Source organism: Bombina bombina, chromosome 7 (assembly GCF_027579735.1).
Source record: "Bombina bombina isolate aBomBom1 chromosome 7, aBomBom1.pri, whole genome shotgun sequence".
Classification (NCBI taxonomy): Eukaryota; Metazoa; Chordata; class Amphibia; order Anura; family Bombinatoridae; genus Bombina; species Bombina bombina.
This window is the reverse complement of record NC_069505.1, coordinates 514023264-514095352: the sequence shown is the minus strand read 5'-3', so window position 1 is coordinate 514095352 and position 72089 is coordinate 514023264. Positions and strand designations below refer to the sequence as shown.

The following is a 72089-nucleotide window of genomic DNA, read 5'->3' as shown; positions in this document are numbered from 1 at the left end:
TTTAAGGAAGAAATAGTTCAACAAAATCATGCTATAAAAAATTTTGGAACACATTAGTGAGTCCTTAAAATCAATAGCTCAGACAATGATTTTTCTATGTCAAAAAAAGATTGTTCTAATACTCCTTTAAATTTAAATGTTAGTTCTTCAGAAAATGCTGACAATTTTAATTAACAGAATGTAACAGAATCAACCAATTTAGGTAATTCAGATATTGATGGAATAAATTCTGATGTTATAATTTCTGATGGAAAAAGAAAAGGAAATCAGAATTCAGATGGTAATCTTCCAGCTAGTAAAAAAACAATAAGAAAATATAGAAAAAGAAAATAAATGTAATATGTGTATATTATTATTCTTTGAGTTAAAGGGACAGTCTACACCAGAATTTTTATTGTTTTAAAAGATAGATAATCCCTTTATTACCCATTTCCCAGTTTTGCATAACCAACACAGTTATAATAATATACTTTTAACCTCTGTGATTATCTTGTATCTAAGCCTCTGCAAACTGCCCCTTTTTTCAGTTCTTTTGACAGACTGTCAGGTATCACATAACCACTGTACCTTTAAGACCCAGTGCAGGCTCACTCCTTTTCCTATTTAAGGCTCCTCCTTATGATATCTCATTGCTTAGTATTGCAGTAATCTTTCCTAGATCCTCTGTGAACCTATGCCATCCTGTGAACGCTGTTCACAAACCTCTGAACTCCTGAGAAACTTAACATTGAAACTCCTATCTCTGTTGTCTTGTTTTACTTTAAGGCAACTTATCGTTTTTCCTGTGTTCTATATTTAAAGTTGAGAGGACTCTGCTTTTTCTCTCTGCCGCACTCCGGTTCCAGCTACCGCTCTCCCTGCCTGTCAGCTCACAGCAGTGTTCTACGGGAACGCGGTGACGTCATCCGCCAGCTTCACATTACCGCTGATAGCAGCAGCTCCTATTCTCTGCTCACTCCCTCAGCTTGTGGCGAGTTTTGCTTGGCGCTCCTGTTTGGTAAGCACTGCTCTAGTTTGATCCTCTGAGCTACTGCAGAACATTGTATCTTTGACTTACTCTCCTAAAAAACAAATCTAAACTTATATGAGTGCCAATATTATTTGTTCTGATCCTCTGACTTCCATAAGTTTTTCTCACTGTGTGGCAGCCATTTTTTGTTTTCTCTTGCAAGAGTCTGAATGTTATAAACATCACACTGCATACAACTCTTATATCAGGATTGTTTTCAACTACCCCTGCTGCTTTATTTTTTCCTTCCACAGTGTCAACCCTGACACATGTGGCAGCCATAGGGGATATGTGGGAAACTGCACCTGTATATTAATATTGTATTGTGTGATTACTGAGTAATACATTGTTGCGCAGGATCACCATGTGTATCCCATACTATTCACTAATACAATACACCCTATTTAATAGTGTCATATCCTAGCAGTTGTGGTTCTAAAGCACCTGATGTTACATTCTTATTTAAGCTCTTTAAATTTCAGTTCCCTTGACATACCCTTGACATAATACTAAGCCTACTATCATGGACCCAGCTGGGATGAATACACATATTCAGAACCTCACTCAGAGGGTTGATCTGCTTACAGAGGCCTTGAATACCCTCAAAGTGGAGAATGATACTATGAAAACTTACATCTGGGATGTTGTGGATAAAAGGGTCCCCTTACTGGAGCCCCAGGTTAGTACTCCAGAGAAATTTAATGGTGATCGCTCTCAATATAGGGATTTTAAGAATGCCTGTTTGCTCATGTTTTCTTTGAAACCCCATACCTATCCAAATGATAGAGCTAGAGTATTAACTGTTATTTCCTATTTGAGGGGTGAGCCACGCACCTGGGCTAACTCCTATTTTGAAAGTAACGATGAGATTCTTAATTCATTAGAAAATTTCTTTACTGCCATGGGTACCCTATACGAAAATCCATACAAACAGCTCACCGCAGAAAACGCTATGAGAAACTTAAAACAGAAGAAAAGAATAGTCGAAGACTATATTACAGATTTTAAAAAATGGGCCAAAGACTCACAGTGGAACAACCTGTCTCTGAGAAATCAGTTTAGGTTGGGCCTATCAGATGGCATAAAAGATGAGCTCTCTCGCACTGACTTACCCCAAACCCTAGAAGAATTGATGTCTCTCAGTATTACCATCGACAGGCGCCTTAGAGAGAGACAACAGGAACGCTCCTACCATGATAGCTATCCTAAAAAACAAAACCTACCTGCTGTGAGTAAATCTTCTTCCGAACCTATGGATATAGGTTTTATTAAAGGCCCCCTTTCCTCCGAGGAAAAGATCAGGCGTAGGGCCAACAACTTATGTTTGTATTGTGCCTGCGACAGTCACACTGTTAGAGATTGCCCATCCTTGCAGAAACAGAACAAGGGTAGGACTATCATTCAACCTTTTTGTTGTACCACTCAGCTCTTACCTGATCCATACTTACACCTGTCTCTTCTCTTGCAGTGGGACTCCCATCGGGTCAACGCTACCGCGATCATTGATTCAGGAGCAACAGCTTCCTATATTGATAGTGTATTTACTCAAGAAAATAAAATACCTGTAGTCAAAAAGAAGTCTCCTGTCTTATTAAGAGGTATTGACGGTACTCCTATCCCCACTGGTCCTGTCGAATATCAGACTATCCCTTTACTTATCACCTCCACCGACCATCATAGGGAATATTTTACTTTTGATATCATTCCCTCTCCTATTGCACCTATTGTTTTAGGTATAAATTGGCTTTGTACACATAACCCCCAAATAGATTGGAACTCACTTACACTTGATTTCAATTCAAAGTTTTGTCTGTCTACTTGTTTCCCTGCGACTGTTCTTCATACATCTGCACTTCCTGAGGATCCTCAGATCCCTGCTGTTTACCAGGACTTTGCAGATGTTTTCAGTAAGGCAGAGTCTGAAAACTTACCACCCCATAGAAAATATGATTGCCCTATAGAGATCATTCCAGGGTCTGAAATCCCTACAGGGCATATCTATCCTCTATCCAATCCAGAACTCTTACATTTAAGACTTACCTAGACGAAAACCTTAAAAAGGGTTTTATTCGCCCCTCTCCAGCTAGTGCAGGAATTTTCTTCGTGAAAAATAAGGATGGAACTCTTAGACCCATTATCGATTATCGTCAACTTAACAAGGTTACTATAAAAAACCGTTACCCCTTACCCCTTATTCCTGAGTTAATAGAGAGGTTAGAGGGCGCAAAATTCTTTACCAAACTGGATTTGAGGGGTGCCTATAACCTCATCCGTATAAGAGCTGGCGATGAGTGGCTGACGGCATTTCGAACCCGTTACGGTTTGTTCGAATATGTCGTCATGCCTTTTGGGCTCTGTAACGCGCCCGCAACTTTTCAGCACCTCATCAATGATATCTTTAGAGATATTTTAGATATTTTCATTGTTATATATCTTGACAATATTTTAATTTACTCCAAAACATTTGAAGAACATATCTCTCATGTTAGACAAGTACTTTCTAGACTAAGAGGTAACCACTTATATGCCAAGGCAGAAAAATGCCTTTTCAATACACAGTCTATATCCTTTCTCGGTTATGAGATTTCTCCCAAAGGTATCTGTATGGAAAACAAAAAGGTTGAAGCAGTCTTAAACTGGCCCATACCAAAAAGCGTACGTCAGGTTCAATCTTTTATGGGTTTTGCGAATTTTTATCGCAAGTTTATCAAAAACTTCTCTAAGATATCTCTACCTCTCACTTCGCTGACAAAAGCAAATACATCGTTTAAGTGGACCCCACAAGCACAACAAGCTTTTGATTTACTTAAACAGATGTTCACTTCAGCTCCCATACTCCGGTTTCCTGATCCTAATTTACAGTTTGTACTGGAGGTAGACGCTTCCAACCATGCTATTGGAGCTGTTCTCTCACAGAGAGAAAGTTTGAAAAAACCCCTTCATCCTGTCGCCTTTTATTCTATAACTCTAAACTCTGCAGAACAAAATTACCCTATTGGTGATAAAGAACTTTTAGCTATAAAACTGTCTTTAGAACATTGGCGACACCTTCTTGAAGGCACTCCAGTGCCAACACTCATTTATACGGATCACAGAAACCTCCAGTATTTGAAATCCACTAGAACACTCTCGGCCAGACAGGTTCGCTGGAATCTTTTTTTTTCACGCTTCAACTTTCTGATAACCTACCGACCAGCAACAAAAAACCAAAAGGCCGATGCCCTTTCGAGAATTGGAGGCCATCCCAGTTCTCCACCAACCCTTCGCTCAGTGATTCCAGAAAACAATTTCATCTCTTTTACAACGGATATGACACCCTTACTTAAAAAGGAACAAACTTTGGATTCCACAAAACCATCACAACTCTTACAAAAGAACTCTCAAGGTCTCTATACTCATGACACAAAATTGTATGTCCCTCCTACTCTTAGACCTTCATTTCTCCGATCTATTCATGATAGCTTTTTAGCTGGTCATCCAGGTTTGCGCAAAACGCAGGAATTGGCAAATAGGACCCACTGGTGGCCAACCATCTCTGCCGATGTCAGAAATTATGTAAGCTCTTGTGCAACCTGTTCTGTTTCCAAGAGGGATAAACATTCCCCTTATGGTCTCCTTTTACCTTTACCAACTCCAAAGAAACCTTGGGCTGAAATTGCCCTAGATTTCATCGTGGATTTACCTCTATCATCAAAAAACAATACTATATTAGTGGTTGTCGATCTATTCACGAAGATGTCTCATTTTATTGCTTTCCCCAAACTTCCTACTGCTCTAGAGACAGTTCACTTGCTCATTGAACATGTTATTAAACTACATGGCTTACCCATATCTATACTCAGTGACAGAGGAACTCAATTCTCTAGTAAACTTTGGCACCAATTCTGCAAGACCTTCTCAGTTGAAAGGAAACTGACAACTGCCTATCACCCCCAATGCAATGGACAGACCGAGAGATGTAATCAATGGTTAGAACAATTCCTAAGATTATATTGTTCCAACAACCAAAATTCTTGGTCTGATTACCTCCCCTATGCAGAGTTTTGTTACAACAATACTATCCATTCCACCACTGGTATCACACCATTTTTTGCAAATTACGGCTTTCACCCAAACTTCCATTTATTTCAAAACTCTACCACATCATCTCCCACTATATATGAGTTGTCTGACAATATATCAGCTAACTTCAAAACTATTGAATCTGCTATAAACACCGCAAAAGAAGTATACAAACGGTATTATGACCGCCGTAGACGTCCTCCTCCTCAGTATAAGGAAGGTGACCTGGTTTGGCTCTCCACCAAACATTTACGTCTCAATACTCCTTCAAAAAAGATGTCTCCTCTATACATCGGTCCATACCCAGTATTAAGTACCATAAATGCTAATGCCATACGTCTCAAATTACCAACTACCCTCAAAATTCATCCAACTTTCCACGTCTCGCTTATCAAGCCCTACAGAGAAGTTAGAGACCCCATTACTTCGGTAGTGCAACCACCAGTTACTATAGACCCTACTGTGGAGTATGAGGTACACTCTATTTTGGATTCACAAATTAGACGTGGTCACTTAGAATACCTCATTCATTGGAAAGGATACTCGCACGATGAGGATTCCTGGGAACCAGCTTGCAACATTTCGGCTCCACGTTTAATTACACTTTTCCATCAGCGACATCCAGATCGCCCGAAGCTTTGAGCCCCGGAGTGGCTCCTTGAAGGGGGGATTCTGTCAGGTATCACATAACCACTGTACCTTTAAGACCCAGTGCAGGCTCACTCCTTTTCCTATTTAAGGCTCCTCCTTATGATATCTCATTGCTTAGTATTGCAGTAATCTTTCCTAGATCCTCTGTGAACCTATGCCATCCTGTGAACGCTGTTCACAAACCTCTGAACTCCTGAGAAACTTAACATTGAAACTCCTATCTCTGTTGTCTTGTTTTACTTTAAGGCAACTTATCGTTTTTCCTGTGTTCTATATTTAAAGTTGAGAGGACTCTGCTTTTTCTCTCTGCCGCACTCCGGTTCCAGCTACCGCTCTCCCTGCCTGTCAGCTCACAGCAGTGTTCTACGGGAACGCGGTGACGTCATCCGCCAGCTTCACATTACCGCTGATAGCAGCAGCTCCTATTCTCCGCTCACTCCCTCAGCTTGTGGCGAGTTTTGCTTGGCGCTCCTGTTTGGTAAGCACTGCTCTAGTTTGATCCTCTGAGCTACCGCAGAACATTGTATCTTTGCCTTACTCTCCTAAAAAAACAAATCTAAACTTATATGAGTGCCAATATTATTTGTTCTGATCCTCTGACTTCCATAAGTTTTTCTCACTGTGTGGCAGCCATTTTTTGTTTTCTCTTGCAAGAGTCTGAATGTTATAAACATCACACTGCATACAACTCTTATATCAGGATTGTTTTCAACTACCCCTGCTGCTTTATTTTTTCCTTCCACAGTGTCAACCCTGACACATGTGGCAGCCATAGGGGATATGTGGGAAACTGCACCTGTATATTAATATTGTATTGTGTGATTACTGAGTAATACATTGTTGCGCAGGATCACCATGTGTATCCCATACTATTCACTAATACAATACACCCTATTTAATAGTGTCATATCCTAGCAGTTGTGGTTCTAAAGCACCTGATGTTACATTCTTATTTAAGCTCTTTAAATTTCAGTTCCCTTGACATACCCTTGACACAGACTTGCAGTCTAGCCAATCAGTGTCTGCTCCCAGATAACTTCTCGTGCACACGCACAGTGTTATCTATATGAAATACGTGAACTAACACCCTCTAGTGGTGAAAAACTGTTAAAATGCAATCTGAAAGAGGTGGGCTTCAAGGTCTAAGAAATTAGCATATGAACCTCCTAGGTTAAGCTTTCAACTAAGAATACCAAGAGAACAAAGCAAAATTGGTGATAAAAGTAAATTGGAAAATTGTTTAAAATTATATGCTCTATCTGAATCATGAAAGTTTATTTTGGCCTAGACTGTCCCTTTAAACATAGTAATTTTAAATAAATGAAGATAAAATACTCATTGTAAAATATTTGTAAGATTGTTTGTTTTTATAAATATTAACGGGACAGTGCACACAAATATGCAGACAACCATGTGTATTATAAACTAATATAAGTAAGAATATGATTTTATAATGTTATAAATATCCATGTTCATTAGTTATATAATCATACTTGTGAACACCCCCCACTGGAATCATAAATCAAATGTACATGTCCCTTTAATACATGTGCGAAAAATATATAATGTGTTGTATGGTGTATAACTCAAGAAAATAAATAGACCAATTGTAAACATTATTTTTAATAACTTTCAAACAAAAACCAAATAAAAACAAAAACCAAATAAAACAAACATAAGAAATTAATGTGGATGATAAAATGGTCCACCACGTGTTTTAACCCCAGAATAAAATGCCCTTCCCTCCCACCTTCTTTCTCTGAACATCATAGCACGCTGTTCTTTTTGTTTTTCAATAATTCTGGTTAAAATTCTTCTTATTTTTTGGTTGTGAACTTTATTTTTTCGAAAAAGGTGAAGCATTGAGTCTTTCAAAACTGTGATATTAGTGTTTATATTTTCAAACAAATCATACATTTTCTCAAATGTATTCTCTTCTCATTTCCTTTAAATAAAAAATATCATATTAAAATACATTTAAAATTTTATTGCAATATGCACAAATTTAAAATGATAGTTCATGTGTTAAAAAGAGAAAAACTGTGTGACAACAATGTAATTTTATTTTTAAGTGACATTCTTTATTAATATGTAAATTAAGGTGTAAATGAATTACATACCTTGTTCATGTGGTTGAAGATCTTCTGCATTGTCAGCATCAACCACATTTCCACTAATTGCATTTTCATTTTCAGCATCTTTAAAAATAAAAAAACAATCGCTTAGATTACGAGTCTTGCGTTAGGGTTAAAAAGCAGCGTTGAGAGGTCCCAATGCTGCTTTTTAATGCCCGCTGGTATTACAAGTCTGGCAGGTACAGGTGTACCGCTCACTTTTTTTGCGCGACTCGAAGATACCGTAAATCCACTTACGTCAATTGCGTATCCTATCTTTTCAATGGGATTTTCCTAACGCCGGTATTACGAGTCTTCATAAAAGTGAGCGGTACACCCTCTCCTGTCAAGACTCCTACCGCATTTGAAAGTCAGTAGTTAAGAGTTTTATGGGCTAACGCCGTAGTATAAAACTCTTAACTAAAGTGCTAAAAAGAACACTAACACCCATAAACTACCTATTACCCCTAAAGCGAGGCCCCCCCACATCGCAAACACTATAATAAAATTTTTAACCCCTAATCTGCCGAACTGGACATCGCCGCCACTTTAATAAATGTATTAACCCCTAAACCGCCGCACTCCCGCCTCGCAAACACTAGTTAAATATTATTAACCCCTAATCTGCCATCCCTAACCTCGCCGACACCTACCTACATTTATTAACCCCTAATCTGCTGCCCCCAACATCGCCGCCACTATATTAAATGTATTAACCCCTAAATCTAAGTCTAACCCTAACCCCCCCTAATATAATTTAAATACATCTAAATAAAATTGCTACAATTAACTAAATTATTCCTATTTAAAACTAAATACTTACCTATAAAATAAACCCTAAGCTAGCTACAATATAACTAATAGTTACATTGTAGCTAGCTTAGGGTTTATTTTTCTTTTACAGGCAACTTTGTATTTATTTTAACTAGGTAGAATAGTTATTAAATAGTTATTAACTATTTAATAACTTCCTAGTTAAAATAAATACAAATATACCTGTAAAATAAAACCTAACCTAAGTTACAATTACACCTAACACTACACTATAATTAAATTAATTACCTACATTAAATTAAATTAATTACAATAAAATAAAATAAACTAAAGTACAAAAAAACAAACACTAAATTACAGAAAAAAATAAAATAATTACAAGTTTTTTAAACTAATTACACCTAATCTAATCCCCCTAATAAAATAAAAAAGCCCCCCAAAATAATAAAAAGCCCTACCCTATACTAAATTACAAATAGCCCTTAAAAGGGCCTTTTGCGGGGCATTGCCCCAAAGTAATCAGCTCTTTTACCTGTAAAAAAATACAATACCCCCCCAACATTAAAACCCACCACCCACACACCCAACCCTACTCTAAAACCCACCCAATACCCCCTTAATAAAACCTAACACTAACCCCTTGAAGATCACCCTACCTTGAGACGTCTTCACCCAACCGGGCAGAAGTGGTCCTCCAGACGGGCAGAAGTCTTCATCCTATCCAGGAAGAAGAGGTCCTCCAGACCGGCATCTTCTATCTTCATCCATCCGGAGCGGAGCGGGTCCATCTTCAAGACATCCGACACGGAGCATCCTCTTCCTTCCGACGACTAACACTAAATGAAGGTACCTTTAAGTGACGTCATCCAAGATGGCGTCCCTTCAATTCCAATTGGCTGATAGAATTCTATCAGCCAATCGGAATTAAGGTAGAAAAAATCCTTTTGGCTGATGCAATCAGCCAATAGGATTGAAGTTCAATCCTATTGGCTGATCCAATCAGCCAATAGGATTGAGCTTGCATTCTATTGGCTGATTGGAACAGCCAACGGACAGAGTGAGAGAGAGAAACAGCAGCAGAGAGACAGTGTGTGACAGAAAGACGGACAGTGTGACAGAGTGAGAGATGGACAGTGTGACAGAGTGAGAGAGAGAGAAACAGCGACAGAGTGTGACAGAGAGACGAACAGTGTGACAGAGTGAGAGAGAAACAGCGACAGAGAGACAGTGTGTGACAGAGAGACAGACAGTGTGACAGAGTGTGAGAGAGAAATAGCAAGAGAGAGACAGTGTGTGACAGAGAGAGAGAGAGACAGTGTGACAGAAAAAGAGAGACAGTGACAGAGTGAGAGAGAAAAACAGCGACAGAGAGACAGTGTGTGACAGAAAGAGATGGACAGTGTGACAGAGTGAGAGAGAGAAACAGCGACAGAGTGTGACAGAGAGACGGACAGTGTGACAGAGTGAGAGAGAAACAGCGACAGAGAGACAGTGTGTGACAGAAAGAGAGACGGACAGAGTGAGAGAGAGAAACAGCGACAGAGAGACAGTGTGTGACAGAGTGAGAGAGAAACAGCGACAGAGAGACAGTGTGTGACAGAAAGAGAGACGGACAGAGTGAGAGAGAGAAACAGCGACAGAGAGACAGTGTGTGACAGAGAGACAGACAGTGTGACAGAAAAAGAGATGGACAGTGTGACAGAGTGAGAGAGAGAAACAGCGACAGAGAGACAGTGTGTGACAGAAAGAGATGGACAGTGTGACAGAGTGAGAGAGAGAAACAGCGACAGAGTGTGACAGAGAGACGGACAGTGTGACAGAGTGAGAGAGAAACAGCGACAGAGAGACAGTGTGTGACAGAAAGAGAGAAGACGGACAGTGTGATAGAGAGAAACAGCGACAGAGAGACAGTGTGTGACAGAGTGAGAGAGAAACAGCGACAGAGAGAGAGTGTGTGACAGAAAGAGAGACAGTGACAGAGTGAGAGAGAAAAACAGCGACAGAGAGACAGTGTGTGACAGAAAGAGAGACAGTGACAGAGTGTGACAGAGAGACGGACAGTGTGACAGAGTGAGAGAGAAACAGCGACAGAGAGACAGTGTGTGACAGAAAGAGAGACAGTGACAGAGTGAGAGAGAAAAACAGCGACAGAGAGACAGTGTGTGACAGAAAGAGATGGACAGTGTGACAGAGTGAGAGAGAGAAACAGCGACAGAGTGTGACAGAGAGACGGACAGTGTGACAGAGTGAGAGAGAAACAGCGACAGAGAGACAGTGTGTGACAGAAAGACAGACGGACAGAGTGAGAGAGAGAAACAGTGACAGAGAGACAGTGTGTGACAGAAAGAGAGATGGACAGCGTGAGAGAGAGAGAAAGCGTCAGAGACAGTGTGTGACAGAGAGACACACAGTGTGACAAAAAAAGAGACGGACAGTGTGACAGAGAGACGAACAGTGTGACAGAGTGAGAGAAACAGTGACAGAGTGTGACAGAGAGACGAACAGTGTGACAGAGTGAGAGAGAAACAGCGACAGAGAGACAGTGTGTGACAGAAAGAGAGACGGACAGAGTGAGAGAGAGAAACAGTGACAGAGAGACAGTGTGTGACAGAAAGAGAGATGGACAGCGTGAGAGAGAGAGAAAGTGGCAGAGAGACAGTGTGTGACAGAGAGACAGACAGTGTGACAAAAAAAGAGACGGACAGTGTGACAGAAAGAGAGACGAACAGTGTGACAGAGTGAGAGAGAGAAACAGCGACAGAGTGTGACAGAGAGACGAACAGTGTGACAGAGTGAGAGAGAAACAGCGACAGAGAGATAGTGTGTGACAGAGAGACAGACAGTGTGACAGAGTGTGAGAGAGAAACAGCGAGAGAGAGACAGTGTGTGACAGAAAGAGAGATAGACAGTGTGACAGAAAAAGAGACAGTGTGACAGAGTGAGAGAGAAAAACAGCGACAGAGAGACAGTGTGTGATAGAAAGAGATGGACAGTGTGACAGAGTGAGAGAGAGAAACAGCGACAGAGAGACAGTGTGTGACAGAAAGAGAGAGACGGACAGAGTGAGAGAAACAGCGGCAGAGAGACAGTGTGTGACAGGAAGACGGACAGTGTGACAGAAAGAGAGATGGACAGTGTGACAGAGTGAGAGAGAAACAGCGACAGAGAGACAGTGTGTGACAGAGAGACAGACAGTGTGACAGAAAAAGAGATGGACAGTGTGACAGAGTGAGAGAGAGAAACAGCGACAGAGAGACAGTGTGTGACAGAAAGAGAGACTGACAGCGTGACAAAAAAAGAGACGGACAGTGTGACAGAGTAAGAGAGAGAAACAGCGACAGAGAGACAGTGTGTGACAGAGAGACGGACAGAGTGAGAGAAACAGCGGCAGAGAGACAGTGTGTGACAGGAAGACGGACAGTGTGACAGAGTAAGAGAGAGAAACAGCGACAGAGAGACAGTGTGTGACAGAGAGACGGACAGAGTGAGAGAAACAGCGGCAGAGAGACAGTGTGTGACAGGAAGACGGACAGTGTGACAGAGTAAGAGAGAGAAACAGCGACAGAGAGACAGTGTGTGACAGAGAGACGGACAGAGTGAGAGAAACAGCGACAGAGAGACAGTGTGTGACAGGAAGACGGACAGTGTGACAGAGTAAGAGAGAGAAACAGCGACAGAGAGACAGTGTGTGACAGAGAGACGGACAGAGTGAGAGAAACAGCGGCAGAGAGACAGTGTGTGACAGGAAGACGGACAGTGTGACAGAGTAAGAGAGAGAAACAGCGACAGAGAGACAGTGTGTGACAGAGAGACGGACAGAGTGAGAGAAACAGCGGCAGAGAGACAGTGTGTGACAGGAAGACGGACAGTGTGACAGAGTAAGAGAGAGAAACAGCGACAGAGAGACAGTGTGTGACAGAGAGACGGACAGAGTGAGAGAAACAGCGGCAGAGAGACAGTGTGTGACAGAGAGACGGACAGAGTGAGAGAAACAGCGGCAGAGAGACAGTGTGTGACAGGAAGACGGACAGTGTGACAGAAAGAGAGATGGACAGTGTGACAGAGTGAGAGAGAGAGAAACAGCGACAGAGTGTGACAGAGAGACGAACAGTGTGACAGAGTGAGAGAGAAACAGCGACAGAGAGACAGTGTGTGACAGAAAGAGACGGACAGAGTGAGAGAAACAGCGGCAGAGAGACAGTGTGTGACAGGAAGACGGACAGTGTGACAGAAAGAGAGATGGACAGTGTGACAGAGTGAGAGAGAGAGAAACAGCGACAGAGTGTGACAGAGAGACGAACAGTGTGACAGAGTGAGAGAGAAACAGCGACAGAGAGACAGTGTGTGACAGAAAGAGAGACGGACAGTGTGATAGAGAGAAACAGCGACAGAGAGACAGTGTGTGACAGAGTGAGAGAGAAACAGCGACAGAGAGAGAGTGTGTGACAGAGTAAGAAAGAGAAACAGCGACAGAGAGACAGTGTGACAGAAAGAGAGACAGGCAGTGTGATAGAGAGAAACAGTGACAGAGAGACAGTGTGTGACAGAAAGAGAGACGGACAGTGTGACAGAGTGAGAGAAACAGCGACAGAGAGACAGTGTGTGACAGAGAGACGGACAGTGTGACAGAGTGAGAGAGAGAAACAGCGACAGAGAGACATTGACAGAAAGAGAGACAGACAGTGTGATAGAGTGAGAGAAACAGCGACAGAGAGACAGTGTGTGACAGAGTGAGAAAGAGAAACAGCGACAGAGAGACAGTGCATGACAGAGTGAGAAAGAAACAGCGACAGAGAGACAGTGTGTGACAGAAAGAGAGACGGACAGTGTGACAGATTGAGAGAGAGAAACAGTGACAGAGAGACAGTGTGTGACAGAAAGACAGACGGACAGTGTGATAGAGTGAGAGAAAAAGGGACAGAGACAGTATGTGACAGAAAAAGAGACGGACAGTGTGACAGAGTGAGAGAGAGAAACAGCGACAGAGAGACAGTTTGTGACAGAGAGACGTACAGTGTGACAGAAAGAGCGACTGAGAGACAGTGTGTGATAGAAAGAGATGTACAGAGTGAGAGAGAGAAACAGCAGTAGAGAGACAGTGTGTGACAGAAAGACGGACAGTGTGACAGAGTGAGAGAAACAGCGACAGAGAGACAGTGTGTGACAGAAAGAGAGACGGACAGTGTGACAGAGTGAGAGAAACAGCGACAGAGAGACAGTGTGTGACAGAAAAAATGACAACAGAGAGAGTGTGAGAATGAAAGAGAAACAGAGAGCGAGAGATTAACAGAGAGAGCGACAGACAGAAAGTGAGATAGAAAAGAGTAACACAGGGAGAGTGAGAGAGAGACAAATGAAAGAGACACAGAAAGAGAGTAAGAAAGTGATAGAGTGAGAATAATGGCCCTTTATACCAGCAACCTCCCCATCACTCATACACAGAACAAACCTTCCCTTCCATAATCCCTTTCTGACATTCATAGTGTAGTGATCAACATTACAAGTACATAAAGAATAATGAACAATAATTATCAACCAGGTTATACAAGATAGTTAAGACATAGGTAAAATCTGAGCTAAACTCAGATTTTACCAAGACATATAATGATATGTGCCAATTAACTTTTTCCTGTTAGGCTTTGATTTCCATTTTAAATGCAAGTTCAAAATAAAACTCTAGCTGCAGTTCACTAATTGATATACCCACAAACATATAAAAGACAACAAAAGTTGCATTTATCATAGTGATTTCTGTTTTCATTGTTCATTTGCAGTTTCAGATAACAGCTTTTCTCCTACAAAATAAATAATACGAAATGAAGGATTAAAACAAATGTTGGGCTCCGTCTGTATTCTTCTTCCACATCCAGGCCCTCATGTTTCAAGTGAAAATCTAAGGCACAAACCATATTCCCAATATTTAGAGCAAGAAAAAGACAAACTCCAGCAGTTGTAAACCAGTCTCTAATCATCAGAGCTTCTTGCTTTATAAAACTGATATTTCCTATTGACTTGAGTCTTCCACACTTCTGTTTCAGCAATTCTCTGTACCATGTGATCACTGCAGTCACGTGATAGTTGTGATGTCACAACGTCCTTTAGAGGGATGGGAACTAGCCGCTACCCAACCGTACCATTTGTAAAGATTGATTCAAAATAGTCTAGCTGCAGACTGAAGCTCCACTCTAGACAGGAAACATGTGACCTCCACTGACTCTAGACAGCTAGACAGGAAACATGTGACCTACACTCAAAGCTTTTTTTTTTTTTATCAACTTTAATATAACAAACAACCTATAGACAATCATTCTGAAAACGAAACATTTTGCAGCTTTCTTGTTCTTCTTAATGTGCACTCACAGTGGTTTATGCTGATTGTCATTTATAAGGTAACCACTGTGAGTGTACATTAAGAAGAACAAGAAAGCTGCAAAATGTTTCGTTTTCAGAATGATTGTCTATAGGTTGTTTGTTACATTAAAGTTTAAAAAAAAAAAAAAAAAAAAAAAAAGCTTTGAGTGGAGGTCACATGTTTCCTGTCTAGAGTGGAGCTCCAGTCTGCAGCTAGACCCTTCTCGATTAATTAGAGGAGAAAGCAGTGTGTGTAGCTGAGCCTTCAGTAGCCCTGGTGTACTGCAGTATTAGGCTGTAATTATCTTACAGAGGGTAAGTTACATTTCTATACTTCTGCAATAATAAACTATCCCCATACATAACTGTAGCTAAAGTAATATGGTCCTTTGTTAACATATGTAGTTCCCTTGCTGTCAGTGTCCTTATCCCCTTAATGACCGCAGCACTTTTCCATTTTCTGTCCGTTTGGGACCAAGGCTATTTTTACATTTTTGCGGTGTTTGTGTTTAGCTGTAATTTTCCTCTTACTCATTTACTGTACCCACACATATTATATACCGTTTTTCTCGCCACTAAATGGACTTTCTAATGATACCATTATTTTCATCATATCTTATAATTTATTGTAAAAAAAATTATAAAATATGAGGAAAAATTGAAAAAAACACACTTTTTCTAACTTTGACCCCCAAAATCTGTTACACATCTACAACCACCAAATAACACCCATGCTAAATAGTTTCTATATTTTGTCCTGAGTTTAGAAATACCCAATGTTTACATGTTCTTTGCTTTTTTTGCAAGTTATAGGGCCATAAATACAAGTAGCACTTCGCTATTTCCAAACCACTTTTTTCAAAATTCGCGCTAGTTACATTGGAACCCTGATATCTGTCAGGAATACCTGAATATCCCTTGACATGTATATATTTATTTTTAGTAGACATCCCAAAGTATTGATCTAGGCCCATTTTGGTATATTTCATGCCACCATTTCACCGCCAAATGCGATCAAATACAAAAAATAGTTAACTTTTTCACAAATTTTTTCACAAACTTTCGGTTTCTCACTGAAATCATTTACAAACATTTTGTGCAATTATGGCATAAATGGTTGTAATTTTTTTCTCTGGGATACCCTTTGTTCAGAAATAGCAGACATATATGGCTTTGCCGTTGCTTTTTGGTAATTAGAAGGCCGCTAAATGCCCCTGCGCACCACACGTGTATTATGCCCAGCAGTGAAGGGGTTAATTAAGGAGCATGTAGGAAGCTTTTTGGGGTAATTTTAGCTTTAGTGTAGTGTAGTAGACAACCCAAAGTATTGATCTAGGCCCATTTTGGTATATTTCATGCCACCATATCACCACCAAATGCGAGCAAATAAAAAAAAAAAAACTTTACATTTTTCACAATTTTAGGTTTCTCACTGAAATCATTTACAAACAGCTTGTGCAATTATGGCAATAATGGTTGTAAATGCTTCTCTGGGATCCCCTTTGTTCAGAAATAGCAGACATATATGGCTTTAGCGTTGCTTTTTGGTAATTAGAAGGCCGCTAAATGCCGCTGCGCATCACACGTGTATTATGGCTAGCAGTGAAGGGGTTAATTAGGTAGCTTGTAGGGAGCTTGCAGGGTTAATTTTAGCTTTAGTGTAGAGCTCAGCCTCCCACCTGAAACATCAGACCCCCTGATCCCTCCCAAACAGCTCTCTTCCCTCCCCGACCCCACAATTGTCCCCACCATCTTAAGTACTGGCAGCAACTCTGCCAGTACTAAAATAAAAGGTATATTTAGGCTTTTTTGTTTTTTTTTAAAACATATTTACATATGCTGCTGTGTAGGACCCCCCCTTAGCCCCCAACCTGACTGATCCCCCACCAAACAAATCTCTAACCCTCCCCCTCTGCCTTAATGGGCGCCATCTTGTGTACCAGTTTAGAATAAAAATTTTTTATTTTTTCCCCTTTTCTGTAGTATAGCTCCCCCCCCCACCAAAGACCAACCCCCCCACCCCCTCCTAGATACCTTTGATTTATTTTTTCTAAAACTTAAAATACCCCTTTCTCCCACTTTTATAACAACATATTTTCTGTAGTGTAGTGGTTTCCACCCGCTCCCGCCCCATGCACGCGCCTGCCTCCTCCCGTGCACGCGCGCGCGTCCGTGCGCGCCCCCATCAGCCCTGATCCTTCCCCCTCTACATTACCTGGCCCATCGATGGCCGCCCACCCGCCTCCCAAGTCGGCTCCCACCCACCAATGATACTGGCCATCGTTGTCCGGTGCAGAGAGGGCCACAGAGTGGCTCTCTGCATTGGATGGCCAAGGGGGGTTATTGCAGGATGCCTCGATATCGAGGCATCACTGCAATAACCGGAAAGCGTCTGGAAGCGAGCAGGATCGCTTCCAGCCGCTTTAAACCCCTAATGTCGTACAGGGTACGTCGCTGGTCTTTTAAGACCAGGTTGTGTGCGACGTACCCTGTACGACATGCGTCGTTAAGGGGTTATGCAGTATAATAGGGCTTGACAGAGTAATTTTGTTATAGATACATACATTCCTTTAGAACAGTGTTTCTCAACTCCAGTCCTTAGGACCCTTAAGAGGATATGAAACCCACATTTTTTTCTTGCACGCTTAAGCAACTTTCTAATTTACTCCTATTATCAAATTTTCTTCGTTCTCTTGCTATCTTTATTTTGAATAACAGGAATGTAAAGCTTAGGAGCCGGCCCATTTTAGGTTCAGCACCCTGGATAGCGTTTGCTTATTGGCGACTACATTCAGCCAACCAATAAGCTAGCGTAGTCCAGGTTCTGAACCAACAATGGTCTGGCTCCTAAACTTTACATTCTAGATTTTTAAATAAAGATAGCAAGAGAACAAAGAAAAATTGATAATAGGAGTAAATTAGAAATTTGCTTAAAATTGCATGCTCTGTCTGAATCATGAAAGAAAAAAAATGTGGGTTTAGTATCCCTTTAACAGGCCACATGTTCATACCCCCAACTGTCCCAATTTTTGCGGGACAGTCCCGATTTTAGGTGTCTGTCCCACTGTCCCGGGTTGCTAGCCATCTGTCCCTGTGAAAAAGGTATATTTGTTACTGTGCTGTGAAACTCTATTAAACCTATGAAAAATAAGAGGACTCTCCAACCTCTAAAATACAAAGTTAACAAGTCATCGTATAAAACTGAAGGCATGCTAGTATTATCACCAGGGGTTAGACATCATCACTACCAGAGGTAGGTTATAGAGGTCACTATTACCTGAGGTCAGAGGGTATACAGCCTTCCTACTCCTGCTTAGCCCACACACCATTAATTGTCCACAAATAATCTAACAGGTATATAACCCTGGGAGAGAAAAGCCAGCTGCTTCTGAGTATGTGCCCAATAGAATTTAAAAAAAAATAAAAAAAATGCATGGGGCAATGCGGGACAGATGGCTAGTGAACAAGTTAGAAAAATTTGGTCACAAAAAGAAACCAAACAATTCTGGGATCATAGGCGCTAATGAAAGCTTAAAATAGTGAATTGTAATGTAAATGTGAATGATCTAATAAATATAAATGTGGTGCAACCAAAAAAAATGAATGTGATGCAACAACTAGAGTGATAAATAAAGTGAACGTGACACCAAAATTAAAAAATATATATAATGTGCAGAATCTGCATAAATGTAATAACACTCTAAACAGTATATATATATCTAGACTAAAAGAGAAAAAAAGCTTATCCTATCCTGCACTAACCAATCCCTAACAGTGTAATTGGATATGCTTAGTCTGAAGTGTCAGACCTATTAGAGGCATAAAGAATGTAATATCTCTAACTAATATCAATCATATACTACAACCAAGGAGCATTAAAGGAGTATTTATTTGGAACGACATGAGGAAGTTATATATAACAACCTGATGGATACTCTAACAATTCCTATCATAGTGCACTATGAGATATTCCTACCCGCTGGAAAAATCATATACAAATAAGGAAAGAATAAAACATAAATTAAGTAGAAAACATACAAAGAAATTGCCTGTTATTGAACACAGGTAATTTCAAAATCCCAGATGGTAGTGTAAAAGAGAAATCTTAACAGTTCCCCATCAGATTAATTAGATATATAGAAACTTGGGCCACAAGTGGTTAATTTGATCCATTTTAACTTGATACTTGTAGACAACCTGCAGAGTAGTTATTGTGTTGTTCTGGTTATGCTGAAATTTCATAAAGGCAAAATACCGCCGTAACGATAAGTATAAACCAGTCCTTGGTTTTAAGACACTGTGTGCTGCTGAGCTCTCTACTCCAGTCCCATAGCACCTGGCGGTAGGATTTTCGCGCCTCCCCATTACCTGGGGCTGCTACCTGGATAGTCTGTGTCACCACCTCCGGGGCCCATGCAGTGGAAATTCAACCCACTGACAAGCTGCTGAAAAGGACCCATAACCTGCTTTCAGTTACTTCAGCAATTGCGTTTATTATAAATAATACCACACATAAACAACCATTCCTCCCCTGGGATCATTGCACAAAAAGAAAACAAGAGCGAGAGGTGGTTAATTTGCCTGAAACTTCTCTGGACCAGCCTATGCTTCTGTGTGCCACTACAAACTGCCTTATTTCAAGTCTCCCTACCCCTCCGCTCCCGCTACGCTTGTAAAACTGCACTCGGTGTGCTCACCTTTGATTCTTGAAGGAAGAGGGTCCGGCGGCTTGCTGTGAGAGGTGCCTCTGCTTCCCGGTGATTGCATTGCGACCACATTGCCCCCTCCCCCACCGGTGCTGCGTGGGATGAGGCGTTGAGAGTTGCGGCGGACAGGAGGAGCACATTTGGGGCTGAGTCTTACTGCGGAAGGGCTCTTTGCTCTGTTCTTCCCCCCCTCTCCCACCGTTGCTGCGCGAGAGGGGGCGTGGGGAATCATCGCTGCATACAGGACCGCTGAATACCGGGCTGTCTGGTGGGGGTCCTTTCTGGCGTCTTCCTGCCACTTGGATCCGCTGCAGCCTCGCTGGTCTCCCCCGCCGGCTAGTTACATAAGGAAAACCGGGCAGCGGAGGAGAAGGTGAGTCTCTTTGGTTGGGGACACGGTTCTCCAGGTGGAAAGAGGAACTTGGGGCCATATAGAATGAAGCAGGCATATCTTACCCCCGCATGAGAACGAGCACATAAATAATTCAATATAAAGAAAGGGAAGACAGGGGAGGAATAACACAACTGAGAATAACAAAAATATTTTTGTGTAAGCCTGTACAACCTTGTGCTGGGACATATCGAAGCAAAGGGGAAGAAAAGAGAAGAAAGCAAAAGTTTTTTTTGGCATTTTTACATGGGGGAACACAGAGAAAGGTGGAACAAAGTATCAGCTTACCATCTTGGCTACCTCTTTGGTTCTGAAAGGCTACATTGTTAAATATTGGGGTCTTGTGTACATAAAGTCCTTTCTTTATCTCTGATTTAATAGAGGACATATATTGTATTTGGACAATCACCCAGAGAACTTTTGTTATCCAGCTCAGAGGACCCTAAGCACATGTTTCCAGCACATGTGGAGGTCAAGAAGAATTTTTGGCTAGGAAGTTAACTCTTATTGCTTGTAATTATTATATATTTTGCACTTTGAAACAACTTTCACTTACTCATCTATTTATGTAACATTGCCTATAGAGGCAAAAATAGAAGTTGTTGAGTTGATCTAAAATTGTAACAATAATCCTTAATATTAGTGGCAAAATTGTAATTGATAAATAAGTGTATAGGCTTGCCATTACTGACAACGAAACTATACTCTTTAAAAGAATCATTATGGTTTAGAGGTCTAAATAAGTACTAAAGTTTATAGCACGTAAACATATCCATTAAGTCAAACAACAAAGTCTCTGTGTGTGGAATTTGTTTATTTATTGTATTTATACTGAGATCAAAGAGTGATTTTACTTCCTTTTATAATTGGTCATTTATGGGGATTGAGATGAATTGTTATAACTAAAGCTCTCCTCTCCACCTTTGTATTTGTAGATTATCTATAAGGCTTAGGAGTGGGCGGGGAAAATTGTTAATACCCTGCTTTCAACTGATCACAATATTTTTTACTCCCTAGATTTCCGTATAAGGACATAATTCTATACTTTTGTCTAAAAGGTTCTTACCCCCCACTCTTCTTCTATATAACAATAGACTGGGGAGGGGGAGGGGAGCAAAATAAAAAAGAGAGGAGTCATAGTAAGCCTTAATTGGGTTGTAAAACTTACGCTTGAAAGCTTGTCTAAATTAACAAAGGTATAGCTCCTTTCTTAACCCTCTAGGATTAGAAACACCCAATATTCTGGGGTTGAAAGATAGTATCTTAGATTTTTTGGTTACTCTCTTCCTTGAAACAGAAATTATTCTGTCTGGTATAGAATTAAGACTGCTCGTTAACCTTAGACAACACAAAGGGTTAGTACCAACAAAACTTAAATGGGGGGAAGAAGCCTAGCTTGGGGCCAATTGAGATAAAGAGGAATCTTCACCAGGTACTACAATAAGTTTATTCTAATTTACTGCCAACCATAAACCTATACTTTTCATACGCTTCACATAAGTATAAGGTACAGCTAACTTACCTGTACCACTCACTATAAATCACATTACTAACGGGCTCTGAGCTCCTTGCACTTTTTGGGCACTTGGAGCCCCTTGACACAAGTCCCCCACTTCTCTTGCACTGGCACAACCTCACTTTCTTTTCATTAACAATCTTAACACTACATAACACATTTATAATTCCTGTCCCCTTTTTTTTCCCCTTTTTTTTATTGCACTCCACCTTACTCACAATCACGTGGTACATGGATAAATTTCTTTCTAACTCTCTTAAAACCCCTTCCCCAAATATGGCAGGGAGGCATAGAGACAGGAAACTCAAGAATACACAGGACCCAGTTGCTGAACATCAAACAAATCCTATTAATGTTGCAGCAATACCAGAAATTCTCAACATGCAGACACTAGTGACTAATATCGCGGAGGCACTTGCCCCTAAATTTGAGTTACTTAAATCTGAAATCAGACAAGATATTTCCTTTTTTAACTCAAGAGGTAAGGCAGTTCTCGAATAGACTGCAGGAAGTAGAGCAGAGGGTCTCAGATTTGGAAGATCAAGCAATTTCACATAGTACCAAAATTGAGACCTCAACTAAAAATTTACAAAAAATGATGGATAGGTTAGAGGACCTTGAAAACCATTCCAGGTGGAATAATTTAAGAATAATTGGTCTTCCTGAAAGCAAACGATTTGAAAATCTTGATACCTTTATATCCGACACACTCACTAAAGCTTTAAAGATCCCTTTCACACACCCACCGATTATAGTTGAAAGAGCCCACAGAATAGGTGCTCCCCGCTCAGACAGTAACAATAGTAGTAGACCTCGACCTGTAATCGCAAGACTACTTAACTATAAAGATAAAGATTTACTACTGCAGTATTTTCGAAAAAATCAACCAATTATGATAGAGGATAATAGAATCCTGATTTTTCAAGATTTTTCAGCAGATACAGCCTTAAAGAGAAGAGAGCTGGCCCCGATCTGTTCTAAATTCATCCAACAGGGGTATAGGGCAGCCCTGATTTATCCCTCAAAACCTAAAGTGGTAGTAAAGGGGACAACACATATTATTGAGGATGGCCAAATTGCAGAAAATATTTTTAAGACCCTAGACACATAAACACACGTTATAACTTAGGTTATGTTTTTTTTAACACCTCTGAAGACAGGTGTATGGCGAAGGCAGCTATAGGATTGGGGATTGGGAATCCCCTTCTTCTTTTTTTTTTGCGGTGTTTTTTTTTTTTTTTTTTTTTTTCTCTCCTCTTCACCCACCCGGCTCTCCCCCCCCCTGCTCCCCTAGCCTTCTCTATCTCCTTCTCATGTCTTAGAGAAACATGAGCATAAACTAGATAATTTTAAAATTGTATCTTGGAACGTAGGGGGAATTTCTTCCCCCATTAAACGGAAGGCAATTCTGTCACATTTACGGAAAGCCCAAGCTGATATTGGTCTTATACAGGAAACTCACTTAAATTTAGAGGAATCACTAAAATTAAAATCATCCTGGGTAAAAGAAGTTCTTGTGGCTCCGAGTTCGGGAAAGAAAAGGGGGGTTGCAATACTTATAGGTAAAAGAGTCCAAGTGGAGATTTTACACTCTGAGGCCGACCCCGGGGAGAGGTATGTCGTGGTTAAACTGAAAATAGGTCAGGCAAAATATACAATCTGTAACATTTATGGCCCGAATAAAACTGATCCTGAGTTTTGGGATCTACTACAAGCCAAGCTCCTTCTTAGTACCGAAGGCCACCTAATCCTGGGGGGGGGGACTTCAATATGGCCCCACAATGTCCTATAGACAGACTCAGAAGAGACACTAAGCTTTTGAAACAAAAGATAGATAGCCTTGATTTTAAAGTGATTAATAAAATTAAACAGATCCTCTCTTTATGAAACATCTGGAGATCTCAGAATCCTGATACCCAAGATTTCACATGTCTATCTAAGGCTCATAAAACTCTATCTAGGATTGACTTGTTTTTAATCAACGATCGTCTAAGTTCCGCAAAGGTAAAATCAGAGATAATGCCAATTTTTTTGTCAGATCACGGGCCTATTTCCCTCGAAATTAATTTTGCTCAACCGAGACTAAAGACCTTTGCGATTCTTTTTTCCTTATTATTTTTTCACTGATTTGAAGTTTAAGGAGTGGCTTAGGAATAAATTTAAGGAATATGCTCAGTTTAACAATAACTATGTGGAACGTACAGATATCTTCTGGGAAACTGCTAAAGCAGTCCTCAGAGGGGAAATTACTGCATATTCCGCTATTCAAAACAAGAGAAGGAAGGCAAGAGAGAAGGAAGTCTGTAACTCAGTGATCAATTCCTATAATCTTTATTTACTTGAGAGAATTCCCCTAAATTGGGCAAGATATATACGAGCCAAAGCCGCAAGAGATACTTTCTATTTAACTCAGGAAACTCACAACGAGCTTAGATTGCAAGCCAAATTGCATAGATTTGGCAATAAGTCTGGTAAAATGTTAGCCAAATTAATTAAGAACGAGAACAAAAAATCCAATATTGACAAAATCCAGCATAATGGGAAGTACCTATCTAAGCCTGAAGAAATTTCAAGTACGTTCCATCAATATTTTCAACAACTTTACACTAGCAAGGAGTTTGACATAGAGAAAGCGACTGAATTTTGCAGTAAAATCACATTCCCTATGGCTACTTCTGAAGCAATTGTCAGACTTAACTCTCCTATTACAAGGGAAGAAATTGAAAAAACAATCACCAAACTCTCTCTTAACAAGGCGGCTGGGCCGGATGGATTGCCCAATGAGTTCTACAAAATGTTATCATCAGAGATAGTCTCTTACTTGGGCAATTTGTATAATGATATCTTTATTAATAATAAACAGGCTACATCTTCTTTCTCATCTTCATTTACCACTTTGATTTTAAAAGAGGGGAAGGACCCTACACGCAAAGAGTCTTACAGACCAATTGCACTGTTAAATTCGGACTACAAAATCCTTTCATCTATCTTAGCAACTAGGCTTCAGTCTATCCTATCCAAAGTAATCCATCCGGACCAAGCTGGCTTTCTTAATAATCGCAACTCTTCAGCAAAAATTAGGGAATTACTTGTTACTATGGAATATATCCAGGGAGTGTCTCCACAGGGGGTGGGGAAGGAGGACTCCCCGGACCTGGCCATTTTGTCAATTGATGCGGAAAAAGCTTTTTACTTAGTAACTCATAAACATATGATCTTCTCCTTAACAAAGTTTGGGATTGAGGGCAATCTCCCTAAGTTTGTGGAGAATTTATATAATCAATCTTTTACAAGCCTGATTATTAACAATGACATCTCCCCCCCCCAATTGCATTGAATAGGGGCACTCGCCAGGGTTGTCCTCTTTCCCCGCTCCTTTTCGATGTAGCTATAGAACCTTTGGCAATTAGGATTAGGAGCTCGCTGGAGGGTATAAAAATCCGAAATCATGAAATGAAAATAGGACTATATGCAGACGATTTACTTGTCTATCTCTCCAACACAGCACAAAATATCCCAAAGCTCTTGCAGATCACTGATCACTTTGTCGCATTTTCAGGGTATAAAGTAAATGCCACAAAATCTGAACTAATCTGGCTTAGGAAAAACACGAGCAGTAATGCAGATTTACCTTTCAGAGTGGTAACGGAATCAATGAAATACTTAGGAATCAATATTCCAATCAATTTAAGAGATCTATATAAAGTAAATATAACCCCAATGTTAGTATATGTCAAAGAAAGGCTCAAGGCTTGGCAAAACCTACCACTTTAAATATCTGGTCGGTCAGCCTTATTCAAAATCGTACTCCTTCCAAAGCTGCTTTACATCCTACAGAACGTCCCAGTAATCCTATTAGAAAAAGATGTACGGTCAATGAACTCATCAATTGGGCAATTTATCTGGCAGGGGAAAAGATCTAAGATAGCCCTTTCTAAACTGACAGTGCCAAGAGAGTTGGGAGGCTTGGCATTGCCACATTTAAGATCCTATAATCTTTGTTTCCTAGCCCGCATAGTAGCGGACTGGATTTCTTCCAAGAACTATGTTCTAAACAATGAACTCGAACTAAACATATGTGAACCGTATTCACCAATAGCTCTGGCGCACTTGGAACCTAGAGATCTCCCAATAAGCATTAAATAACTTAAATTTATTTTGAATCCGCTTAAAACATGGTCCAAACTAACCAAATCTCTGTCAATAAGTTCTATAGCATCAAAATACCTTCCTTTAACTAGAAACCCGAATTTCCAACCAGGCTTGGACTCATCAGTCTTTAATAGATGGCACAACAATGGTTTGGATAGGGTTATTTACTTAGTTGACCAGGATAGAAAGTGTGTCAAATCCTTTGAAGAGCTGAGGAGTGAATTCAATTTGCCAAACAAAGATTTTTACGCATATCTGCAGATAAGGCATTATGTTGTAGATCTTGCACATAAGGTTGGCTGGAGCTGGACCTTGGGCAAATTAGAAAATTGGTTAATAATAACTAAAAACTGCTCCATGTCCATTGCTCCTTGCTATTATATGTTGGGCCTTAGCAGAGGCTCCCCTATTATGGAGAATCTGGCCCTGACTTGGAATACCCTAATTCCACATAGTAACAATGAACCCAAAACCATTCAACTTTCATTGAACAAAGTAATAAAAACGACTCTTTCTTCCAATTGGTGAGATGCTCATCTGAAACTTTTGCACAGGGCATACTTTACCCCGGAAAGGGGCCTCAGAGTCCGAAATCAGGAATTTAATAAATGCCCCAAATGTTCTTATTTAGCTGCTGATCTAATTCATATGTTTTGGCATTGCCCTAGACTGAGAAACTTATGAAGCAAGCTAGAATACTGGCTTAAGAATAAACTTAAAATTGAACTAATAGTTTTTTCATTGTTCCAGATCATACTTTGTCTAAAATCTGAAGATGGATGCCAGCCTAATGAGAAACTAGTTAACTTGTCTATTTTAGCTACTAGATATTTGGTATGCAAAAAATGGAAATCGAGATCAACACCAACCATCTCCGAAATTAGGAATCACTTAAAGAAACAATGCGTTTTAGAACAAAAAAATACCAACATAGATAACAAACTTGATGTAAGGAAATTCTTTGATAAATGGGCACCGTTCATTAAGATCTTCCCTGAGAGAGAAATTGATTATTTGATCTCTCCATTTAAGAACTCGGAGATAGTCCTATTGGGCATATGGTGATCCAGTGAGGGTTAGAGAGAATCGGGATCTCCTCCTCCCCCCCCTTTCCCCTTATCCCTTCCCCTCCTCCCCCCCCTTTTTTTTTTGTTGTGTTTCTTTTCTTTTTCCTTTTTTTTTTTTTTTCTCCTTCCTTCATATATACAATTAAAAACCCCAACAATGAGTAATGAGTAAATAGACAGATAGTTCAGTTCAACCTACTGTGTATATGACGTGTAATATATATTTCATGTTTGTCTGATATTGTTTTCTTTTTTTTTACATGTCCGTTAACTGAAATATTTCATTCTCTCTGTTATCATGGATCTTGTATTCATTGCTGGATATAAATAAATAATAATAAAAAAAAAATGTATATTCTGTCTAAAACATGAATGTCTATGCATGATTTAGACAGAGTATACAATTTTAAACAACTTTCCAATTCATAACTTTACTGTCCCTTAAAAAGGGAAGGGGGTAGGTAGTCTTTAAAAGAAGGGAGTAGGGAGTTTATAGTCCAAAAGTGGGAGAGGGTACCTAGTCTTAAAGTGGCAGGTATTAGGTGGTGAATAATCTAAAGGGGGCAGAAGTAAATAGTTTTAAAGGGCAGGGGTTTAGGGCCAGATGATCTTAAATTGGCAGGGGGTCAGGTAGACTTAATGGGTTGGGTGTTCCTCAAAGGAAAAGATGATAGGTTATCTTAAGGGGCAGAGAGTTAATAGCCTTAACAGGGATAAGGGGTAGGTGTAAACAATCTTAGAAGACAGGGGGTAGTACATATTAATGGGGCAGGGAATAAAGAGTTTGATCAATTTAAAGGGATAATGGTTATATAGTCTCAAAGGGGAAGTAGTTAAGGGATGGATTTAAAATTGCTGTCTGTGTCACTGGCATTAAGGGGGATTAAAATTCCTTTTTTGAGTGACTGGTATCAGGGGGTTACAGCTAAAGACTACCCCCTTCCCCTTAAAGACTATCCCCCCTTGAAGACTGCCTAATCTCTGCCTCATGAAGACTTTCACCCTATCCCTTTAAGACGACCTTTGCCTACACCTTTTTAAACTATTTGCCCGTACATTTTTTTTAGAATATCTTCCCTGCCTTTTAGGACTATTTGTCCTTTAAGAACACCTGCCCCTATATGACTCCACCCCTCTACCCTCGCTCTTAAGACTACCCCCTGCCTCTTGAAGACTGCCTGATTATCTGCCCTTTTAAGATTATATACCCCTACTCCTGCCCTTTAAGACTACCTGATCCCCGGCCTCTTTAAGTCTACTTGACCCCCTAACCTTTTGCACCTTAAAGACCTCTTCTCTTTAAGACTATTTCTTCTATCCATTTAAGACCATATTTCCCTACACCTTTAAAACAATCTCCCTCTATCCCTTTTAGAATACCTATCCCCTAACTCCTGCCCCTTAAAAGCTATATACCTCCTACCCCATTACATTTATTAACCCCTGAACTTTCTGTCCTGTAAGATGTATTCCCCTATCTACCTCCTACTTTGTCCATTTGACTACCTGACCCCTGCCCTTTAAAAAATATTTACCCTATACTCCTGCTCTTTAATATTACCTGGCCGCCTGCCCATTTAAGATTATATAACCAATACACCTTTCTCTTTTATATTACCTAATCCCCTGCCTCTTTAAGTCTACCAGACCCCTTAGTTCTAAATTCTGCCCCTTTTAGACAACCTGACCCTTTTCCCCTTTAAGAACACCTGCTTTCCCTTTAAATTGAAATAACTTTTTATTGAAAATTTAGTAACATACAAATAATACAACATCAGTTACAATCTCATTATATTGGAAACAAATGGCACTCTGTCAGAATACAGTTTAATATATTAACCATGCGGGGGTACATTCGTATACTTCTGCTCTAGCTAGTGTGAGATTGATATTTCCAATACAGCCCTCCTTGGCTCTTACATTTGTATTCTCACTGAAGAATAGCATATATGTTTAATGAGTTGTAACAAAAATGAACAAAATTAACCTAAACCACATAAGAAAAACTTTGTCACCTTATTATTTACAGAGTTGCCCACATAGAATTAGATAATTGTATGCTTTATATCTCTAGAGCTTATTTCACTGACAGTTCCCTGCGTGTGCTACCTAACCTTATTCTCATTGTGGAATTACTCTTGTCTGACTCTCCAAACTTTCCCCCAATCCGCGTAATGAGAACAATGTTTTTGCTTAATAAGTTGCTTAATAACTTAGAAATATTTGACCATATAGCTCTAACTCCTGGGCACTCCCACCACATGTGAAGATAGATACCAATTGCCCCACATCCCCTGTAACAACATCTAGAACCTCCATTAGGCAAATGAGACGTTTCGAGGGGTGTGAGATACCACCTGAAAGAGGTCTTTATGGTATTTTCCCCTGAGATCTGCGCTAAGTAATCACCTACACGATTGCAACATTTGTTTATTCCCAAACTTCTATATCCTCCTCTCTCGCCAGATTTACTTTCCATTTACAAACAACCGGGATTTTGTGATGTTTCTAGCCTCTTGAATACAAATGTATAATTGTGATATAGCTTGTTTTGATTTGTCTTGAGAGCAGCATATACGTTCCAGTGTCGTAGTTTGATGTTTTGTGGTGTCTGAGAGGTAACTCCTTATAGCTGTGGTGATCTGCAAGTATAAAACCAGTGCAAGGGCAAATCATTTAGTTTAAGTTGTAGTTGGGCGTATGTTATAGGATTTCCATTTGAAGTAAAATATGCTACCCTGTAGAGTCCCTTAGTTTCCCACTTATATACTAGGTTTCTACAATCTTCTGGTATAATACATTTTAGAGGGATTAGAATGGATTAAGCCGGCAATAATTTTAATTTTTTGGTCATGGATACCCATAATTGTTTTGATATTTCAGTGATCCCTGATTTACTCTCTCTTCCTGCTCCTCTCCTACCCCAAATAATTTTCCCCGGGGACTCATAGCCCCCCAGATGGGATTCTAATCCCGGCCAAATTATATTGGCCCCCCTTTTATCAAGTAGTGAAAGTTGTGCTAATCTCGCCGCATAATAATAGTTCCAAAGATTTGGTGCCCCCACTCCCCCTAATTGTCTGTGTCTTGTTAAGACTTGAAAGGGTATTCTACCTTGCTTTTTACCTCTGAGAAACCCGTTCAAAGCTGATTGTAGCGCGTCGATGTCTGGTTTGTGCAATTTGATTGGTAGAGCTCTAAATAAGTACATCAATCTTGGTAGTACATTCATCTTTAGAGAGGTCAGTCTGCCATACCAGGAGAAGTTTGCCTTCTGCCATTTATTAATATCTGCCCTGATTGTTTGGTATAATAGAGTATAATTTGCCTTATACAAGAGTGTAGAGTGAGTGGTTAACTTTATCCCCAAATATTGGATTAAGTTTTTGGCCCATATAAAATCAAAGTTGGTCTCTATAATTTTTGCTGTAATCTTGGGTAGTGCGATTGGGAGAGCTTCATATTTATCTCTATTAATTTTGTATCCCAAAATAACCGAAAAGTCCTCCAGGGTCGAGAAAAGATTGGGAAGCGATATCAACGGTCTTGTCAGGGTTAGTAAAACGTAATCTGCAAATAAAGTAATATTGTGGTTAAAGGGACCAGTCTCTAGACCTGTAATGTCTGGAGAATTTCTTATTGTAATTGCAAGTGGTTCTATACATAGAGCAAACAGGAGGGGGCCTAATTTCTCTTTAAGACTCCTCTTACCCTTTAAAGATTCTTTCCTACCATTTTAATTAGTTTCCTCATACTCCTTTAAAACTATCTTCCTCTACACCTTTTAAGAAAATCTACTCCCTTTAGATTATCTACCCCCTAACTCTTCTCCCTTTAAAAATGCATATCCCTACCCCTTTTACTATAAACCCCAATTGCCTGCCCATGTAAGACTACCTTCCCTTTTTATCCCCCTGACCCCTTAAGACAACCTTACCCATACTCCCACCCCCTTTAAGACTACTTGACCATATCCCCTGCCCCTTTAAGACTATCTAGCCCTAACACTGCTCATTTAAGACTCCCTGACCCCTAAGACCTCTTCATTTGAAACGGTCATTCCTTTGAATTGTCATTCTATTGAAATACTTTTACATTTTTAAGTGTCACTCCTTTTGAAATATATTTTTTCATCTTTGTAGGTGTCACTCTTTTGATACAAAATTTATGTCACTATTTTGTTATGTCGCTCCTTTGAGCTTTTACTCCTTTAAATGGACACCCAAAAGGTAATGCACTTGCACTTTGTAATCATGGTCTTTCAGCAAATGATCACTTAAGATCTATGCATTGTATTGTGTTGCCAGGTCACTTGTGTAATGTTTCTCCTAACATCTAAAACTAAATACAATTGAAAGCTATTTTTATATGAAACAATAAATACATACACACACAATTCGTTTGGAGCACATTCACACAAATATATTTACATAAAAAGTTTCAGAATTTTCAAAAGGTTTAACTTGAACTCTGACTTAAGCTTTTTACCACCATATCCTATAATATAAAAGGCCAAGTGTGTTTGTCCGAAGCTGTCATGCGCAGTAGAGACAGCACGAGGACAAACACACCTGGCCTTTGAGTCCTACTCCCTTCCCTAGCTGATCTGCGGCAGAAGTGGGCAGGGCCGGGCGTGAGCGTGAATAGCTGGGAAGGGGGCGTGGTCGGACGTGAAGTGGGCGTGTGACAGGGGAGGGAGAGAGATAGGGGGAGAAAGAGAGGGGGAGAGAGAGCGCAAAAGAGATGGGGGAGAGAGAGCTCAAAAAGAGAGGGGGGAGAGAGCGCAAAAGAGATGGGGGGGGGAGAGCGCAAAAGAGAGGGGGAGAGAGAGAGCGCAAAAGAGAGGGGGAGAGAGAGAGCGCTTAAAAGAGAGGGGGAGAAAGAGAGCGCAAAAGAGAGGGGGGAGAGGGGGGAGAGAGCGCACAAGAGATGGGGAGAGAGAGAGCGCAAAAGAGATGGGGGAGAGAGATAGAGCAAAAGAGAGGGGGGAGAGAGAGAGCCGCAAAAGAGGAGGGGGAGAGAGAGAGCGTGCAAAAGAGAGGGGGAGAAGAGAGAGCGCAAAAGAGGGGGGGGGGGGGGGAGAGAGCGTGCAAAAGAGAGGGGGAGAAAGAGAGCGCAAAAAGAGGGGGGGGGGGAGAGAGCACAAAAGAGATGGGGGAGAGAGAGAGCGTAAAAGAGATGGGGGAGAGAGAGAGCGCAAAAGAGATGGGGGAGAGAGAGAGTGCAAAAGAGATGGGGTAGAGAGAGAGCACAAAAGAGAGGGGGGAGAGAGAGAGCGCAAAAGAGAGGGGGGAGAGAGAGAACTCAAAAGAGAGGGGGGAGAGCTCAAAAGAGAAGGGGAGAGAGAGGGCAAAAGAGAGGGGGGAGAGAGAGAGAGCAAAAGAGAGGGGGAGGGAGAGAGCGCAAGGGGTGGGACTGCTGTACTGCAAAAAATGGCCTGTGTAGGACTAGTATTATATATAAGAGAGAGAGAAGAAAGTAAATATATATTTTGTTTACTAGTCAGGGAGAAAAGTTACTAGTCTACTTTAAAGAACTGCTGATCTGTGTTTTTTCCTACTTTAAGTACTATATGATCTAAATTATGGTGCCATTTATTTCCCAAGAGGAAGAGAAGAAATGCTTAAAATTGGAAGAGGAGAAGCTGTGCAACAATGTGAAGATAGAGGAGGAGCAGATTGTCAAGCCACTGGGTAAGAAACATATTGTTATTATGGGACAAAGCAGGAGGTAGAAGGCACATAGGTGGGATCCTGGTGTGGTCAAATGGGGGGAGATGTCACAGCAAGTGCTGTTAGTCAGGCATGAAACACATAATGAGAAAGGTCTGTTGACCTAGTACCACTGTTATCTGTTTTTATTCATCTCCTTACATTATTGGCATTGGGCTTCTATGCTGATTAGCATGTTGCAGGTTCTGGATCCTGCAGGGATCACTTTAGCTTTTCTCGGGATATACAAAAAAAAACACATTTTCAGTGTTAATTTACAGGAATGTGGAGAAAATAAATAAATAAGTACTAGTTTGTCTCTCATTATTGAAGTCCAAGTATGAACTCTCTTGCATTGCCAGCGTAAGCGCCATATTCAGAACTGTAGCAGTCAACTATTTAGAGCAAATAAACAAAGACTTCGTACTTGAACCAGTTAGAGGTTAAAAATCCACCATATAAAACCAAATGGAGCAATTTATTATACAAACAAAAAATAGTTTTTGACACATTTATAGCATAAAAGTTTCTCAAAGATCAACCGAGCTGAACAGTGGAGCCTCACAGATGGATACTGTACTGATTTAGATTGAATTCAGTGATATGTTGTTAAAGGGACACTCAAATCAAAATTAAACTTTTATTATTGAGATAGAGCAGCAATTTCAGTTTACTGCCATTAACAAAATGTGCGCAGTCTTTTTATATTTAGACTTTTTGAGTCACCAGTTCCTACTGAGCATGTGCAAGAAATCACAGAATATACTATATGCATTTGTGATTGGCTGATGGCTGTCACATGATACAGGAGGAGTGAAAATAGAGTTAACTTTGAAATCTGTCAGAAAAAAATCTACTACTCATTTGAAGTTCAGGCTAAGTGTTATTATTGCATTATCTTTTTATCATAGATTTGATGCATTTGTTTATTATGCAAATTGACTGTATTTATTGGTCCTTTAAATGGGCCACCATTTTAATGGGATTGATTTATGCTCAACGTAATATATTAAGATTTGTATAGGTTGAACTCTATGGACTTCTGTCTTTTTTTAACCTCATCTACAATGTCACTATGGTTCCACCCATTACCCTTAGGGAGACTTTCTTTTGTTAAGAAGTAAATCTAGATGGGCTCATATGGGCTTAGGAGCATGCGTGTGTGTTTAGAACTCTACGGCTGCAGTGTTTTGAAACATTGTTTGTAGCAGTGTTATACATAGTTGCTAACACTGCTGCCAGACATTGATGAAGACGTGCACACTTCTGAGCTCCTATAAATCTACCTAAATTTACTCTTAAATAAAGGATACTAAGAAAACAAAGAATATTTGAAAATAGAAGCAAATTGAAAAGTTGTTAAAAATTGCATGTTCTATCTAAATTGTGAAAGTTTTAAGTTTTGACTTTACTGTCCCTTTAACATTTTAATTAATTGCTTGAGCAGGTATCGTTTCAATGTGGTGATACTGCTTGCTAAGGCCATATAATTTGAATGGGATTTCAGTGTGTTTTGTCCATGTTCCAGTCGAAACATTTGTTAGGGTACTTTAATTCATAAATTCGCTGTCTGGGGGTTTATCAAGTCCTTTTAGCTGTGGAATTCAGTGAGTGAAAAATTGTGCTATTAAATATCAATATTTTGAATTGTAATCAGAAAAAACAGGACTGGGGAATGTCCAGTGTAGAACCATTTTTCAACAAATTAAAGGGACATAAAACAAGTTATGATAGAGACAAAATATAATAAGATATACTTTAATTACTTTACCTACAAATGAATACTGCAGTGCCTCACCATTAACCCTTTCTTTTTAGTTTCTGAATTGTAAAGCTCTAACTCCCCCCACACATTTCCTTCTTTGGCTGTATCTATATCTTTTGGTAGAATGCAAAAGTGCATAGGGATTATCTGCTGGAGCATGCCTAGAAGCTGTGAACTCCGTTGAAATACAATGCCTATAAGAGGGGTGGAGTTTTTTGCTTTATTATTATTTTAAAATACTTGCCAGCAATTTTTAAAACATTTTTTAATGCAAACTATTTTTAATTAATTAGCCCTTTTAGGATATGCACAGATCTCAACCTGTTTTATGTCCCTTTAATAATGTAAAAAGTGCTGCTGCTGAAAATGCCTGTGATTTTATCGATGTTGGTTTCATTAGCAGCTGTTAGCGTGCAGATAATTATAAAATGAGTGCTTATGATCAACCCCTAAATTTAATAACAGACATAAATAGAAACATTATTTTTAAACTGTACACTCTATGAATCATGGAGTTTTTAATTTGTGGCTTTACATGTCTCTGAAACTGGAATTCTGAGGAATTGAAATTGTATTACATTAATTGATTACATATTGTTAATAGAATTATGACATTAAATTAAAAAAATACATTTAGATAACACAAATAATTTGTTATTAGTATGTTTTTATAATCTCAGTGCATTTGTTTTACTGCAGATGGATCCATTTCCAGGAACCCTCCTGAAGCATGCTGCTTCTCCCTTAAGTACAGGAATACAGAGAGAAAAAATATTGGTGATTCACAGTGTTCTCAAGAAACTAGTTATTATATTAATAACACATCTGGTAACAATGTGACAAAATCTGTAATAAAAACTGAAATAAACTCAAGTGAAGAAGAAAGTTCAATAGAACCAAATATGTTTAATCATATGGAAGACAAAGGGACAGATTGTACCGATATGCATGTTGCACAGGATATCCAACAAAGTACCAAAGGACAGAATGTTCACCTTTCAATAACGACATATAAATGCAATAAAAATTATATGACAAGTAAGAAGCAATCTAAATATAATCGTAAGACAGCAAGACGACTTTTTAATTGCTCTGAATGCCAGAAATGTTTCAATAGTAATATAAGTCTGGCCAGGCATGAGGCAATTCACAGGGGTGAAAAACAATTTGCATGTACAGAGTGTGGAAAAAGTTTTACTCAGAATTCATATCTAGTGGCACATCAGAGATTTCATACAGGTGAAAAACCCTTCGCGTGTTCTGAATGCAACAAATCTTTTAGTCGAAGCTCTGATTTGGTTGCTCATCAGAGAATACATACTGCAGAAAAACCTTTTGTGTGTTCAGACTGTGGGAAATCATTCAATCGAACCTCTTCCCTATTAATACACCAGAGAATTCACACCGGTGAGAAACCTTTTGTGTGTTCTGAATGTGGGAAATGTTTTAGTCAGAACGCCACCCTTGTAAGGCATCAAATTTCTCATACAGGAGAAAAGACGTTTATATGTTCTCAATGTGGAAAAAGTTTCATCCACAGTTCACATCTCCTTAGGCATCAGAGACTTCACACAGAGAAACCCTTTTCGTGTTCTGAATGTGGGAAGTTTTTCAAAGAAAATACGAAGCTTATTACACACCAAAGAATTCACAGGGGAGAGAAAGCACATGTATGTTCTGAGTGTGGAAAATCTTTTTACCGTATCTCCACTCTCCATAGGCATAAGAGGATTCATACTGGAGATAAACCATTTAAGTGTCCTGAATGCTCAAAAAGTTTTAGCCAGAACTCTCAACTAGTTAGTCACAGAAGAATTCACACAGGAGAGAAACCTTTTCAATGTGTTGATTGTGGGGACAGTTTTAGGCAAAACTCACAACTAATGAGTCATAAGAAAATTCACATGACAAAGCTCGAACTTTAGATGCAAATTCTTAAAATACTAAATATAATAGCTGTGCTAGTTACATAGTAATGTAACTCCAACGTCACAATTAGACCTCTGATTAGATTAACAGTCTACTATACTGCCAATTCTAAGTGTTATATTCCTGCACATCCTATACATTTGTAAATAACTTTTAACATTAGAAAATTCATGCAAATTAGGTTGTACAGTTGAAATGAAACAGGCATTGTATCATGGTAATAAAATAGTTTTAATTAGCATTTGTCATACTATATTTAATGCACATATTTTGATATTGTGATGTGTAATTGTCATACACTGCTTTATTGCTTTGTTTCTAAGAATTATTTTATTTTTTTCAAATCAGCTAAAGTCAGTACAGTACAAAATGAATATACAATGAAATGTTATGAGTACATTTGGTAATCTGTACATACAAAGCGGAGCTGACATGGTTCAAATTGAAAAGAGATAAAAAATAATGTAGCTTAATCAACTTTCCAATTTACTTTTATCATCAAATTTGCTTTTTTCTCTTAGTATTCTTGGTTGAAACTAAACCTAGGCAGACTCGTATGCTAATTTCTAAACCCTTGAGGGCTGCCTCTTATCACAGGCTTTTTAAATTCCTTTTCAACACAAAGAGACTAAAGGTACACATGGGCCATATAGATAACACTGTGTACAGGCACAGGGAGTTATTTAAGATTTAGCCCAACACAATGCTAACTGCAAGACAATAGATAATAAACAGTCACAGTCATGTGATCAGGGGGCTGGAAGGTTCTTATTAGATACAAGGTAATCACAAAGGTAAAAAGTGTATTTATAAACCAGTGTTGGTTGTGAAAAACTGGGAATGGGTAATAAAGGGATTATCTATCTTTTAAAACAATAACAATTCTATGGTAGACTGTCCCTTTAACTGGTTATGTGTTTCTTTCTTTATTAATTGCTAAATATTTAATTATTTATTATAGGGTTTGCAACTGGGTTGTAACATATTATATGATTTTTTTAATCAAGTTTAGAGCCTCTCTCCATTATTAGTATATATATATATATATATATATATATATATATATATATATATATATATATATATATATATATATATATAATATCCCAAGAGGTAGAAGCACTCACAGTAACACAGTCATTATTTAGCCTGCCCGGGGTGCTTTAAACTGACAATATGAGCATCCAAAAAGAAAAGCACTCACCGGGTCTTATTCAGCAAAAAATTCTTTTAATTTGTGACGTTTCGGGGTTGCCCCCCGTCCTCAGACAACAATTACAATGTAATTGTTGTCTGAGGACGGGGGCAACCCCGAAACGTCACGAATTAAAAGAATTTTTTGCTGAATAAGACCCGGTGAGTGCTTTTCTTTTTGGATGCTTATATATATATATATATATATATATATATATATATATATATATATATATATATATATATATATATATATATATATATATATATATATATAGGTATGTGTACAGGGTCTACAACTGGGTTATAACATATTATATGACTTTTTTTTAAATCAAGTTTAGAGCCTCTCTCCATTATTATTAGTGTGTGTGTATGTGTGTATATATATATATATATGCACCACTGACCAGGACTACCATTTACACTCACTTAATTTAGTAAATAGACTCACACAACAAGGTTATGATAAGACATTTTTAATATCCCTTAGAGCAGAATTATCTAAATTTAAAAGAAATGACCTTCTACAGAAAAAGTCAAAATAAGAAAGGGAAAATAACCACTTCAGACAAACCAAGTCCACCAAAACATAAAGAAAACACTATGGTTTTTGTTACTCAATATAGTAACCAATTCAATAAAATAAGAAATATGGTAAATAGGAACTTAGAAATTCTTAGACTAGATGACAAACTTAATGAATGCCTAGACAAAGGAATTACATTTGTATCCAGAAAAGCCCCAACAATAGGAAGCAAAATAATCCAATATGTTTATAAAAACAAACAAACATCAAAGGAAACATGGTTATCGAAAAAAAACGTTTTTTTTTAAGTGTGGAAAACATACCTGTAATGTATGCCAATACTGTTTAGTGGGAAATTCTTTTACTTCCTTAACTTCAGGCAAATGTTATGACATAAATTACAGGTTGGACTGTTGTTTCCGATAAACCATCTATTTGATTACTTGTCAAATCTGTAAATAACAGTATAAAGGGTGTACTAGTTGATTTTTAAAAGACAGAATTCGTGAACACCTTATTTCCCTTGAACGAGATCCACCCGAAAACTCCAATAGCAAAACACTACTCCATGAGAATAGTAATACACAAATAAATGCACAGACAAAATTCAGATCATTAAAACAAGGGAAGCGGCCTGTAGAGGATTTTATAACAGAATTCCAAATGTAGGCCACGGATTCATTGTGAGATGACAGGATTGAAAAACCAATTCAGACTAGGGGGCCCATTTAGTAAGCTCTGAACGGAGCTTGTGGGCCCGTGTTTCTGGCGAGTCTTAAAAATCACCAGAAACAGCAGTTATGAAGCAGCGGTCTAAAGACCGCTGCTCCATAACCCTGTCCGCCTGCTCTGATGAGGCGGACAGGAATCGCCGGAAATCAACCTGATCGAGTACGATCGGGTTGATTGACACATGCCTGCTGGTGGCCGATTGGCCGCGAGTCACCAGGGGGCAGCGTTGCACCAGCAGCTCTTGTGAGCTGCTGGTGCAATGTTAAATGCAGAGAGCGTATTGCTCTCCGCATTCAGCGAGGTCTTGCAGACCTGATCCATACTGTCGGATCAGGTCCGCAAGACCTTTGATAAATAGGCCCCTAGGACTCAATGAATCCTTAAGAGTGTCAGGCATTTCTACTCTTGAAAGCTCATCTTTTAAGGGTTTAATCAAACTATCAATAATCCTTGACCGTAGGATGAGGGAGGGCCGTGCTGAAAGGCTTACCTCTGACACATCTTACAAGAAAACCCCAAACTACAAAAAACAACCAACCTCACCAACCCCATGGAGATAGGTACACTCAAGGGTCCTTTAACACAGGAGGAAAAAATTAGAAGACGAATATCTAATCTGTGTTTGTACTGCTCCAATAAAAACCACTCTGTTGCTACTTGTCCCATATTAAACAGACAAAAGAAGGGTAAGGAAACATTTATAAACACAATCACACTAAGAAATGACATTCATCATCTCACTATACCCTTGTCTTTGCAGTGGGATCACCAACAAATCAAGAGTGATGCTATCATAGACTCTGGTGCATACGGATACTTCATTGATGCTGAGTTTGTAAACCATAATAAAATACCTTATGTATTGAAGCAGAAACCCCTCTATGTAAAGGTTATAGATGGAACTTTCATACACAATGGACCTATTACCCAAAATACAATTCCCTTATTCATTGCCACTCCTAAAGGCCATACTGAACATGTGTGTTTTGATATCATTCCCTCCTCAATCCACACTATAATTTTAGGTTATCCATGGCTTAAAACATATAACCCAACAATTGATTGGATGACAAGTAATTTACAGTTTCATTCCCAGTACTGTAGGGATACTTGTTTTCCACACCAAACACTAGGGGCCTTACAGACTCTAGTTCCTTCAGAGTATTTTGACCTTAATGATGTGTTTGATATAAAGGAAGCAGACACACTCCCCCCACATAGGATATATGATTGCCCTATAGACATAATCCCTAATTCACAGATACTTTACGGCAAGATATACCCCTTATCACCAAACAAACTACAACACTTAAGAAATTATTTAGATGATACTTTAAAAAAGGGCTTTATTGCTCCCTCCTCCTCTCCTGCTGCTGCAGGAATATTCTTTGTTAGAAACAAAGACCAGACGCTAAGACCCATAATTGATTATAGAGCACTAAATGCAGTAACAATAAAGAACTGCTACCCTCTGCCACTCATCCCTGAGCTCCTTGTGCATCTTAAAGGTGCTAATATATACACCAAGTTGGATTTAAATGGAGCCTATAATTTAATTAGAATCAAGGAAGGGGATGAATTGGAAGACTGCTTTTCGGACCAGATATGGACTCTTTGAGTATAGGGTTATGCCCTTTGGGCTTTGTAATGTCCCAGCTACCTTTCAGCACTTCATTAATGACATCTTCAGAGACTTGACAGACATATGTGTTGTAATTTACTTTGACGATATTTACATTTTTTCAAAAACTAAACAGGATCATGTGAAACATGTGAGATGGGTCTTAATACGTCTAAGAGATCACCGCCTATTTGCTAAAATATAGAAATTCCAGTTCCATGTTCATAAGATAAAATTCCGTGGGTATATTATCACCCCTGATAAGGTAGGGATGGACTCTGAGAAAGTCTCAGCAATCACAGACTGGCCTAGACACTCTTCCTTAAAATCTCTCCAAATATTTTTGGGTTTTTACAACTTTTATAGAAAGTTTATTTTGAACTTTTCAACAATCGTAAAACCACTCACTAGTCTCACTAAGAAACACTTAAAGTTTAAATGGTCCTCAGAAGCCGAAGAAGCATTTATTTATTTGAAAACTAGGTTCAGTACAGCTCCCGTTTTACATCTACCAGACCACCTCAATCAGTTTATTGTAGAAGTTGATGCTTCCGATAAAGGTATAGGAGCAGTACTTTCTCAAAGAAAGGATGAGAGGGCCACACAGTATCCTCTTGCCTTCTATTCTAGAACCTTATTAGCTGCAGAAACCAATTACTCTATTGGTGATAAAGAGTTATTAGCTGTAAAATCTGAAACATGGAGGCATATTCTTGAGGGAACAACTGTACCTTTTCTCGTTTATACAGATCACCAAAACTTACACTACTTAAGACAAAACAAAACACTTTCATCCCGTCAGGTGAGATGGGCACTGTTTCTAGATAGATTTAACTTTATTATTACTTATAAACCAGGTAACCAAAATACAAAAGCAGATGTTCTATCTAGGTTACATAACTCCACTCCTTTGACAGATCAACCCCAACACATCATCCCTCCAAACAAAATCATATGTATTCTACTCTAAAACTGACACACTACCTACCAATTACTCTTTAGTAAAGAACCTTACTGGTTTATATATGTATCAAGAAAAAAACTATGTACCTAAATTACTTAGGTGCAATGTTCTAAATCAATTCCACGATTCTCCTATGTCAGGTCACCTTGGTATTCACAAAACTAAGGAACTAATCAAGAGGAACTTTTGGTGGCCCAATATTGATATGACTATGTCACCACATGTAATGTATGTGCCAGAAATAAAACTGAGAAGAGAAGACCTGTGGGTTATTTAAATCCAATGCCCATACCGGATATACCCTGGACCATGCTATCTATGGACTTTATTGTTGAACTTCCACCATCACAAGGATATAACACACTTCTAGTAGTTATAGATCAATTGACACGTCTGGCACATTTTATACCTTTGAAATCTTTACCGAACGCTGTAGATACAGCAAATGCATTTTTAGAACAAATTGTTCATCTACATGGGATACCAGATTCCATAATCACTGATCATGGGACTCAATTTACCTCCCATTTTTGGAAAGCTCTCTGCAAATTACTACAAATAAATCCCAGATTTTCAACTTCCTACCATCCTCAGACAAATGGCCTCACTGAAAGAGTAAACGCTTTAGTCGAACAGTATCTCAGGTGTTATATCAATCATCTTCAGGATGATTGGGTGGCTTATCTCCCAATGGTGAAATTTTCCTACAATAATTCACTCTCATCTTCGACTAAAACAACTCCATTTTTTGCAACTTATGGTTACCATCCTAGATCCATTAAACTGTCACAGACCCATACCACCTCACCGGCAGCAAAAAGTTATTAGGACGATCTAAAAGAAAGTCTGGTCCTCCTAAAACAACACCTACAAGATGCTAAAGCTACCCAAAAGCTTTATTATGACTCTAGACACAGGCCCACACCAGATTATAAAGTAGGAGACTTGGTATGGCTATCTACAAAATATCTTAAAGTAACACAACCATCTAAGAAACTGGGTAATCAGTTTATTGGGACATTCCCCATCAAACATATTCTAAATTCTTCCGCTGTTGTATTGGATCTCCCAGAAAAGTATAAAATTCATCCATCGTTCCATGTATCTCTTTTGAAAAGATACCTGCCCAACACTTACCACAACAATTTTAAAAAAACCACTTCCACCAGTGCAATTTGATGACCATGAAGAATTTGATAAAATACTTGATTCCAGAATCTATCGTCGTCAACTAGAAAACCTCATCAGGTGGAAGGGCTATGGTTCAGAAGAAGACTCATGGGTTTCATCCTCTGCTCTACACGCTCCATCCTTGCTTAAAGTTTTTCATTGTCAGTACCCTCAGAAGGCTAGTCAACAATCCTTGGAGAGGATCCCTCTGTAAGGATTTTGCTATATACCTTTAAGTAATCTCCTCCCCTTCAATACTTCCACACCTTTATAAGCTCACTTCCTCCTTCATTCATTGCATTAATTATTTTGTTTAACTCTAGTTGCATACTTAACTAGAAGCTCTAAGTATTCGTCAAGCTACCTTGTCTTATCAGCCTCAGCTGCACTACTTACTCTCAGTTAAGGATCTGTTCCGGAGTTCCTGCAGTAATGCTTTTGCCGTATTGTCCTATTTCTCCTACCGGATCTACCTCCACCTGGATATCACTCCGTAGCGTTCTACCGAGGCACACACTGATATCCTCGGCCTTCTACAGCTCCACGCTGTTACCGGATCAACTCTCTCATACCACCTCATCTCCTACACTGTAGGTGCAGCACTTCTGTCACTGACTTTACTCTGCTCCGGAGTAGTTATTAAAGCCTCCTCTTCGGTTTCATCTGATTCCGATTCCAGAACCACAAGTATTTGTATTCAGGCATGTCTGAGAATTACCAAACTTGTTGCGTTATATTGTTCTGTATCATCTGTGAGTCTCAGCATATTGTATCTTGGTAATTCAATACTTTGTACTTATTTCATCATTCTGATTATCAACCTGAGTTGCCTCAATACTTACTTCAAATTCTACTTAGTAATCATTGTTGCACAGAACTATCCTGACAAATATACTTAATGTCAGTTCACTTGCCTTATATAACCTACTCTTTGACTAATAGTCAATCTATTGTAAAAGCTCTTATGATATTATTTCATGTAATATCTATCACTCTAATTAACTGCTGATATTTGGGGTATCCATTTTGTTCCACATACAACTTGGAACAAATATATCAGATATAAACATCAATATATAATCACCAGAAAGTCTGAGTGATCTTACAATGGCGGTTTAGGGGTTAATAGCTTTATTTACGGCTAGATTTAGAGTTTTGTCGGTAACGACCTGCGTAGCTAACGCTGGCTTTTTTCCCCCCGCACCTTTTAAATACCGCTGGTATTTAGAGTTCACAGAAGGGCTGCGTTAGGCTCCAAAAAGGGAGCGTATAGCATAATTTATCGCCACTGCAACTCTAAATACCAGCGGTGCTTACGGACGCGGCCAGCTTCAAAAACGTGCTCGTGCACGATTCCCCCATAGGAAACAATGGGGCAGTTTGAGCTGAAAAAAACCTAACACCTGCAAAAAAGCAGCGTTCAGCTCTTAACGCAGCCCCATTGTTTCCTATGGGGAAACAGTTTCTAAGTCTGTAACTAACACCCTAACATGAACCCTGAGTCTAAACACCCCTAATCTTACACTTATTAACCCCTAATCTGCCGCCCCCACTATCGCTGACCCCTGCATATTTTTTTTAACCCCTAATCTGCCGCTCCGTATACCGCTGCAAGCTACATTATCCCTATGTACCCCTAATCTGCTGCCCCTAACACCGCCGACCCCTATATTATATTTATTAACCCCTAATCTGCCCCCCACAACGTCGCCGCCAGCTACCTACAATAATTAACCCCTAATCTGCCGACCGGACCTCACCGCTACTCTAATAAATGTATTAACCCCTAAAGCTAAGTCTAACCCTAACACTAACACCCCCCTAAGTTAAATATAATTTAAATATAACGAAATAAATTAACTCTTATTAAATAATTTATTCCTATTTAAAGCTAAATACTTACCTGTAAAATAAACCCTAATATAGCTACAATATAAATTATAATTATATTGTAGCTATTTTAGGATTTATATTTATTTTACAGGCAACTTTGTAATTATTTTAACCAGGTACAATAGCTATTAAATAGTTAATAACTATTTAATAGCTACCTAGTTAAAATAATTACAAAATTACCTGTAAAATAAATCCTAACCTAAGTTACAATTAAACCTAACACTACACTATCAATAAATGAATTAAATAAAATACCTACAATTATCTACAATTAAATCTAACACTACACTATCAATAAATTAATTACATGAAATACCTACAAATAAATACAAATAAATAAACTAACTAAAGTACAAAAAATAAAAAAAGCTAAGTTACAAAAAATTAAAAATTAATTACAAACATAATAAAAAGATTACAACAATTTTAAGCTAATTACTCCTACTCTAAGCCCCCTAATAAAATAACAAAGCCCCCCAAAATAAAAAAATGCCCTACCCTGTTCTAAAATTAAAATAGAAAAGCTCTTTTAGCTTACCAGCCCTTAAAAGGGCCTTTTGCGGGGCATGCCCCAAAGAATTCAGCTCTTTTGCCTGTAAAAAAAAACATATAATACCCCCCCCAACATTACAACCCACCACCCACATACCCCTAATCTAACCCAAACCCCCCTTAAATAAACCTAACACTAAGCCCCTGAAGATCTTCCTACCTTGTCTTCACCATGCCAGGTATCACCGATCGGTCCACAAGAGGCTCCTCCGAAGTCTTCATCCAAGCCCAAGCGGGGGCTGGAGATCCATCATCTGGCTGAAGTCTTCTATCAAGCGGCAAGAAGAAGTCCAGAAGAGGCTCCAAAGTCTTCATCCTATCCGAACAGAAGAGGAGATCCGGACCGGCAACCATCATCATCCAAGCGGCATCTTCTATCTTCATCCGATGACGAGCGGCTCCATCTTGAAGACCTCCGGCGCAGATCCATCCTCTTCTTCCGACGTCCTAAGTCCGAATGAAGGTTCCTTTAAATGACGTCATCCAAGATGGCGTCCCTCGAATTCCGATTGGATGATAGGATTCTATCAGCCAATCGGAATTAAGGTAGGAAAAATCTGATTGGCTGATGGAATCAGCCAATCAGATTGAAGTTCAATCCGATTGGCTGATCCAATCAGCCAATCAGATTGAGCTCGCATTCTATTGGCTGATCGGAACAGCCAATAGAATGCGAGCTCAATCTGATTGGCTGATTTAATCAGTCAACCAGATTTTCCCTACCTTAATTCCGATTGGCTGATAGAATCCTATCAAACAATCGGAATTCGAGGGACGCCGTATTGGATGACGTCATTTAAAGGAACCTTCATTCGGACTTAGGACATCGGAAGAAGAGGATGGATCTGCGCCGGAGGTCTTCAAGATGGAGCCGCTCGTCATCGGATGAAGATAGAAGATGCCGCTTGGATGAAGATGGATGCCGGTCCGGATCTCCTCTTCTGCCCGGATAGGATGAAGACTTTGGAGCCTCTTTTGGACTTCTTCTTGCCGCTTGATAGAAGACTTCAGCCGGATGATGGATCTCCAGCCCCCGCTTGGGCTTGGATGAAGACTTCGGAGCCTGGACCGATCGGTGATACCTGGCATGGTGAAGACAAGGTAGGAAGATCTTCAGGGGCTTAGTGTTAGGTTTATTTAAGGGGGGTTTGGGTTAGATTAGGGGTATGTGGGTGGTGGGTTGTAATGTTGGGGGGAGCCTCTAACGCTGGTTTTGACGGCTAACGCCAAACAACAAATCTAGCCGTTAGTGTTTTAGTTAGTGTTGGCGATGTGGGTGTACAGCAGTTTAGGGGTTAATAGGTTTAGTTAGTGTCAGCGATGTCGGGGAACAGCAGTTTAGATGTTAATAGCTTTATTTAGTGTTTTAGTTAGTGTCAGCGATGTCTGGGTTTAGATTAGAACAATGAAAAATTCTGAATATAAATAAAGAATGGATCCGAAAATTCAGAAACTGATTTATTAATTTTTGAAATTTTAGTTATGATGCGGATTCGGAAATTCGAATTAATTTCATTCGGCCAAAAACTAAATTCTGCCGAAACAAATTGCACGTTTACTAAATTCTACCATTTTTATGTTTTTACCTCTTTGGAAGCAACTTTTGGTAGAAACGTTTTTCAGGCAGCTGTCTGTTTTAGTCTAGTGCCTATAATTTAAGTTTTTTTTTTAATTTTAAAAAGACTTCATTACTTTTTGGATTTAATTTCTCACCGAAAATAGCTGTTTTTATTTTTTTCCCTCTCTTTATTGTTGCTCGTGAACTTCCACATCTTGGGTATTATATCCCATCAGTAACAGCTCTTGAACTCTCGCCACCTATATGAAAGAAAACATAATTTATGTAAGAACTTACCTGATAAATTAATTTCTTTCATGGTGGCGAGAGTCCATGAGGCCCACCCAATTTTTGGGGGTTATTAATACTATTTTTTATAAAGCGCATCTTTTTTCCGGCTCCTCTTTTGTATGCTTTTACTCCTTAACACCTCACTACTTCGCTATACGTTAAAGGTGGGTGGGCAGGGTATTTATAGGCTTTTGAGGTTTGGGAAACTTTGCCTCCTCCTGGTAGGAATGTATATCCCATCAGTAACAGCTCGTGGACTCTCGCCACCATGAAATAAATTAATTTATCAGGTAATTTCTTACATAAATTATGTTTTTTTCCCTGCTCTTATTATTTTGCTCTTATTCATCTCCTATCTTTGATTGGCTATATGTCAGTCTGATTTACCAGTGAGGTGAGAGGGGTTTTATAGAGCTCTTGGGGTTTGGGAATCTTTGCTTCCTCCTAGTGGCAGGAAAGAGTAATTCCCAGGAGTAATGGATGGTGGACTCTCACCACCATGAAAGAAATTAATTTATCAGATAAGCATAAATTCGGCTAGATTACGAGTTTTTGTCGGTAAGGCTGTGTGGTGCTAACAAGCCTTTTTTTTCTCACCGCTCACTTAAGACAACGCTGGTATTACGAGTTTTCTTAAATATAAAAAGAGAGAGAGAGAGATGCACTCAGCTGAGACAGAACAAAAGCTAGAAAAACTCCTGTGCCTGTTCATTTTAGGGTGCCACTCAGGGTGCATACTCTTTTAGCACACTATGCCCCTTCACAGAGAAAAAATATCCTGTAGCATATCAGTCTGACCCTGCCCAATGATAGTCCAGCACCAAAATACCAGGCAATTCTTCTCTGAACAAGAGAAACAACAACCCCAGACGACCGTTTCGGCCTTCTGTGGGCCTCGTCAGTGAGGTGCAGTCGCTTCTCTCTAAGGGCATGTGTGCAAGGAGTCCACGTCTGGAGTGGCACCCTAAAATGAACAGTCACGGAAGTTTTTCTAGCTTTTGTTCTGTCTCAGCTGAGTGCATCTCTCTCTCTTTTTATAATTACGAGTTTTCTGCAACCCGGCATTAGCCTCAGAAAAGTGAGCGTTGAGCAAAATTTAGCTCCACATCTCACTGTAATACCAGTGTTGCTTATGGTAGCGGTAAGCTGGCTGAACGTGCTTGTGCACGATTTCCCCATAGGAAACAATGGGGCAGAATCGGCTGGAAAAAAACCTAACACCTGCAAAAAAGCAGCGTTCAGCTCTTAACGCAGCCCCATTGTTTCCTATGGAAAAAAAAAATATGTCTACACCTAACACCCTAACATGAACCCCGAGTGTAAACACCCCTAATCTTACACTTATTAACCCCTAATCTGCCGCCCCCAACATCGTCGCCACCTGCATTATATTATTAAGCCCTAATCTGCCGCTCCGTACACCGCCGCCACCTACATTATACCTATGAACCCCTAATCTGTCGCCACCAACATCGCCGACACCTACATTATAGTTATTAACCCCTAATCTTCCGCCCCCAACATCGCCACAACTATATTAAATTTATTAACCCCTAATCTGCCGCTGCCAACGTCACCGCCACTATAATAAAGTTATTAACCCCTAAACCTAAGTCTAACCCTAACACCCCCTAACTTAAATATCATTTAAATAAATCTAAATAAATATTCCTATCATTAAATAAATTATTCCTATTTAAAACTAAATACTTATCTATAAAATAAACCCTAAGGTAGCTACAATATAACTAATAGTTACATTGTAGCTAGCTTAGGGTTAATTTTTATTTTACAGGCAACTTTGTATTTATTTTAACTAGGTACAATTGTTATTAAATAGTTATTAACTATTTAATAACTACCTAGTTAAAATAAAGACAAATATACCTGTAAACTAAACCCTAACCTAAGTTACAATTACACCTAACATTACACTATAATTAAATTAATTCCCTAAACTAACTACAATTAATTACAATTAAATTAAATAAACTAAATCACGAAAAACAACAAACACTAAATTACAGAAAATAAAAAAGAAATTACACATTTTTAAACTAATTACACCTAATCTAAGCCCCCTAATAAAATAAAAAAGCCCCCCAAAATAATAAAAATCCCTACCCTATACTAAATTACAAATAGCCCTTAAAAGGGCCTTTTGCGGGGCATTGCCCCAAAGTAATCAGCTCTTTTACCTGTAAAAAAAAAATACAATACCCCCCAACATTAAAACAACCCACCCAATCCCCCCTTAATAAAACCTAACACTAACCCCTTGAAGATCACCCTACCTTGAGCCGTCTTCACCCAGCCTGGCCAAAGTCCTCCAAGAAGCCGGGCAGAAGTGGTCCTCCAGACGGCAGAAGTCTTCATCTGATCCGGGCAGAAGAGGTCCTCCAGACGGCAGAAGTCTTCATCCAGGCGGCATCTTCTATCTTCATCCTTCCGGCGCGGAGCGGGTCCATCTTCAATCCAGCCGACGTGGAGCATCCTCTTCAAACGAAGTCCTAACGAAGAATGAAGGTTCCTTTAAATGACGTAATCCAAGATGGCGTCCCTTCAATTCCAATTGGCTGATAAAATTCTATCAGCCAATCAGAATTAAGGTAGGAAAAATTCTATTGGCTGATGTAATCAGCCAATAGAATTGAGCTCGCATTCTATTGGCTGATTGGAACAGCCAATAGGATTGAACTTCAATTCTATTGGCTGATTGCATCAGCCAATAGGATTTTTCCTACCTTAATTCCGATTGGCTGATAGAATCCTATCAGCCAGGAACTGTAACTTTACTTCATAATTTACATAATAAAGCTGATTATATAAAAAAAAAAAAAAAAGAATCCTATCAGCCAATCGGAATTCAAGGGATGCCATCTTGGATGATGTCATTTAAAGGAACCTTCATTCTTTGTTAGGACTTCATTTGAAGAGGATGCTCCGCATCGGCTGGATTGAAGATGGACCCGCTCCGCTCCGGATGGATGAAGATAGAAGATGCCGCCTGGATGAAGACTTCTGGCACTCTGGAGGTCCTCTTCTGCCCGGATCGGATGAATACTTCTGCCTGTCAGGGTGCCAGGAATCAGACTGAGACGAGAAGTGCAAAAATAATCACACCTTTATTAATAGCAAAAAATTATAAAATGTCCACAAGTCAAATAACAAGCCAGGAGTCAAAACCAGAGCTGGTAGTCAGACGAGCCGAGTCAGGAGCCAAAGCAAATAGTCAGACGAGCCGGAATCAGGAACAAGGAGAACAGCAGAGTCAGGAACAAGTCAGGGATCAGGAACCAGGAAGGACGTCAGGCAGCCAGGTAACACACAGGAACTCTCACAAACAGGTCTCAGACAATGCAAAGGCAAAGCATACTGAACAGAGGCCCTTTAAATAATAAATGATGACATCACAATTCTGAGACTGCATCCTGTCTCACATGGATGATGCACAACAGTCTGGCCAAAAAAGGAAGTGCAGGAAGTGAGCAGCATCCCCCACAATGCACCAAGTCAGGAAGAGAGGTGAGTAAAATGGCTGCCAGCAGCACATGGCAAACACAACAGGGAAAAACCCTGACAGTACCCTCCCCTCAAGGACCCCTCCCCCACGGGAGGACAAAAGGCTTATTGGGGAAATGGGCATGGAAGGCACGGAGGAGGGCGGGAGCATGAACATCAGAGGAGGGAACCCAAGAACGCTCCTCCAGACTGTAGCTCCTCCAGTGAACCAAATACTGTACACAGCCCCTGGACATACGAGAGTCAATAATGCTGCTGACCTCATACTCCTCATGGTTGTCAACAAAGATAGGAAGGGGACCAGGCAACACAGTGGTAAACCGATTACAAACCAATGGTTTCAAGAGGGAGATATGAAAAACATTGGAGATGCGCATAGCAGGAGGAAGGTCAAGAGCGTAGGCCACAGGATTAACCCGTCTGAGTATTTGAAAAGGACCAACATAACGGGGAGCCAATTTATTGGAAGGCACACGAAGGTTCAAGTTGCGGGAGGACAGCCAAACTCTCTCACCAACCTGGTAGGAAGGTGCGGGCAGACGCCTACGATCAGCCTGGAACTTTTGGCGCTGCATAGAACGATGAAGGCAATCCTGAATCTGCACCCACGTGGAACGGAGTTGCCGGAGATGCTCCTCCAAAGCCGTAATACTCTGAGACATGAATGAATCGGGCAACAAGGATGGTTGAAACCCATAATTCGCCATGAACGGGGATAAATTGGAGGAAGCATTAATAGCACTATTACGAGCAAACTCTGCCCAAGGTAACAGTTCAGACCAATTATTGTGGTGATCTGAGACATAGCAATGGAGGAACTGTTCCAGAGCTTGATTAGACCGTTCCGCAGCCCCATTGCATTGAGGGTGATAGGCTGAGGAGAAGGAAAGCTGGATCCCCATTTGAGCACAAAAGGAACGCCAAAATCTGGAGACAAACTGGCTACCCCGGTACGACACTATCTCCTTGGGTAACCCATGTAAATGGAAGACCTCCCGGGCAAAAATTTAAGCAAGCTCCTGAGCGGTAGGCAGCTTCATCAAGGGAATGCAATGTGACATTTTAGAAAAACGGTCAACCACCATAAGGATAACAGTATTGCCATTGGAAACAGGGAGCTCGACAATGAAGTCTATGGAAAGATGTGTCCAAGGCCACTTACCATTAGCAATAGGTTGAAGAAGACCCACAGGAAGACGTCGAGGAGTCTTATTCTGTGCACAAACTGAGCAGGAGGCAACATACGCAGCAACATCAGAACGAAGACCTGGCCACCAGAATTGTCAAGTGACAGACCAAATCATTTGGTTCTTGCCTGGGTGACCTGCGGCTTTAGGATAGTGGTAAGTGTGCAAAAGTTTAGTTCGAAGATTCTCAGGAACAAAACACTTACCACTAGGTTTCTCAGGCGGTGCATTGGTGTGTGCAGCCAGGATCTCCTCCCCCAAGGGAGAAGTCAAATTAGTATGTATGGTAGCCAAAATATGGTCAGGAGGTATAACAGGAGTAGGTACAGACTCCTCCTTGGACAGAGGCGAAAATTGTCGAGAGAGGGCATCAGCCCTAACATTCTTTCTACCAGGCACGTAGGAGACCACATAATGAAATCGAGACAAAAATAGCGCCCATCTGGCCTGTTGGGGCGACAAACGTTTTGCTTCAGATAGATAAGTTAAATTCTTGTGGTCAGTAAGAATGAGCACTGGCACGCTAGTACCCTCGAGAAGATGCCTCCATTCCTTGAGTGACAATATTATGGCCAGTAATTCCCTGTCGCCAATTTCATAATTGCACTCCGCTGGAGACAATTTCTTAGAGAAGAAACCACACGGATGCAAGGAACCGTCAGGCGTAGGATGTTGAGACAAGAGGGCACCTACTCCAGTCTCAGATGCATCGACCTCAAGAACGAAAGGCAGGACAGGGTTAGGATGAGCCAGAACTGGAGTGGCAGCAAAGGCAGTCTTAAGACTATCAAAGGCCTCAATGGCAGTAGGTTACCAATGGAGTGGATCATTCTCTTTACGGGTCATGTCTGTGATAGGTTTGACCAAGGAAGAAAAGTTTTTAATAAACTTTCTATAGTAATTGGCAAACCCCAAAAAACGTTGAATACACTGAAGACCAACTAGGCGAAGCCACTGTAGAACTGCAGATAACTTGTCAGGATCCATGGAGAACCCTGCAACAGAGATAACATAACCTAGGAAGGTTACTTGAGTCTGATGGAACTCACATTTCTCAAGTTTACAATACAGGCCGTTCTCACGTAGTCTCTGAAGAACCCGTGTAACATCAGAACAATGAGCCTCAAGTGTGGGTGAGTGTATGAGGATGTCGTCTAAGTACACCACAACACACTGTTGCAACATATCTCGTAGGACATCATTAATAAATTCCTGAAAAACAGCAAGAGCATTACATAGGTCAAAAGGCATTACAAGATACTCATAATGCCCGCTCCTGGTGTTAAATGCTGTTTTCCATTTGTGACCCTCCTTAATCCTAACGAGAATGTACGCTCCTCTCAAATCAAGTTTAGTAAAGACCGTAGCTCCCTTGAGGTGGTCAAAGAGTTCCGTAATGAGCGGAATAGGGTAAGCATTCTTAATGGTAAGACGATTAAGACCCCTATAATCGATACATGGTCTTAACTCGCCACCCTTTTTCTTCACAAAGAAGAAGCCAGCCCCTGCAGGAGAGCAGAATTTGCGGATGATCCCCCGCGACAGAGTATCAGCAACATACTCCTCCATAGCACAATTCTCTGCAACAGACAGAGGGTACACCCTGCCCAGAGGAGGAATGGCTCTGGGTTGCAGGTCTATGGCACAATCGTAAGACCGGTGAGGAGGCAACGTTCCGGCACGCACCTTGTCAAACACGTCTCGGAACTCTCGGTACTCCTCTGGCAATTGAGATACCGTAGAAGTGCACAAGACTTTAACTGGTTTCCGAAGACAAGTGGAAATACATTGCGGGGACCACAACAAAATTTCGGACCTGCGCCAGTCGAGACTGGGATTGTGCTTTTGGAGCCAGGGATAACCCAGAACAACTGGAAAATGCGGAGAGTTTATCACCTGGAACTGGAGGGTTTCAAAATAGATAGCACCAACAGCCATGGACAACGTAGCAGTTTCGTGAGTAACGAGTGCAGGCTGAAGGGGCCTGCCATCAATGGCCTCAATAGCAAGCGGAACGGACCGAGGCAAAACAGGAATGGAGTGCTTTGATACAAAAGCACTGTCAATGAAATAGCCAGCAGCACCGGAGTCAACAAGAGCCTGAGTGACTATGGAGGAGTCCACCCAGGAAAGGACAACCATGACCAAAGGTTTCTCCTTAAGCGGTTCCGGGGACAAGGATAAACCACCCAAGGTCTGCCCCCGACAGGACCTTAGATGTGAGCGTTTCCCGGCCGTGTAGGACAAGAGAGACGCGTGAATCCCAACTGCATTGGTTCAGCAGTACCTGGTGACTCGGGACCAGGAGGCATGGGAGGAGAGGGAGGCATGGGTGGGAATGAACACATAGGAGAAAACGGAACAGGAGGCTTCTGCAAGCGCTCCTTGAAAGAGGGCCTCTCTCTGAGTCTAATGTCAATTAGGATCAAAAAAGACACCAATGCCTTGAGATCCTCTGGTAAATCTCTGGCAGCAACTTCGTCTTTAATCGCATCAGAGAGCCCATGAAAGAAGGCGACAACAAGGGCTTCATTGTTCCAACCTACCTCTGCGGCAAGCGTACGGAACTCAATAGCATACTGAGCAACAGATCTTGTACCTTGCTGAATGGACATGAGTCGTTTAGCAGCAGAGGAGGAGCGAGCCGGAACATCAAATACCCTTGGAAAGGAGGCCACAAATTCAGGGTAATTTGAAATCACAGGTTTATTAGTCTCCCACAAGGGATTAGCCCAGGCAAGAGCTGTGTCAGAGAGTAACGATATGAGAAATCCCACCTTAGCTCTGTCAGAGGGAAACGCCTGAGGTAACATCTCAAAGTAAATACCCACCTGGTTCAAAAACCCTCTGCACTGAATAGGATCGCCTCCATATCGCTGAGGTAGAGGTGCAGAACCGGACATGCTCCTGGTAGGCAAAGGTGCAGCAGCGGAAACAGGAGCAGCCATAACATGCGGGACACTTTGGTCCAAATGTGCAGTGCGAGTCAGCAGGGTTTGCAGGGCTAGTGCAAATTGATCCAAGCGGTGATCCTGTACATCCATCCTGGAAATGATGGCAGGTAAAGGTGGATAATTAGCAGCATCAGGATTCATGGCCTTTGTGTAATGTCAGGGTGCCAGGAATCAGACTGAGACGAGAAGTGCAAAAATAATCACACCTTTATTAATAGCAAAAAATTATGAAATGTCCACAAGTCAAATAACAAGCCAGGAGTCAAAACCAGAGCTGGTAGTCAGACGAGCCGAGTCAGGTGCCAAAGCGAATAGTCAGACGAGCCGGAATCAGGAACAAGGAGAACAGCAGAGTCAGGAACAAGCCAGGGATCAGGAACCAGGAAGGACGTCAGGCAGCCAAGTAATACACAGGAACTCTCACAAACAGGTCTCAGTCAACGCAAAGGCAAAGCATACTGAACAGAGGCCCTTTAAATAATAAATGATGACATCACAATTCTGAGACTGCATCCTGTCTCACATGGATGATGCACAACAGTCTGGCCATAAAAGGAAGTGCAGGAAGTGAGCAGCATCCCCCACAATGCACCAAGTCAGGAAGAGAGGTGAGTAAAATGGCTGACAGCAGCACATGGCAAACACAACAGGGAAAATCCTGACACTGCCCCTCTGGAGGTCCACTTGTGCCCGGCTGGGTGAAGACGTCTCAAGGTAGGGTGATCTTCAAGGGGGTAGTGTTAGGTTTTATTAAGGGGGGATTGGGTGGGTTTTAGAGTAGGGTTGCGTGTGTGGGTGGTGGGTTTTAATGTTGGGGGGGGTATTGTTTTTTTTTTACAGGTAAAAGAGCTGATTACTTTGGGACAATGCCCCTCAAAAGGCCCTTTTAAGGGTAGGGAATTTTATTATTTTGGGGAGCTTTTTTATTTTATTAGGGGGATTAGAGTAGGTGTAATTAGTTTAAAAAAACTGTAATTATTTTTTTATTTTCTGTAATTTAGTGTTTGTTGTTTTTCGCTTTTTCGTTTATTTATTTTAATTGTAATTCATTGTAGGTAGTTTAGGTAATTAATTTAATGATAGTGTAGTGTTAGGTGTAATTGTAACTTAGGTTAGGATTTATTTTACAGGTAAATGTGTCTTTATTTTAGCTAGGTAGTTATTTATTTTTTTATTAAACTTTGTATTTATTAAAATAAATACAAAGTTGCCTGTAAAATAAAAATAAACCCTAAGCTAGCTACAATGTACAGTGGGGCAAAAAAGTATTTAGTCAGCCACCAATTGTGCAAATTCTCCCACTTAAGAAGATGAGAGAGGCCTGTAATTTTCATCATAGGTATACCTCAACTATGAGAGACAAAATGTGGAAAAAAAATCCAGACAATCACATTGTCTGATTTGGTAAGAATTTATTTGCAAATTATGGTGGAAAATAAGTATTTGGTCAATATCAAAAGTTCATCTCAATACTTTGTTATATATCCTTTGTTGGCAATGACAGAGGTCAAATGTTTTCTGTAAGTCTTCACAAGGTTGTCACACACTGTTGCTGGTATGTTGGCCCATTCCTGCATGCAGATCTCCTCTAGAGCAATGATGTTTTGAGGCTGTCACTGGGCAACATGGACTTTCAACTCCCTCCAAAGGTTTTCTATGGGGTTGAGATCTGGAGACTGGCTAGGCCACTCCAGGACCTCGAAATGCTCCTTACGAAGCCACTCCTTCATTGCCCAGGCAGTGTGATTGGGATCATTGTCATGCTGAAAGACCCAGCCACGTTTCATCTTCAATGCCCTTGCTGATGGAAGGAGGTTTGCACTCAAAATCTCACGATACATGGCCCCATTCATTCTTTCATGTACACGGATCAGTCGTCCTGTTCCCTTTGCAGAGAAACAGCCCCAAAGCATGATGTTGCCACCCCCATGCTTCACAGTAGGTATGGTGTTCTTTGGTTGCAACTCAGCATTCTCTCTCCTCCAAACACGACGAGTTGTGTTTCTACCAAACAGTTCTACTTTGGTTTCATCTGACCATATGACATTCTCCCAATCCGCTCCTGGATCATTCAAATGCTCTCTAGCATGCTCTCAGGCCCGGACATGTACTGGCTTAAGCAGGGGGATACGTCTGGCACTGCAGGATCTGAGTCCCTGGCGACGTAGTGTGTTACTGATGGTAGCCTTTGTTACATTGGTCCCAGCTCTCTGCAGGTCATTCACTAGGTCCCCCCGTGTGGTTCTGGGATGTTTGCTCACTGTTCTTGTGATCATTTTGACCCCACGGGATGAGATCTTGCGTGGAGCCCCAGATCGAGGGAGATTATCAGTGGCCTTGTATGTCTTCCATTTTCTAATTATTGCTCCCACAGTTGATTTCTTCATACCAAGCTGCTTGCCTATTGCAGATTCAGTCTTTCCAGCCTGGTGCAGGTCTGCGATTTTGTTTCTGGTGTCCTTCGACAGCTCTTTGGTCTTCACCATAGTGGAGTTTGGAGTGTGACTGTTTGAGGTTGTGGACAGGTGTCTTTTATACTGATAACAAGTTCAAACAGGTGCCATTAATACATGTAATGAGTGGAGGACAGAGGAGCCTCTTAAAGAAGAAGATACAGGTCTGTGAGAGCCAAAAATCTTGCTTGTTTGTAGGTGACCAAATACTTATTTTCAACCATAATATGCAAATAAATTATTTCCAAATCAGACAATGTGATTGTTTGGATTTGTTTCCACATTTTGTCTCTCATAGTTGAGGTATACCTATGATGAAAATTACAGGCCTCTCTCATCTTCTTAAGTGGGAGAACTTGCACAATTGGTGGCTGATTAAATACTTTTTTGCCCCACTGTAACTATTAGTTATAATGTAGCTAGCTTAGGGTTTATTTTATAGGTAAGTATTTAGTTTTAAATAGGAATAATTTATTTAATTGTAGTTATTTTATTTAGATGTATTTAAATTATATTTAAGTTAGGGAGGGTTAGGATTAGACTTAGGTTTAGGGGTTAATACATTTAATATAGTGGTGGCGACGTTGGGTGCGGCAGATTAGGGGTTAATAAATGTAGGTAGGTGGCGGCGATGTTAGGGACGGCAGATTAGGGGTTAATAAAATGTAAAGATAAGACAAATAGATGAGCGCCACAGGTAGTTACCCTTATGCTTTATACGTGAGGCCTCCTAGCTGGCCTCAAATGAACTGTGAAAAGGTAAAGAATAAGTATAAAGCGCCTAGAAAGGCTGGGTAATAGCTGGCCCAACGTTCTGGTCAGACTCCATTAAAGTTAAAAGCCCTTAGTACATTAAAATGACATAAAAAAAGCCCATAATGGGAGATTAAATGTTAAAATCTTAATTTAATACAAATAGTAATGACATAGAAATAAATGTAAAACCAAAATAAATTACAAAGATAATAAGATCCGGATATAATAAGTCTCCTAAAAATGTTCAATGAATGTCCAAAAGATTGTCCTATAGGTAAAATCCTGAAAATGCTTTAGAAGTCACACAGTCACAAAGGGTTTGTCCTCCAAATGTTGAGACTGGCAAAACTGGAGTGATGCACACAATGAGAAAATCAAAAAACTGAAGTGATGAAAACAATCAAATGTAGACGGTATGTGAAAAAATGTGAAAAATTATGAAAAAATAGAAAAAAGCAAAAATAAATACCATATATATATATATATATATATATATATATATATATATATATATATATATAAACAATAGATAGTTAGAGCCCAGCACCATAAGTTTCAATACTAGCTTCCAGCTTGTGTGCTCGTTACTGTGGAGTATCAGCCACACTCCAAGAGATACAGTCCATATATGCAAAGTGTAACAGCACCACAGCACAGTCTTGCTTCTTAGAGGTGAAAAATTCTTTTATTGAGGTACAACAACCATAAAAAGGCGACGTTTCGGACCTACATGGTCCTTATTCATGCATAGTTAAAATACAACTGAACAAACATTTAAAAAGGGTATCAGAACCAATCAGGGTTTAGTGCTGTGAACTAATTGATTTAACTCATACCTGTCCAGGTATTGCAATTTGCTTTACTTGAGTGCCCCCTGGTGGCCCCAAAACACATAACATTTTAAAACAAAAGAATATCTTATAAAAACAAATACAAATCATAGTCCCTATTCAGACCATAAGGGTGTAAAGTATTCAAACGTTTAATCCACCATACTTCTTTTTGTTTTAACTTTAATTCCCTATTGCCCCCTCTTCTATGTATGGGAATATGGTCTATAATTTGAAAGCGGAGTTGGCTAACTGTGTGTCCCATTTGTGTGAAATGTGCAGAAACTGGTAATGACAAATCTTTAGATTTAATAGAGGCCTTATGTTGGCTGAACCTATCCCTGGCAGCCTGGGTGGTCTCGCCAATATAACAAAGCCCACATGGGCATTTAAGTAAATAGATTACATAATTAGTCTGGCATGTATATAATCCATTTATAGTGTATTGTTTCCTTTTATAATTTTGTGCCAGGTATTTGCCTTTAATTATAGAGTTACATTGGGCGCAGTGCAAACAGGGATAACATCCCTTATTTGGTGTAGTTAGGTAGTTAACGTTAGATGGTTTAATGGTACCTATATCGGCACTGACAATATTATCCCTAAGATTTTTAACCCTTCTGTATGAGGGCATAGGGGGTAGTTTGAAAGATTCTACTTCTGGATTATATTTAGACAGTAAGTGCCAATATTTTCTTACTATTCTAAAAACATCACTACTCAGATCACTATACTCCATAGAAAAGACCAATCTGTTAGATCTACTTACTGTGCTGTTTTTAGGATGTTTTTTAGTTTGTTTTCTTTGTATTTTGTCTACCTCTTCAATACTCCTAGCTACTGTCTCTTCTGGATATCCTCTTTGGATAAATTTATTGCCCATAGATTTCAATCTTTCTGGCAATATCTCTTGATCTTGAACTATTCTCTTTGTACGCAATAGCTGGCTCCTGGGTATAGATCTGAACACTGTTTCTGGATGAAAACTTTCATATCTTAGCAATGTATTCCTATCTGTTGGTTTGGTATAAAGATCAGTGCTCAGTTTTGTGCCTTGCTTATAGACAGTAGTATCGAGAAAGTTAACTTTTTGATGAGAATATGTAAGTGTAAATCTAATGCCCACCATGGAGGCATTAATGTCCTCAACAAACTGAATTAAGGACTCCAATGAGCCCCCCCATATGCCAAAAATATCATCTATATACCTTAGCCAGAGCTTACAGCTACTGATGAATGGCTGACTATTGTAGACAAATTTGTTCTCAAAACCACTCATGAACAAATTGGCATATGAGGGGGCTACATTGGAGCCCATTGCTGTCCCTCGTTTTTGCATATAATATGTGTCCTGAAAAAGGAAGTAATTACAGTACAATATCAATCTTAGCATGTCGTCAACAAAATCAATCTGAGATGGATTATATAGTTTGCTTTCACTTAAAAAACTTTTGACAGTAGTTAAACCAGCCTCATGTGGAATTGAAGTATAGAGATTTACCACATTAAGTGTAAAAATTAAACATGTATCCTCTATTTCAACTCCTGCAAGTTTTGTTAGGAAATCATTTGTGTCTTTAATGAATGATCTTTGCTGTTTGACTAAAGGAAAGAGGATCTTGTCTAGAAAAATTGAAGTGTTAGAAAACACAGAATCAGTACAAGCCACAATAGGGCGTCCAGGTGGATGTGTGAGGTTTTTATGTACTTTGGGCAATGTATAGAAAACTGGTGTTATTGGAAATTTGTTAAACAAGAATTCATAAATCTCTTTAGCGATAATATTGCGTCCCAAGGCTCTATCTAAAATCCCTCTAAGTTCACTTTGTATCTCTATAAGGGGGTTGTGATCCAGTATTTCATAAACTCCCCCATCTGATAATTGTTGTAGGATTTCCTGGATGTAATAATCAGTATCTAATATCACAATAGAACCGCCCTTATCTGCGTTTTTTATTGTGATGTTTTTATTACTTTTTAGGGTAGATATAGCCTCCCATTCCCCTTTAGTTAGATTATGTTGTTTAGTATATGGTTGCAATTTTGCTTTCTTCACTAAACTAGCAACATCTTGTTGGACAAACTTAACAAAGGTTTCAATACCAGAGTTACTTGTAGGAGGTATAAATGAGGACTTTTTGTATAAATTCAACGTTTTTAAATTAAAACAATCATTTTGCATTGCTTCATTTATTGCATTTTGATCACACACATTAGCCGTATTACTCCCACCATATAGTGCCTTTAACCTTAATGTCCTGAAAAATTTATAGAGATCTTTATCTATCTCAAAATCATCATGATCTTTAACAGGGCAAAATGACAGTCCTTTCATCAAGAGACTAAGTTCGTTATCTGATAGCTTATATCTAGAAATATTAATGACAAGGTTTTCTTCTTCAGACACAGGGGTTTTATTTTTAGGTAGTTCATTTACCTGTGTTGTTATTTTCTCATGCCCCGTCGATGTCTCTCCTCCTATTTTATAATTGTTTTTATTATTATTAAATCCATTTTTATCATATATCCTCAATTCTATTGATTATTATACTATCTGAGCTACCTGTTGATCCTGTATCCTGTCTGCTGTGGAGTATCCTGCTGCATATCTGACACAGCCAGCTGGTTTGCTGTGAAAGCCAGCCTGCCCCTATTGGCACATTTGAGTGCCGCTACAGAATGTGAGTACCCTGCACTGGTTGTAAACTGACTATTGGGTCCTAACAGATTCACACAGTTTGTGCGTCCTTTTGTGTTTTTTTCGCACCTAGCTCCTGAGCCTTATACTGCTGGACTGACTATCTACAGTCTGCTAAGATATACAGACTTCTACCTTACGATTCCCTGGAGTGCCTTGCACAGCTAGCTGGTGTGCTGTGAATACCAGCCTGCTTCTACAGGCACATTTGAGTGCCTTCCTATATTGTGAGTACCCTGCACTTGTCCTTTCTTTTGATGCTGGTTGTCACGGATTCACACATACGGCGCCTCTTTCCTTGTTTTTTATCCTACATTACGGCATAGGCAAGAGAAACTGTATAGTTAGACCTCCTAAATTAGGAGGTGCATTATAGGGGGGGTGTGTGAAATTAAACATGAGGAGTAAGGTATGTAGCTCAAGAGGCCTCTTTTTTTTTTCCTTTTTTTTAAAATGTAAAACAAACATATTGGTCCTCAGTTGCTACATCTATGTTGAGTGCAAATTGAAAGGCACAGGTCTTAAAACATTCTGTGTATATTGAAAGCTTTAACGAGTGGAAGGAAGAGGAGCTCTAATGAAAATGCATATGACAAAGTAGAGGCAATATAAAAAGTACAAGTGGGATCACTCCTATGGATAAGCATTTAAGGAAGCGCAAAAGAGCAAGTATAGTCAGAGATGGCCATAATCTAAATCAACCATGCGCAACATATGCTATATGTACAGAGTATTTAAATCCCCCATTCCACTCTAATGAAGAAAAAAATAAAATAAAAATAACAATAAAAAAAATAAAAATAGTAGTGACAACTCCCAATGTAAGTTATGGTTTTAAATCTATATTTCACAATGTAGGGTGCAAAGTATATAGTGACTGCCAAGACTCATAGCTATACATTCCTTAAGGTCAGGAACACACCATTTTCTTATGCTCATGTATTGATCTCCATATCTGTAGTGATCTATATAGGTACATCTAGGTATGTGAGAGTTCTGAGTTGACTATCGTGCTCATAGTAGCCTTAAATACTAGGTGCCTGCCACAACATCTTTAATAAAATAAAGTTATGTGGGTCACATGCTTATAGGATATCATCTAGAGAAAAAAAAAATTAACCCAGTAAGTAGATTGTTGTTCAAATCACACATCCTACTTGAATGAAAAAAGTTATACTTATATTGCACACACACAGATTTAAACAAATGAGCCTTAAACTATAGCAATCGCTTCATAAAGGGCAGTCACATAGAAATGCTTTGTAGTCCATAGAGTGATAAATATAGTTCCTAAACCTGCAGACACATTAAACTTTCAATATTGTCACATTTGCTGCTGTCCACTATGTTAACGATATCCTGGCGTGCCTTATTAATTTCAACTTTGTCCATCAAGAATGGTGCCAAGATATTGGACCAAAATATATAAATTTCTTTTGCGATGGGAAGACCATGATGCCAAGGCTACTTAACCAATTCCGGCCTTCTCAGCATAGAAATGAGGGCATTCATCATCTGCTTCGAATGTCTTAATCCAGAACGAACGGAGCAGGCACCGCTGTTCCCATATGCGAGAGAGCTGTTCCGATACTTCATTTATCCTTAGGCTTATTAGTAAAACAAAATGGGCGACAGGGAGGCAGTCAGTGCTAATAGCGCCAAGGCCCTTTATGTGCCCATGAGGTCCCTGACTCACGACATCCACCAAACCAGCCATGCGAGTGAGATCCTCCTCCGTGTAGTGCTGCCGGACCGTGTTGGTAAGCAAGAGCTTAATATTGATCCCCTCAGCCTCCCGATGTGTCCCGGATTCAGCAAATGTAGGACTAGAGAGATGAGAGGGAAGCCGGGGCCCCAAAGCATCCCCCCACTCAGTGTCTATCTCGTCTTGATCCGGAGACATTATTAGCAAGCTCTCGCTCCGCTCTTCCAAGTCCCCAGCTCCATCTAAGGCGGCAGTAAGCTTGCTGTGATGATGGGTCAGGAGTTTGTTGATTTCAATAAATATCCAGTGGATAGCAGATATAGTAACTGCGTGTCTGCCGGTGTGGGAAAATGGCCGTCGCCTCTGTAAGTACAGAGTAGGATTTCCAAGCGTAGTCCACAAGATTTAATAGAATATCAAAATGCGACTTCCAAGCAGCAGACAAGAGTTGTAGCAGTAGTCCCACTATGATATTAGTTCACGCTGTGTCAAAAATCCGTTTTTAAATCATATTTAGTTCAAATTATGCAGGAGCTCTAAAGATCTGCGTCCTCTTCTGTGCACTGCTGGCTCTGCCCCCCTACTGTTTTTTTAATATAAATATTTTACTTTCCAATGTTCTTCACTTAGAAAAATAAATGTTCTTTGTATTTTGAAATAGATATTTCTATATACTGCATATATCTGTATATATGTGTGTGTATGTATGTGTATATATTAAAAAATAAATATGTGAAGAACAGTGGAATTTAAAGTATTCATAACTAACTTCGGCTTCAGTGCAGTCGGTCTAATGTGGTGTTGAGTTAGCGCACAAGCGATAAGTGTTAGGCTTTTTGTTGTTTTTTAACAGTGTGCTCCATTGAAGTCTATAGGAGAAGAAGTTAACAAGGTCTCGATATGCAAAGTCCTGAAGTTAGTTTTTTTACTTTTAACTTGTAATACACGCTCTAACCCAAACACGTTAAAAGTACATTTATAAAATTGAGCGAAAAAATCAGTTAGCGCTCTATTATAATCTGGCTCTTAGTGTGTCACATTTTTACATTGTGAGATCTTACTGAACACTTGTGTGATATGGGGAACAGACATCACATAATATGACACTAGTCATCCAGTATTATTTTATTGAGCCATAGTTTGTTATGGGGAACACACCTCACATACTGGGTCACATTTATACATAGTGTAATTTTATTGGACCATAATGTAATCTTAAAGGGACATTAAACTCAAAATTTTACTTTCATGATTCAGATAGAGAATGCAATTTTAAACAACATTCCAATTTACTTCTATTATCTAATTTGCTTCATTCTTTAGATATCCTTTGTTGAAGAAACAGCAATGCACAAAGATGAGCCAATCACACAAGGAATCTATGTGAAGCCAGCTATTATTATTATCATTTATTTGTATAGCGCCGCCAAATTCCGTAGCGCTGGCTACTGAGCCTATCTAGATGTGCTTTTCAGTAAAGGATGTCAAAAGAATGAAGCAAATTAGATAATAGAAGTAAATTAAAAAGTTGTTTAAAATTGCTTGCTCTTTCTAAATCATGAAAGAAAAAATTTGAGTTTCATGTCCCTTTAAAGGGACAGTTTACACTAAAATTGTTATTGTTTAAAAAGATAACTCCTTTACTGCCCATTCCCCAGCTTTGCACAACCAACATTGTTACGTATATTAATATACTTTATAACATTTAAACCTCTCATTTCTTCCTATTTCTAAGCCACTCCAGCTAGTTAGCACAACACAGCACTAAAATGCAAGTCAATAGATAATAAATAAAATGTCATGCGAACAGGGGGCTGTCAAAAGATGCTTAGATACAAGGTAATCACAGAGGTAAAAAGTATATTAATATAACGGTGTAGGTTATACAAAACTGGGAAATGGGTAATAGAGTATCTATATTTTAAAACAATACAAATTCTATTGTAGACTGTCCCTTTAAGAATAGACCTTGCACAGCTTGTCACTGTCACATGGGCCCCGATGATTGAATTTAATTGAATCCACCGCTATATTGAGCGAGCCGGTCGAAATATCCCAAATATCCCAAGCTCCCGACAAAGATGCTAACAGGTGTTTACTGTACATCCTATTGGTCGGCAATAGATAACTCCCAGCATCGCCACCCATATTGGCAATGTATAGTAACCAATCCCTTGGAAGATAGCTGCCGTGCCTAACCACTAATCCTAATACCCCTAAACCGAAGTACCCTACTATCGCAAACTAACATCACACTAATAAATATCTAAACCACCACAAGTATCTACCCTGTTAACCCCTCAACCGCCACATACCAACCGCAAGTATCTATCCTGATAACCCCTCAACCACCACATGCCCACCGCAATTATCTATCCTGTTAACCCCTCAACCGCCACATACCCACTGCAAGTATCTATCCTGTTAACCCTTCAAGTGCCAAATAGCGCAAGTATATTTCCTGTTAACCCCACAACCGCCAAATACCCAACACAAGTATCCATCTAATCTAAACAACTAGAAATACTAATTGTACAAAGAGATACACTTAGGATTATTTAGAAAAGAATGCCACAAAAAAATATATATTTCTTTAACTCCAAATGTTCATATAGCTGTGAGATTACTCTATTTGTTTAAAATGTTCCATAACATTCATACTTTAATACTTTATTTTAGCAACTAGGAACAAACATTCACACAGAAGTAGCCTGAAAGAGTTAAAAACACTTAAACCCAGTTAAATTGGATTGATATAATAAGCAGTTCTATATGTATTCAACCTGATGCCCACAGCATAATAATAAAAGATAAGCTAAGCCCTTACAATCCGAGGGCTATTTTACTTTTAAGTAGTTATATTTTTTAAGGTAAATAGTAGGCACCAGGAATCAACAAATATATAGGTAGATGAGGATTCTGTTATTAACTAGGCAAGCAGTTAAAAAGCGACAGACAGGAGAGAACTAGCTTCTCCTGCTGGACCCCTGACGCGCGTTTCACAGAACGCTTCCTCAGAGGAAGCGTTCTGTGAAACGCGCGTCAGGGGTCCAGCAGGAGAAGCTAGTTCTCTCCTGTCTGTCGCTTTTTAACTGCTTGCCTAGTTAATAACAGAATCCTCATCTACCTATATATTTGTTGATTCCTGGTGCCTACTATTTACCTTAAAAAATATAACTACTTAAAAGTAAAATAGCCCTCGGATTGTAAGGGCTTAGCTTATCTTTTATTATTATGCTGTGGGCATCAGGTTGAATACATATAGAACTGCTTATTATATCAATCCAATTTAACTGGGTTTAAGTGTTTTTAACTCTTTCAGGCTACTTCTGTGTGAATGTTTGTTCCTAGTTGCTAAAATAAAGTATTAAAGTATGAATGTTATGGAACATTTTAAACAAATAGAGTAATCTCACAGCTATATGAACATTTGGAGTTAAAGAAATATATATTTTTTTGTGGCATTCTTTTCTAAATAATCCTAAGTGTATCTCTTTGTACAATTAGTATTTCTAGTTGTTTAGTTCTGCTCTCTAAGAATCCACATTAGATGTGTACCACAACTATTATAAGTGACTACTAAGTACCGGTATATTTTATACCCTCTCTGATTTATATAATAGGTACAATATCTACCACTGAATAACTCCAACCATCCCCCCACCACATTTTCAAAGCTTATCCATCTAATCTATTGACCACTATACCGCCACATACCCACCACAAGTACTTATGTAACCTATTATCCCCTTTACCACCACTAGCCCACCGCAAGTACCCATTTAATCTATTAACCCCATATCACCATTAGCCTAGAAGTATCCTACACTATTAACCCCTAAACTAACACAACCCCCAATGCAAACTAACCCTACTCTATGTAACACTGAAACCCCCCTCTAAATTAAACCTCCTAAATTACTGAAAAATAAAAAAAATCTAAGTTCCATAAAATAAAAAGTCTGTTACATAAAATAAAAAAGGTGGTATAAAAAATAAAAAACCCACCATTATACCTAACACTAACCTACATGCCCCATTAAAAATAAAACCCACCCAACACCAAAAAACAGGGGGTGGTTAGGGGATTAGGTTAGGTCAGTTTAGGGTTTAATAGTATATTTTAGCATTTATCTGCAATGTTTAAATAGTATGCATTCTCATGTATGATGCAATCATTTTAAGTATTGTATATAAATTAAAATGTGATTTTTTTTATTGTTATGTTTATTATTGTAAGCATAAATATATATTTTTTAAACTTATATTTATGTTACAATAGTCATTAGTATTACAATTGTATTATTACATAATAGGCATGCAGTTATGTGATACTATAATTATAATGCAACTGTCTTTTACAACATAAATATATATATTTTAAAAATATATTTATATTTAAAATAATAACACAACAAGCAAGAATATCTACATTTATATCCAATACTTAAAATAATATGCATTATACATGACTATACATATTATTTTAAACATTGTGTTCCAGATTACGAGTGGAGCGCTATCTTAACGTGTGCCCGTAAAAGGGTTCCCATTTACGAGTGCATGGTAAATAACCAACCATTACAAGTAGCTGGTTAATGTGACCGTGAGCTTGCGGTTTCACTTTGTGCTTAGCTCAATTAAACAGAGGTCAGACCTCTGGTTAAAAATTTTAAAAATGTCCCAATTGTCCCTAAAATAAAGAGCACAGAACATTTAAATTAAAAATAAAGATGAGCATTTTTTTTTTTTTTAAAGAACTGCACAAAGCAGTTATAAGGGGTTAAAGTGAGGGGATGTGGGGGGTTTGGGGGAAAAAAGACAGCACCTAAAGTGCCTTTACAGGAAGGTGAATGGGGTAATGTGTTTTCACTATAAATATATATGTATATGCTTATATACATATATATTTATGTATTAATATGTGTATATTCATATACATATATATATTTATTCATTGCTGCCCAAGCTGCACGATTTGCCCCCTGTGTTGCGCTAGATGGTTTGCTGAGGCTGTCGGCATTAAAATGAGGCTCCCATTGGAGCCTATGGAAGCACAATCTCAGTGCGCTGGTGTTACTGAGTGGAGGGCAAATATTCCTATTCTGCTGAGCGTTATCCAGGCTTCAAATGTGGAGTTTCTTGTCCCCTGCGTTATTTTTCATTTTGACTTAGGGCGATTCAAATTTGTGAGTTTTTTTAATATAGCTTCTTTATTAGGGGGTACGTTTTCCTTTTCTCAAGAGCTTATTTAAAGGGACATTAAAGACTAAATAAATGCTAGATAGAAAGATGCATTCAATGAAAAGATTAGTCTAAGAACGACTACTCACCTCTGATGAAGAAGTGAATATAATACTTTGAAACGCATAAGGTTATACCGAGTGGGCTTTTGAGAACCATATGTACCGGCAGTTTTTACTCAAAAAGCGTCATCGCTTATTTTAACAGCGATTAGTTTTTATACTTGCTTCATATATCTATCACGCTATTCTGTATGAGGTACGATCGATTGTGAATAAGTTTCTATTGATCGGGAGATAACTGGGATATCTCTATGCCCTATAGCTTACCTCATTATGGATTGAGTTTTTTTGCTGTAAGTGTGTTTTTGTCTTAAAATAAATCCTATACAGTGTTACGCTATGTGATTTATTTTTTTCATCCACCTTTCCGGATTATATTGTCCACACCTGAGAGCCAAGGGAGCAGAGATCACCACTAAAGAATACCACAGCAAGGATATTGAAGGGTTGATTCAGATTCCTCTCCCCTACAATAAGCTTCAAACTGACCTCACACGATTGAGGTGAAATCTGGTAAGCAGTATTTTACTCACCTGGGCCTCCGTTACATATGCAGCGTCGCCAGCAAAAGCCGGTGACGCCGGTTTTTACACGATTTTGGTATCCTATATACAGCGCCGCATATAAATGCGGCAAGTATATTTCACCTGTCGCCCGCAATTTTTACTCCCATAAGCTAACATGGGACCGTGTCTTAAATCGGTATCCAATATCCAGCGCAAAGACTTACGTGGCGAAAATGGAGAAATCTTACTCCATTTTTACCTCGCCATAAAAGGCAGCCGTAGCAAGCCTTGCGCTGAGTATGGGAGCACTGTAACTCCCGAAAATGCCTGCAAAAAATCAACTAACACCTAACGCATGAGTAATGTCTATCTACCTGTCAACCGCAACCTCCCACTGCAATAACTAATAGTCTATTAACCCCTATATCCGCCATCAAACCCACACCGCAAGTAATAACTAAATTATTAACCCCTAAACCGCCATAGCCCACAATGCAATTAGCTTATTCAAGTATTAACCCCTAAACCGCTATAGCCCACATAGCCAATTAAATGTATTAACCCCTAATCTGCCGCCGCCAATGTCGCCGCCACTATAATAAAGTTATTAACCCCTAAACCTAAGTCTAACCCTAACCCTAACACCCCCCTAACTTAAATATTATTTAAATAAATCTAAATAAATTTACTATTATTAACTCAATTATTTCTATTTAAAACTAAATACTTACCTATAAAATAAACCCTAAGATAGCTACAATATAATTAATAATTACATTGTAGCTATTTTAGGATTTATTTTTATTTTACAGGCAACTTTGTATATATTTTAACTAGGTACAATAGTTATTAAATAGTTATTAACTATTTAATAGCTACCTAGTTAAAATAAATACAAATTTACCTGTAAAATAAATCCTAACCTAAGTTACAATTACACCTAACACTACACTATCATTAAATAAATTAAATTAACTACAATTACCTAAAATTAAATACAATTAAATAAAATAAACTAAAGTACAAAAAACCCCCACTAAATTACAGAAAATAAAAAAAATAACAAGAAGTTTAAACTAATAAAATAAAAAAGCCCCCCAAAATAATAAAATTCCCTACCCTATACTAAATTACAAATAGCCCTTAAAAGGGCTTTTTGCGGGGCATTTCCCCAAAGTAATCAGCTCTTTTACCTGTAAAAAAAATACAATACCCCCCAACATTAAAACCCACCACCCACACACCCAACCCTACTCTAAAACCCACCAAATCCCCCCTTAAAAAAACCTAACACTAACCCCTTGAAGCTCACCCTACCTTGAGCCTTCTTCATCCAGCCGGGCACAAGTGGACCTCCGATCCGGGCAGAAGTCTTCATCCGATCCGGGCAGAAGAGGACATCCAGATGGGCAGAAGTCTTCATCCAGCCGGCATCTTCTATCTTCATCCATCCGGAGCGCAGCGGGTCCATCTTCAATCCAGCCGATGCGGAGCATCCTTCCAGCACGACGACTACTCGGCGAATGAATATTCCTTTAAATGACGTCATCCAAGATGGCGTCCCTTGAATTCCGATTGGCTGATAGGATTCTATCAGCCAATCGGAATTAAGGTAGGAAAAATCCTATTGGCTGATGCAATCAGCCAATTGGATTGAAGTTCAATCCGATTGGCTAATCCAATCAGCCAATAGGATTGAAGTCAAATTCTATTGGTTGTTCAGCTCATCTGGAGGTCCTCTTCTTCCCGGATCAGATGAAGACTTCTGCCCGGATCGGAGGTCCACTTGTGCCCCGCTGGGTGAAGACGGCTCAAGGTAGGGTGATCTTCAAGGGGTTAGTGTTAGGTTTTTTTAAGGGGGGATTGAGTGGGTTTTAGAGTAGGGTTGGGTGTGTGGGTGGTGGGTTTTAATGTTGGGGGGGTATTGTATTTTTTTTTACAGGTAAAAGAGCTGATTACTTTGGGGCAATGCCCCACAAAAAGCCCTTTTAAGGGCTATTTGTAATTTAGTATAGGGTAGGGAATTTTATTATTTTGCGGGGCTTTTTTATTTTATTAGGGGGCTTAGATTAGGTGTAATTAGTTTAAACTTCTTGTAATTTTTTTTATTTTCTGTAATTTAGTGTTTGTTTTTGTAGTTTATTTTATTTAATTGTATTTAATTTTAGGTAATTGTAGTTAATTAATTTAATTTATTTAATGATAGTGTAGTGTTAGGTGTAATTGTAACTTAGGTTAGGATTTATTTTACAGGTCAATTTGTATTTATTTTAACTAGGTAGCTATTAAATAGTTAATAACTAATTAATAACTATTCTACCTAGTTAAAATAAATACAAAGTTGCCTGTAAAATAAAAATAAATCCTAAAATTGCTACAATGTAATCATTACTTATATTGTAGCTATCTTAGGGTTTATTTTATAGGTAAGTATTTAGTTTTAAATAGTAATAATTGAGTTAATAATAGTAAATTTATTTAGATGTATTTAAATAATATTTAATTTAGGGGGTTAGACTTAGGTTTAGGGGTTAATAACTTTATTATGTTGGTGGCGGCAGATTAGGGGTTAATACATTTAATAGGCTTATTTTTATTTCACAGGTAAGTTTCTATTTATTTAACTATGTAGACTAGTTAGTAAATAGCTATTAACTATTTACTAACTACCTAGTTAAATTAAATACAAACTTACCTGTGAAATAAAAGTAAAACCTAAGCTGCCTAACATTACAAAAATAAAAAACCTAACATTACAAAAATAAGAAAAACTACCATTACAAAAAATAATAAACCTAACATTACAAAAATAAGAAAAACTACCATTACAAAAAATAATAAACACTAAAATTACAAAAAATAAAAAAAATTGCCATTACAAAAAATAACAAATGAAATTATCCAAACCATTTGTATGGGCTGAAAATTTCAAATCAGTCAATAGGAATGAGAGCTGCTTAAATCCTATTGGCTGATTTGAAATTTTCAGCCAATAGGAATGCAACAGTACCCCCAGTATAAAAGGGGTACCTTGGATTTGAATCCTCAGTGTGTGGCGCATGAAGAGGACCTCCACATCAGACCGATGGACCTCCGCCTCCATGCATTGACTGCTCCGCCTCCTCAGGGATGAAGAAGATGCCGGTCCCGCAATGGATGAAGATGCTTCGCCGCCTGGATGAAGATGCTTTGCCGGACTTCAGCAACTGTGAGTACCTAAAGAGGAGTTAGTGTTAGGTTTTTTTAATGTTTTTTGGGGGTGTTTTTTTTTTTAGATTAGGGGTAATGGACTGGTAAAATAGCTGAATGCCCTTTTAAGGGCAGTAAAAGAGCTGAATGCCATTTTAAGGGCAATGCCCATACAAATGCCCTTTTTGGGCAATGGGTAGATTAGTTTTTTTTAGTTAGGTCTTTTTTATTATGTGGGTTTGGGGGTGGGGTTTGTAATGTTAGGGGGTGTTTGTTTT

At 39.3% G+C, this 72089-nt stretch overlaps 1 protein-coding gene across 1 annotated transcript; it reads left to right on the top strand.

Annotated features, from left to right (window-relative positions):
• Nucleotides 1-15161: 15161 nt before the first annotated feature.
• On the top strand, nucleotides 15162-36439 carry LOC128666932 (gastrula zinc finger protein XlCGF17.1). Its single transcript, XM_053721754.1, has 3 exons — nucleotides 15162-15276; nucleotides 32402-32486; nucleotides 34969-36439. The coding sequence occupies exon 3, from the start codon at nucleotides 35172-35174 to the stop codon at nucleotides 36192-36194; it is 1023 nt and encodes a 340-aa protein (XP_053577729.1). The 5' UTR covers nucleotides 15162-15276; nucleotides 32402-32486; nucleotides 34969-35171; the 3' UTR covers nucleotides 36195-36439.
• The last annotated feature ends 35650 nt before the right edge of the window (nucleotides 36440-72089 follow it).

Coding starts and splice junctions, on each gene's coding strand:
- LOC128666932 (XM_053721754.1), top strand. CDS start 35,172: ATGTTTAATCATATGGAAGACAAAGGGACAGATTGTACCGATATGCAT.